Source organism: Balaenoptera physalus (genome assembly GCF_965194825.1).
Source record: "Balaenoptera physalus genome assembly, chromosome: 10".
Lineage (NCBI taxonomy): Eukaryota > Metazoa > Chordata > Mammalia > Artiodactyla > Balaenopteridae > Balaenoptera > Balaenoptera physalus.
In genome coordinates, this window is record NC_138889.1 from 23,377,672 (window position 1) to 23,435,187 (window position 57,516).

Sequence of the window (57,516 nt, forward strand, 5' to 3'; positions counted from 1 at the left end):
TCCCTGTGTCCTCGAGTCCATTCTCTACGTCTGCATCTTTATTCCTGTCCTGCCCCTAGGTTCTTCATAACCCTTTTTTTTTTTTTTTTACATTCCATATTTATGTGTTAGCATAGCGTATTTGTTTTTCTCTTTCTGACTTACTTCACTCTGTATGACAGACTCTAGGTCCATCCACCTCACTACAAATAACTCAATTTCGTTTCTTTTTATGGCTGAGTAATATTCCATTGTATATATGTGCCACATCTTCTTTATCCATTCATCTGTCAATGGACACTTAGGTTGCTTCCATGTCCTGGCTATTATAAATGGAGCTGCAATGAACATTGTGGTACATGACTCTTTTTGAATTATGGTTTTCTCAGGGTATATGCCCAGTAGTGGGATTGCTGGGTTGTATGGTAGTTCTATTTTTAGTTTTTTAAGGAACCTCCATACTGTTCTCCATAGTGGCTGTATCAATTTACATTCCCACCAACAGTGCAAGTGGGTTCCCTTTTCTCCACACCCTCTCCACCATTTATTGTTTGTAGATTTTTTGATGATGGCCATTCTGACTGGTGTAAGGTGATACCTCATTGTAGTTTTGATTTGCATTTCTCTAATGATTAGCGATGTTGAGCATCGTTTTATGTGTTTGTTGGCAATCTGTGTATCTTCTTTGGAGAAATGTCTATTTAGGTCTTCTGCCCATTTTTGGATTGGGTTGTTTGTTTTTTTGATATTCAGCTGCATGAGCTGCTTGTAAACTTTGGAGATTAATCCTCTGTCAGTTGCTTCATTTGCAAATATCTTCTCCCATTCTGAGGGTTGCCAGGACGATATCTTTATCCAACCCCTCCCCTCTTGCTCTCCCTGCGTCACTCCCGTTCCATCCACCAGTCCGGCTCTGGGATCTCACCTGGCAGGACTCTACTGCTCAGACCTCTGGTTCTGGGACTCTCCAGCAAGATGAGACTCAGAGAGGCTGGTGCAGGCTTCCCCAGGGCTGCCTAGTTCTAACCAGAACTCAAGTGTAGCAGTAAAAACCCTGAAAGATCCAAACCCTGTCTGAGGTTCTCAAAGCAAATAGAGGCAAGGGCACCAGGCCACGGACAAGGGCAAAAGATATTTTTGGTAGTTCCCCTTGCTGGAATGCACCAGCACCAACACCACCCAGGGCTGGAATGGAAACCCAAAAACCCAGCCCCAGTCTCCACTGGGCCAAGGGACTCTCCACGCTCTACTCTGCCCTCAAGAGCCCGGACCTGGGATGAGGAAAATATTCAAGGGTAGTGCTGGAGAATCCAGGGCCTCCTGGGGGTAGGGGGTGTCTGGAGAAGACCACCACCAGCAGGGGGGAAGCGGAAGAAAGGCTCTTGTTTTCCTGGAGGCTGTGCCCTGCCCTGGGAGAGCAGCTCCCCAGAAATGATACTTGAGGACCTGGCTTGGGGCCGCAGGAGCACTCTGGGTTTTATTTCCCCGTTATAAATGGAGGCAGGCGAGGAGAGGGATTCTTTGGCTGAGTAAACACAATACTCCTGGGTCCGGCCCACAAGGCTTGGCCCTGGGAAAAGCAAACAAGCTGCCTGCCCTGTCCCAGCAGGTTTGTGGACACCGGCCTCCAGCTGCCACTCACTGCCCTGGGGCGTGGATGCGGGGCAGGGGAAGGGAGAGGTGCCTCCCCTCTCTTCCCAACTCTCCCAGGGATGTTGGAGAAAATCTGTAGTCCATCCCTCAACCCCCAGAGTAAGGCCAGGCCCAATGTTTAATGCCACCAAAAGCCGTCAGATGTAACTTGGTATCCCACCCCCACCCCATGTCATCTCAGTTCCCACTGTCCTCACTGACCCAGGCCCCTGAGCCCAGCTGCAAGCCCATGGTTTCTTCCCCATAAGCCCCTGCCCAGGCTGTGGGCTTCCCCTACTGATGGCTATGTGTTTGGCACGTCACAAGCCAGGAGCGAGCACCTGGGATCCAAACGGTCAGACACAGAAGTAAAATGTTAATAACAACCAGTGTTTGTGCAGAATTCTGTAATTTGCAAAGTACTTTTTACAGACATCAGTTCTATCCTCCTAAGAGCCTTCTAAGTTAGGCATTCTCATCTCCCCATTTTACAGATACGGAGGCAGTCACTGAAATGGCCAAGTCAGGACTTGAACCCAAGCCACCTGACTCTCCAGTTCACAGTCCGTCGCTGCAAAACCGGCAGCGTGATCACAGATGCTGGCGATCCGTAGAACGGGTTATAAGTAACGCTAGCTTTGCAACACCTGGCTTTTCAAAACCGGCAGCTGGATGAACGAGAAGCTCTGACCTGGCAGCCTGAGGGCTCCAGACCTCGCCTGACCCCTGCGCTCCCAGGTCCCCCGCCCAGCAGGTGCCCCCTCACCTCTCCCGGCTTGCCCTCCCTGCCACACTCCTGGCCTGGCCAGCGCCCTCCGCGCGCTGTTTGTTTTGCTGAGAGCTTCCGTTGGCTCGCGTGTGGGTGTTTGTTGTTAATTTCTCTTACAGATGGCAGACAGCCTGGCTCCCCACCATCACCCCACCCCAAGGGCTGTGTGGAAAGCAGACGCTGCAGGGCAGAACCAAAGCCCAGCAGCTGAACAGCCCGTCTGCCGGCATCTTTTATCCAATCCAAGTCCGGACAATATCTTTACAAAATTCCTTTTAACTCCTCCATCACTGGGGACTCTTCCAGCCTGGCTCCCATCAGACTGGAGCCCCCAACACTTCCCCCACCCTCACAGAAACATCTGATGGGGCAGGACACACCGTTCCAAAAAGCAATTTGTTTTTTGGGGAGGGAGGTTGTTTGTTTTTTTGGCTTCCAGCCATTACGCCCCCTCAGAACCCAGAGACCCTACGCTCACAGAAACTTCTGGCAAAAGGAGAGGAAGGCGTTGATCTATAGAAGGTAGAAGATCATTCTTGTCCTCAGTGCTCAGAACTCCCCTCTGCAGAAGGGCCACAGTGACCCTCACTTTTCACTGCCTCTGAGAGGTCCCTTGATGAGACAGGTGCTCCTGTGGGGACTGGAGTGCGGGAGTGCTGGAAAAGGATGGAGCTTCTCTGTTTTTAAAGCAAATGTTTCTCATTCCCAAATCTCAATATTCCCATCTGGCCCCAAGAGCTGTGCTCAACCTGGGGACTGGCACCTCTCCCTCTAGAAATGCGCTGGGTCAAGGCCAGCATACAGGGGCTGGTAAGGGCCTGAGGGTCCTTGCTCCCCATGCCTGAGGCTACAGCTCCAGAGGGGCGTGCCTGCCGCCCTCCCCTGCACTCCCACCACTGTTCAGTGACTCCGGCTAGACTCCCCAGTTTACATCCCTCAGTCTCTTTCCTGTTTCTACTGCTCTGCCCAGCTTCTCAGATAGATGACTTGGCTACCCAGCCTCCCTGGGTTTTCTTTTCAGCCCTGGTCATGTCTTAAGTGATCTCCATCATCTACAGCTCACTGGCCAAGGCCCGTCTCACTCTACCCTCATGCTCACACCTACAGGACCCCAGCCAGGCCCAGGAGGGAAACTGTTGGCTATCACTCCTGAGCCCTGCTGGACAACATTTTATGTCCACCTGGAAGTATGGACTTTGAGATGTCCAAGCTGACTCTGTCTACAAGGACCTAGAAGCAGCCGAAGATGCTGCTAAGGGAAAAGGCAAAGGAGCATACAGGACCCCCACAGAGCCATCAGTAGGTGGGACACAGAAGTCTCCGTGGCCGCCCCCTGGCAGTTCTGTAGCTCTGCAGATGCTGACACAGGGTCCCAGACTCCCAAGATTCATTCCTGGGTTAGACGACTAACTCCAATTTACGCAGGCCAAATTCAAGAACAAAGAGAGAACTTGGGCCCTGGTGTGCAGAAGCTGCTTTGCCCAGTCGCTGGAGACAGTGTTATCCAGTGCACGTTGCCAGCCTGTGTACTCTGCTATGCTTTCCAACCTGAACCTCTTGGCTCACGCAGGCCCCATATTTTTCCTGGCCGAGCTTCCAGACCTTCAAGGCCTGGCTCTACGAAGCCTTCCCTGACCCGTCTTAACTGAAGCCAAGCACTCTCTTGGGGCATTTCTTCCAACCCTTACGAAATTCCACCAGGTATTTCAGTTATCTGGGTATACATCTTATCTGTAAACTTCTGAACAACAGAGATATCCTTTTGATCTGTTCTCACTGACCACCCACTGCCCCCCACCCCTTGCACAGAGCAGACAGTAACCATTTTCCAGATCAATAAATCCAAGATAATTACCCCAAGTCCTTCTGATTGGCCACTAAGGGATCCTGGCAAATGGTTGAGGGAAAAGAAAACAAGACATGTCCCCATCTCCTTGGCAACCACATGTATTACTCTAAGTTCCAAAACAGAATGCTAGTGAATGTCCTCAGCCAGAGGGTCCCTGGGTATAAGACCCACCCCCCCATCCTCTCCGGACATTACCTTAAATTTCCACTTACACTTTGCTGGTGGCACATCTGTCCCTACACTCCTAACCCATACAACAAAAACCTTTGGTTGACATATTAAACACTTTTTCAAAACCCCAGTTTCCTGAACTCGAGGAAAAGCAGGTTTCCCGTGCCTGGGGTGCAGGGTGCTGCCTGGCCAGTGCGTGCGGCTGCCCCCTTTCCTGCACATCCATGCCTGGCGGACAGCTCACCCTCTGTGGTCGGGACCCCAGTGAGGCCTCCTGGTGATTTGCATATAATCACACACGATGCTGGGCACAACAAAGCCACTCCACACAGCAGAGCCTTCTCAGCTGAGTTGAAGGTTTAATCTCTTCATACAAAAGTTTCTGTTTTGCTTTCACTGAGCTCTGGCACTATTGCTAATGATGCTAAACAAATAATCGCCCTTTATCCCCCTTTGGAGGCTTTGCCCTGTGCATTGTGGCCGCACAGGCCCCAGTTGTTGTGGTTTACGGGCCAGGCCTGCACCTGCACTGTTTGTGTGAGATTACCGGATGCCCAGCAGAACTCTTTAAAGAGAGCCAAGCACAGTGGCAGCGGAGGATGGGGCTAGGGAGGAGGTGCCAGCCAGACACCAGTGCTAGGCTTCCCGGACTCCCAGAGCCCCCTGTCCTTTCCCTCGGGAAGCACTCACCCCCACGCCTCCTCCAAAATCCAGCCCTTCCTTTACTAGTCTTCCAAGTTGGTCGTCTTCCTCCTCCAGTGTTTGGCCCCCTCATGCTTCCCCTCCCAGACTCACGCAGCCCCTCCAATTATGCACTCTTCGTCCAGCCATCTGGGAGTCACTCTGAACATCAGTTCATTTACTTCAGCACTTCGCCCCAGGTCTCAGAGTTTGCCCCAGCAGAGAGCCTCTAGGACACTGTTTCAAAGGGATGCTTCGTACCTTTTGTCTTGGCTCCAACCCTCTGCCAGGTCATTTTGAGAATGAGCCATGATCCCCTGTCTCTTATATTGATGCAGGATTTGGAAGTCAATAATCAGACAGGTGGCCTAGATAAGGGTGCCCTGGCTGTCTCGGTTATCTGTAACAAACAACCCCAAAACCTAGAAGCATAAAACAACAATCGTTTTATTCTATCTCACAATGTTGTAGTTCAGAAATTTGTTCAGGGCTCAGCCGGGCAATTTCTCTGTTCCATGTGTCATCAGCAGGGGTTACTCTGTGGTGTTCAGCTGGCAAATGGGCTGATCTGGAGGTCTTATGCCCTGGTAGGTGCAACTGGAAGGTTTGGCTCATCTAGGACTGTTGACCAAAGGGCCTACGTGTGGTCTCTTCAGCACGGCAGTCTCAGGATAATGGTATTTCTTATATAGCAGATCAAGGCTCCCAGAAAGAATGTTTCTAAAGAACAGAGCAGAAGGTGCAAGGCTTCTTATGACCTAGGCTCAGAATTCCCAGAATCTCACTTCTTCCACCTGCTATTGGTCAAGCATTTTCAAGACAAGGGAATTTACAGACATCTGTAATCTATCACACCAGCTAAAAAGGTCTTCTCAAGAGCCACCAGCCCTACAACCAGTATGAGAGCAATGTCCCGGGCCCAAAGGCCGAATAGCCTAGCCTTGCAAATAAAACATCACAGTTACCAGCCTGCGTACACTAGGTGCTGGTATCACTTTCCCCCAAAGACTCAAGCAAACATCCTACCCCTGGCCTAGTGCAAAGTCCCCAGCTGACCCACTGCTTGCCCTGCTTATCACCTGCCTTGGTTGCTGGCAGGATCTTCGGTTTTTCTTGGCTGCTACCAGACCTGGAGCTGCCCTTTTCAAAAGGCTTTTGTTAACAGATGGCTTTGGATGGGAGATAAGGAAGTTTGATTCCATTTTTATAGAGGCAAAGATGCTGCCATAAGATAGGGGGTTAAATCTCCAGACTTCAAGTCCCACCCCGGCCCTTGCAGGATGGCCCCGGCAGCAAGTCCCTACTGAGGGAAAGGGATATCACTATGTCACTGCTCTAAGTCTCCCTGGGAGTCTTGAGGAGGAGGCAGGCAAGGTGAATGGGGGATGGGGGGTTGGGGTAGGGTTCTATCTGCCACACCACTGAGACATTGAGTCATGTCAATACCAAGTAACTCCTAGTCAGACAGGCTCTGGCAGACTCATCTGGCCCAGACCAGCTGCACTTTCCCTGGCTCCAGGCTGGGAGTGACAGGCATCTGTCAGGGCAGTCTTTGCCCCAAGAGCAAGGGTGCAAGGTCACATAGGCCAGGGTCACACACAGTCTTTTTTATTTTCTTCATTAATATGTTTCAAATTTTATTATGAAATATCCAAGCCATACAAAAAGGAATGACTAATACACAAACAAATGCCCATGCACCCACCCCCTAACTTAAGAAATAAAATGTTACCAATAGTATTGAAGTTCCCTGGTCCACATGTATTTCCAAGGCTCTGGAGAGTTGGGGAGAAAAGGGGGTCTGCTCATTTCTACACAGGAAGGGAAGAAGCATTGGTGAGGAAGAGGGAAGCTAACCTAGGTGTCAGCAATTGCTGCTCCAACTAGAAAGGGGCCTCTTGTTAATAATAAGATATTATAGTATCAAGGGTATTTTATAAGAGTCTGGGAATGGACTATAAAGAATTAGAACATTTCTTCCTTCACCTCCCATCTCAGAGACTCCCTGCATTCCACAGTCTGAATTAGTCACTGGTTCCTTAGGGAATCTTTAGAGACTGACTTTTACGTCTCTATGTCCATCTATATCCCACACTTGACTAAACTCTACGACTGTGCATTATTCGTTTTTAATCTCTCACAAAGTTCTTGTGAAGAGCCAGGACTCTTTGTTACTGACATGAATGTGTAATTAACTCTTGGGAAACCCCCATGGTCAATGGGCAGGGAAGAGGAAACTTAACAGAAAAGGAAAGAAAAAGTAGGTTGAAAAATAAGAGACCAGAGCACATTTAGTACCCAGATCTTGGTGTCTAAGGCCATTCTCCCATAAAGGAACCAGGGCTCTTTGGAGAAATGGCTGATTCTAAGACTAGGACAAGAAATATACAAGATGAGAAGATGAGCTTCGGGCATCTTTCAGTACCACAAAGTAAGGAAATTGCTTAAAAATCATGTAAAACCCACAATGATGGGTTATATCAAAGGACCCAGGAGCCAACTGAACTAGCTCCCACAGATCACCACTGGATTTTGAGAAAAACAAAACAAAACAAAACTTTCAACCCAAAGTATGAAATCAATATCCATGAGTCCATACTGATGTAAATAATTGGAAGAATAAATAAATAAATAGGAAAGAAACAACAAATCTCCCATGCAGAAGAATTCCACATATTTTATGTAGGCAGTCAACCTTCCAGGAGGGGGGAGCATAGATCTCCCCTTATTAAGTGTGGGCTGTACATAGGGACTTCCTTCCAAGGGGTACAGTATGGAAAGGAGAAAAATAAAAGAGCAACTTTACAATGGAGAAAATCTGACAAACAACCTCAGCCAGGTGACCAAGGTCAACATCAACAGGAACACATCATGGTGATAGTATGCATCCTTGATATAAAGTGATGTAAACAGCACTTTATCTCTGTGGTCTTCCTCCCAAAAAACCATAACTTCAGTCCAGTCATGAGAAGAACATCAGACAAATCCCAAAGGAGGGACATCCTGCAATATACCTGATGAGTACTCCTCGAAATTGTCAGATCATCAAAAGCAAGGAAAGTCTGAGACACTGTCACAACCAAGAGGAACCTTAGGGGACACGACAACTAAATGTAATGTGGTGCTCTGGATGGCATCCTGGAACAGAAAAGGACATTAGGGAAAAACTAAGGAAATCTGAACAAACTGTGAATGTTAGTTAATAATAATATATTCATTAGTTGATTATAATAAATGTACTATATTACTGTAAGATGTTTATAATAGGGGAAACTGAGTGCGAGGTATTTGGGAACTCTCCATACTATCTTTGCAATTTTTCTATAAATCTAGAACTGTTCTTTTAAAAAATCAGCATGTTCCAGGAAAAACTTAAATAGAACTGTAAAAACAGAGGGAAAAAGTAATAGCCTGAGGGGACTTCGGAATCACTGAAGTTAAGAAGTCCCCAACCTGTCAGAAACAGTGAAGAGTCAAGTAAAATCAAATATGAAAGATCTAGACCAGCTGGGGGCACTGCCAGGGGCCTTGGAGAGGGCAGTGTTGGGATGATGGTGACTACAGAAATCAGAGGGCTGGGGGAGACAGTACAAGGACCTGGGGACAACTAATGTGACCCTCTATCAGAGAGTGTCCCTAAAGGATAGACAAAAAGACCCTTCCTCAGTGAGAAGCCTCAAACTTCTCACTGAACATCACAGGCGAGTCTTCAAAACAATGCTGAGGGGAAAAGTGAAAAACAGGATGAGATGGCACAACAAACTTGACATTTTTAAAGTGCATGCACATAAACAATACTCATGTTGCAAGAACACTCACAAATACATGTTAAATTTATTAGAATGGTTGTCTATAGGGAGATGGAAATGAGAATAAATGGGGGAAAATAAATGAATAAAATAGAGGGTGTTCCTGCCCAGACGTGCATTGAAAACATGCCGTAAACTGAGTATAATTAACTCAAATCTCTACACCTCAGGGACGTGTGTGAGTGTGTGTGTATATGTGTGTGTGAGAGAGAGAGAGAGAGAGAGATTGACGAGAGAGAAGAAAAAGAAGGGAAGGAAAGCAGAAGAGGTAATGGAATCAGGTTTTCTTCCAAATTGGAGGAAAGGCAGAAGAGAAGGTGATCGTGGGAAGGGGGAGGGTGGCCATGCCAGGGAAGGAAGGCGGGCAAGCACAGCATCTAACGCAGAGTGGATGTTTCCCTGTGGGAGGGGGGCCATATCAAAGGCAACTGTCAGCCCAGGAAGTTTGTTTTTGAAAGCCACAACCTTCCCTGTCAAGTAGGATGTTCAACTATAAGCTTTAAGGAACAACAGAAAAAGAAATATTGGTGAGAAGAAGCTGTGGTGAAGAGAAGAGACGGGGAACTCAAAAGAAAACCTAGGGTTCCAATCATGGTCTTGTGAAAAAGCACTGATGGGGATTTGGACACCGGCCAGTTATGTAACCTTGTGGAAATCTCCTAACCTCTCTGAGCCTAGGTTTCCTCATCTTTAAGTTGAAGGATTGGAACCAATGTCTAAACTCCCTTCTCCGACTCCACAGTGAATGCCATCTGTGCACTAACACAGGAAGGAAGGTTAGTCGCGTTTCCTGACAGCGGCTGGTTTCCTACCATGGTCTTCATCATTTCTCTCCTGCTCCTTTTGCTTATCATGCCAATGAAGTCCCGGGAAAGTCCTCTCTCTGTGCCCTTTCAGCAGGTATAATCATTCACACAACTTAGCACTTGATTCTACATCTTTTCTCGTGGCTTCACTGGTTGAATATATGGCCTACGAGGGCAGAGTCCCTTCATGTCTTGTGTTGCTTTTGTATCCCCACAGGACTGGGCCTCGGAAAGGGGTTCGTTACGTTGCCACATTCTGGGCCCAAAATATCCCCAATGGCTAAAGATTCTAATGCCAGGCATCCCAAAGTAGTTCTCTACAATTAGGAACAGATTTTTTATTCAAATTTTTACCTGAGGAGCAATCTGAGCTTTTTTTCCCCTCTTTTCCAGTTTGTTATTCTTAGAAATCCAATCCAGTACCCTGGCCTCATGGGAATTTTCCATCTTGTCCTGTTCCAAGATAAGCCACTTTCCTTCTCTGGGCCTCAGTTTCCTCATTTGCAAAATAAGAGGGTTAAAGGATGTAACTCCTAGGGTCCCTTCCAGTTCTAATACTCTTCACCCACCCAAGTAATCTGATGCTAATTAGGGCCCCAGGACCCTCTCACCAGCCAAGTACAACCTTACAGCTCTATTCACCAGGTAGAAAGTCAAGGTTGTCAAGGTTGATTTCATAGCAGGAAGGGGAATGAGAAGGGCTACTGGCTGTGACTATTATAGACACAGGAAGAAGAGAGTCCAGAAGGAGACCAAATTTCCCATAAGATCTCAGAGCAGGATGAAGCTCACCTATCTTCTCACAGAGGAAGGAAGGTTGACAAGATGAACCCACATTCTGCCACCTGGGAAATGTGTATAATTCATATGGAAAGAACATGCTTGGGAGCAAAAGTACCTGGGTTCTACCCCTGACCACACCTCCTATTAATGGGATGATCTCGGGCAAGTGACTTAACCTCTCTGAGCCTACATTTCTTACATGATAAGATGGGTTGACTGCAATGCCTATCTCACAAGGTTGTTGGAGTATCAAAAAGGATGGTGCATGTCAAAGTTCCTTATAAAACTTTGCTACTTATCTCACTTTACCTGAGAGTTTGTTTGAAATTCAGAATTCTGGGCCCCACCCCACATCACCTATAGCACTGAATCAGAATCTCCCTTTTAGGATCTCAAACACTCAATAGCAAGAAAACAAACAACGCAATTTTAAAAATGGTCAAAGGACCTGAATAGACATTTTTCCAAAGAAGACATACAAATGGCCAACAGACACATGAAAAGATGCTCAACATCACTAATCATCAGGGAAATGCAAATCAAAACCACAATGAGATATCACCTCACACCTGTTGGAATGGCTGTTATCAAAAAGACAAAAGATAACAAGTGTTGGCAAGGACTTGGAGAAAAGGGAACCCTTGTGCACTGTTGGTGGGAATGTAAATTGGTACAGGCATTATGGAAAACAGTATGAAGGTTCCTCAAAGAACTAAAAATAAAACTGCCATAAGATCCAGTAATCCTGTTTCTGGATATATATCCAAAGGAAATGAAATCAACATGTTGAAGAGATAGCTACACTCCCAGTTCATTGCAGCATTATTCACAATAGCTAAGATATGGAAACAACCCAAATGTCCATCAACGGATGAATGGATAAAGAAGATGTGATATATGCAGGTCTTCAAACTATTTTGAGTATATTTTTGTGTGTGGTGTGAGGTAGTGTTCTTTCATTGATTTACATGTAGCTGTCCAGATTTCCCAACACCACTTGCTAAAGAGACTGTCTTTTCTCCATTGTATATTCTTTATTGTAGGTTAATTGACCACAGGTGTGTGGGTTTATTTCTGGGCTCTCTATTCTGCTCCATTGATCTATATGTCTGTTTTGTGCCAATAACATGCTGTTTTGGTTACTGAAGCTTTGTGGTGTTGTCTGAAGTCTAGAAGGATTATGCCTCCAAGCTTTGTATTTTTTCCTCAGGATTGTGGGTCCTTCGTGATTCCATATAAACTTTAGGATTATTTGTTCTAGCTCTGTGAAAAATGTCATGGGTATTTTGATAGGGATCACATTAAATCTGTAGATTGCTTTGGGTAATATGGTCATTTTAATGATATTAATTCTTCCAATTCAAGAGCTTAAGATATCTCTCCATTTCTTTGAATCATCTTCAATTTCCTTTATCAATGTTTTATAGTTTTCAGCATATAAGTCTTCTATCTCCTTGGTTAAGTTTATTCCTAGGGTTGTTTTTTCTTAGGTGATTTTAAATGGGATTATTATTTTACTTTCTCTTTCTGATATTTCATTGTTAGTGTAAGGAAATGCAATGGATTTCTGTATATTAACCTCATATCCTGCTACCTTGCTGAATTCATTTATTAGTTCTAATAGTTTTTCTGTGGAGTCTTTGGGTTTCTCTATATAGAGTATCATGTTATCTGGAAATAGCGACATTTTTATCTCTTCCTTTCCAATCCGGATAACTTTTATTTCTTTTTCTTGTCTGATTGTTGTGGCTAGGACTTCCAATACTATGATGAATACAAGTTGTGAGACCATAAAAATCCTAGAAGAGAACATAAGCAAAACATTCTCAGGCATAAATCGTAGCAATATTTTCTTAGATCAATCTCCCAAGGCAAAAGAAATAAAAGCAAAAATAAACAAATGGGGCCCAATCAATCTTAAAAGCTTTTGCACAGCAAAGGAAATCATCAACAAAACAAAAAAACAACCAACAGAATGAGAGAAAATAACTGCAAACAATGCAACTGACAAGGGCTTAATATACAAAATATACAAAAAGCTCATACAACTCATACAACCTAATCAAAAAATGGGCAGAAGACCTACATAGATATTTCTCCAAAGAAGACATACAGATGGCCAATAGGCACATGAAAAGATGCTCAACATTGCTAATTATTAGAGAAGTATAAATCAAAGCATAATGAGGCATCACTTCACACTGGTCAAAATGGCCATCATCAAAATGTCTACAAATAATAAATGCTGAAGAGGGTGTGGAGAAAAGGGAACCCTCCACTGTTGGTGGGAATGTAAATTGGGGCAGCCAGTGTGGAAAACAATATGGAGGTTCCTTTAAAAACTAAAAATAGAGCTACCATATGATCCAGCAATCCCCATTCCTGGATGTATATCCAGAAAAAATGAAAACTCTAATTCAAAAAGATACATGCACTCCAATGTTCATAGCAGCACAATTTATAATAGCCAAGACATGGAAACAACCTGAGTGCCAATCAACAGACAATTGGCTTAAGAAGATGTGGTATACAAATACAGTGGAATATTAGCCATAAAAAAGAATGAAATAATGCCATCTGCAGCAACATGAATGGACCTAGAGATTGTCATACTGAGTGAAGTAAGTCAGATAGAGAAAGACAAATATTATATGATATTACTTATATGTGAAATCTAAAAAATAATACAAATGAATATATATACAAACAGAAATAGACTCGTAGACACAGAAAACAAAATTATGGTTACCAAAGGGAAAGGGAGAGGGGAGAGGCAAATTAGGAGTATGGAATTAACAGATACAAGCTACTATACATGGAATAGATAAGCAACAAGGATTTACTGCATAGCACAAGGAACTGTATTCAGTATCTTGTAATAAACTATAATGGAAAATACTCTGAAAAAAATATGTACATATACAAATATATATATGTATATATATATATATAACTGAATCACATTGCTGTATACCTAAAACAAACACAATATTGTAAATCAACTATACTTCAACTCAAAAAAATGTGATGTGTATATTAGAGTATAGAAATATTGAAATAATAATGGAATATTATTTGATCATGAGAAAAAAAGGCAATCCTGCCATTTGTGACATGAATCAACCTAGAGGACACTAAACTAAGTGAAATAAGCAAGATAGAGAAAGACAAATACTGCATGATCTCATTTGCATGTGGAATCTAAAAACAGTCAAACTCACAGAAGCAGAAAGTATTGTGGTGATTACAAGGGGCAGGGAGGTGGGGGAAATGGGGAGATATTGGTCAAAGGGTACAAAGTTTCAGTTATGTAGGATGAATGAGTCTAGAGCGGTCCCCAACCTTTTTGGCACCAGGGACCGGTTTCGTGGAAGACAATTTTTCCACGGACTGGGGTGGCGGGGATGGTTTCGGGATGATTCAAGCACATTGATTTATTATGGTCTCTGGGCAGTCAAATCTCTCTGCTAATGATAATCTGTATTTGCAACCTCTCCCCCTCGCTCGCATCACCACCTCAGCTCCACCTCAGCTCATCAGACATTAGATTCTCATAAGGAGCGTGCAACCTAGATCCCTCGCATGCGCAGTTCACAGTAGGATTGGAGCTTCTATGAGAATCTAATGCCACCGCTGATCTAACAGGAGGCGGAGCTCAGGTGGTAATGCGAGCGACGGGGAGCAGCTGTAAATACAGATGAAGCTTCGCTTGCTGCTCACCTCCTGCTGTGCAGCCGAGTTCCTAACAGGCCACAGGCTGGTACCTGTCTGTGGCCCGGGGGGTTGGGGACCCCTGTCTACAGAGCTAATTCACAGCATGATGACTATAGTTAACGAAACTGTACTGAATACTGGAGACAAGCTAAGAGAGTAGAGTTCAAGTGCCCTTATCACACAGGCAAAAAAAAAAAGGGTAACTAGGTCAGGAAATGACATGCTAATTAGCTTAACTGTAGTAATCATTGCACTATATATATGTGTATCGAATCATGTTGTACACTTTAATTATATATAATTTTTATTTTTAAAATATATAAATAAAAGAGAAAAATAAAATTAAAATTTTAAGTAAAAAAAGATCCCCAGATGATTGGTAGGAACAGTAAAGTTTTAAGAGCAACATAAAACATTACACAGATGTTAATCTTAATTTCCACCAAGATAATTAAGGTATTGATGCTAATTTACACACACACACATGTGCGGGCACACACACACCCACACACACACACACCCTCCCTTGCAACTGCATTTCTTCCACTTTCACCATCCCCACCTCCCAACACACACACATACACACACACACACACACCATTTCCTGTGAGCTCACAGTGCCACCTTCTGGAAAGACAAGGGCAGGAGGACTGTGCCATTCAGTGAGAACAAAGCAGATGACAGAGGGATGTGCCGGGGAAGGGGGGCACTCACAGGCCTAGGGGACCCTGGAGAGAAGTGGCTTTGCTGGAAGATGTCAACCTGCTCTGTTCAGTATGGTAACCACTAGTCGTCACGTGGATCTACTGAGCACTTGAACTATGGCCAGTCCAAATTGAGGTGTGCTGTAAGCGTAAAATGGATCTCAAAGACTTAGTACAAAAAATATATATATAACATATTATTAGTTTTTATATTGATTACATGTTGAAGTAATAGTTTTGACACATTAGGTTAAATCAAATATATTATTAAGATTCATTTCACTTGTTATTTTTTACTCTTATAATGTGGCTACCGGAAAACTATAGATTACATATGTGACTCTCATTGTATTTCTATGGGACAGCACTGATGTAAGCTATATTGTTTCAGAATACATGTTCCTAGGAATCTTAATTTCTTCCCCCTTAAATGTGTCTGTAAAGGAGCCTTTGCTTCTGCACCCCAGTAACTCTCCTTCCAGCCCCAGCTCCACAAGCAGCATCCAACAATCCCTTGGAGTTTGCAGCACATTCTGTTAGGTACCAGCAGCCCCAGAAGAGAGACTGGTACACAGTAAGAGCACAATAAATATCTGTGGAATGAATAATAAATAAGAAAGCAAGTAAGGTGCTCTACAGCACAGGGACACCTTGTCCTGGAGAGTAAATCTTTTTTTAGAAGCAGCCAAGTCATAAGTCATTCAGTGGAAAATCTGATGAATTATATCAGATACATGATTTACTATTTTCAAAACCAAGGCCTGATTACAAAGCCATGCAATAAGTTCTCTTAAGGCTCTCCCAACCCAGCACTATTCAAACTTGAGATCAGAGGTCTTATTTACAAATTTAAGTTATGAGGACAAGCTGGGTGGCCTCAAGGTGCCTGAGCTTCAGTTCCTTATCCCTCGAAGCCACATCTCATCTTAGCACTGACTTCCGTTAGCACTTTATGGCTTTCCAAGTGCTTCCTCACCTGTTAGCTTGACTGATTTTCACAACTGCAATGAAGAAAGCCAAGTAGTATTATTTATTACCACTTTTTTTTACAAGTGATAAGTCAACTGACTATCTGATTTCCAAAGGTAATTAACAAGGCCAGGACAGGCCCTGTCTCTCCACCACATGCTATGCTTTATCCATTGCATCTCCTGGTTATTCCAAGGGGCTCATCTGCTGTTTTATAGTTTTCAGGTATTTCATGTATGCATATTCTTTAAGAGCATTTGACTGGTTGCATGAATTTGTTCAAACTTTCCACCTTTCTGGCCTCAGTCTTCTCATTTGTAAATTGGGAGGATAGAACTAAATGATCTGTAAGGTCCTTTGTAATGCTAAAATCGTGTGGGTTTCTGAAACTTGGCTGAACGTGCCCCACAGGCAGAAGCCTTATGTTTCATTTCCTTGTCATGTCTCCTGCAGGATTTTGCACACGGGGAGTGCTTAAACGAGGTTGACTAGCTCTGCCTTGCAAAAGGAGGGAGCTGGAATGTTCCTCCATCACAGAGCCCAGTTCTACACACACACACACACACACACACACACACACACACACACACACACACGCTGCTCTAGGAAGGAAAAGTGTATGGAGAGAGGAAAGAGAGAGTGGCAATATTTAAGTTGTCTAGGCCAAAACCTCCCAGAGGACCTGTATCTCAGATTTCATTTCATGAAATATTCAGTGAGTGCTTCCCACAGCTCCTGTGAGTGGCAGAGGCTGGCCTTCCGGGACATTTCCTTCTACCTGCCGATCCTGGGCCCGGGTCTCTCTGTGCATCCCCCATCCTGGTGTTGCTCTGTTACTGTGTCTTGCCTTTTGCTCCCCTCTCTCTCCACCTGTGTCCCCAGAGTTCTTTCTCAGTGTCTGTCCTCCCCCACCTCATGTCTTCCTCTCTCCCTGACACTGTCGCCCCTGCCCAGAAGGTGAAGATTCTCCCCTTTAGGAGCACCTGAGGGACATGGGCCTGTGTACCTCTCTTTTGCTTTGCCCTCCAGAGCGCCATGTGCCTGAGCAGGGAGAATACTCAGGACTGCGGGGACCGGACGCCTTGTGCAGAAGAGCCAGATGGACCAGGGTGCCCAGAGGGTAGGGGCTGGGGCTGCACTTGGGCCAGAGGAGTTGGGGGTGAAGTTGAGGAGTGGGGAAAGAAAAACAGCTCTGAGGGATGCTGGCTTTGGGAGACACCTGGGTTGGGTCGGGGGTCAGAAGACCCTTAGTGGGGGAAGAGAGCAGTTGGGGGTCCACCTGGGGGCTCCCGGGGGAATTACCAGGGGACCCACAGCCCTGGAAGCTTAGTCTCGGCCTTAATTCTTGTTTGCCTGTCACTCCACAGGTGGGCTCTGTCCTGACTCACCGCCTGCGCCCTGTCCCCCTGGAACTTTCTTCTCCGGAGTGAGACCCCACAATGCCTCCTCCTGCCACCTCTGCCCTCAGGGATTCTTCAACTCCTGGCCTGGCCAGGATGCCTGTTTCCCCTGTGGCTCGGAGGCCACCCAGCCGGAGGAGGGCAAGGACACACGCGTATGCCCGGGACCTGGCCGAGTGTTCCAGGTATGTCCTCTGGCGGGAGAGACCCAGGGACAGGCTGCATTTCCAGGACTGTTTTGTTCTTGAGTCAAGTTCAGCTCAGGTGTAACCTCCCAGGGTTAGTTCAGGTTTCCGAGTGACTTGGGGACAGGGTTGCCAGGTAAAAGACAGGGTGCCCAGTTAAACTTGAATTTCGCATAAATTATGGATACGTTTTTAATATGTCTCAAATATTTTATTTATTTATTTATTTATTTATTTATTTTTGGCTGCGTCGGGACTTCGTTGCTGCGCACGGGCTTTCTCTAGTTGTGGTGAGCGGGGGCTGCTCTTCGTTGTGGTGCGTGGGCTTCTCATTGCGGTGGCTTCTCTTGTTGCGGAGCACGGGCTCTAGGTGCACGGGCTTCAGTAGTTGTGGCACGTGCGCTCAGTAGCTGTGGCTCGCGGGCTGTAGAACACAGGCTCTGTAGTTGTGACGCACAGGCTTAGTTGCTCCGCGGCATGTGGGATCTTCCCGGACAAGGGATTGAACCCGTGTCCCCTGCATTGGCAGGCAGATTCTTAACCACTATGCCACCAGGGCAGTCCCTGTCTCAAATATTGAATGGGACATACTTACACTCAAAAAGTATTCACTGTTTATCTGAAATTCAAGTTTAACTGAGAGCTCCATATTTTTATTTGCTAAATCTGACAACTCTACTTGGAGGAGAGGGCAGACTTAATATTGTTCTCCACCATGACCACTCCCAAAATGCACCCAAGTCCAAACCCTTCCAACTCAAACTTGTCCTATAAGCCAGCAAATATGCATCTGAATTCTTCCTTTCCTGAACTTCCCACGTCTTTTTGACAGAAAAGATAGCACCATCTGGACCCTAAGCAGCACGTGCCAGGAACGTCCCCTCTGAGCTGACTCTCCTCTGCCCTGGTGATCCCTTACTTCCCCTCCCCTGCTCTTATCCTCTGGTCCATCTCACGCAGGGTCACAGCCAAAGGGTCCTGTGTGGTTCACAGCAATCAAGTACTACCAGCCAACCTGAAATTGCTTTCTCTCCCCACCTAACCCGCAGCCCAGTGACGGGCAGTGCCCCTGCCTCCAGGGCTACCGAGATCTTGGAGAGCCAAGGGGCTGTGTCCAACGGGAATACAAGAGCTGCAAGGACGGGGCCACCTGGAACCAAGAGGGGGTCTGTTTGACCAAGGATCAATGGAATGACCACTGTGCCCACGAGGTAGGAGGCGCCCATATAGTGTACCTCCTTCACTCCTGGCCCTCTGCTCACCTGTTCACCTGCCCAAACTCCTAGCCACTGGAAGCTCATTCCACTAGCCCCCCTTTGGAAACATGGAGACCTGCGCTCTACACTCTGAAGCTGGGGAGATTTGGGGGCAACCTCCCCCAGGGAGGTGTCCCCAAGCAGTGTGGGTCTCCATGCAGGTGTGTGCCACACCAGAGGATGCACGTGGCTATGACCCAGGCCTGGGGCTCTGTCTGTGCTGGGGACAGCACTCAAGTGAGATGTGTGGTCCCCTGTGCCCAAAGAGACAGAGACACGTCCTGCGGCTCAGCTGTCTCGAGGGCATCACGCAGATTTCCATCACCGAAGACACCGGAAGCCAGGTACGACACCCCAGGTCCAACCCATGCCGAGCCGGGCCCACAGCAGAGCCATAGACCCAGGCCCTGCAGTCCCTGCCTCCTTTCTAAGAGATAAGGTGTGTGACACGTTCATGCATGGGGTCTGCAGCCCTGCGCACTGACCCACATCCCTGGCCCAACCTCTGGTGCCAGAGAAAAGATACTATCGTTGATTTAATCTCATCCTATAAAACTTCTTGAAAAAGTCATGGTGTACGTTAAAGAGGGGAAAGTGTCATGGAAATCTTCCCACATGAGCAAGGGACAATATTCAAAGTCACGACTCCAGGTTGCCCCTGCCACTCCCAGGGCTCTCAGACCTATTCCCACGACGGTTTCCCCTCCAACCTCATCAGGACACTCAGACAGGGCTTGAGAAAGCACCTGTGCTCTCCCCACCTGCCTGCCAGGGGAGGGTATTACTCACTGTGTCTTCAGAGAAGAGCTGACACTGGACCTCCCTGTTCCCAGGAATTCTACCTTCTGGACAGGCCTTCCTCACCCCGTGCTGTGGGCCATCCCTGCCACTTGGACCAAAGGCAGAATTCTGTCCCTCTGTATGTGGTCAGCATGGACAGTAAGAGAGCGGGACAGAAGGAGGCCCCAGGGAGGGCCTGTGCCTCAGGTCCACACGTGGGCAAATCTTGTCCTTACCACGGCACACACATGGCCCCTGTACACGGAAGCTGGGGGGCGATGGGCAACTCCTCTCCATAAAGGGGTCCCCAAGAAATGCATGTGAATCCCGACATCCCTTCCACAGTTTTTTAGAAAGTTGAATCCTGCCAAGTGCAAGTCGGGAATGGACAGCTTCTGCTGTATCCACACACTAGGACCAACACTCTCCCCAGCCCTGCAGGCTCAGGGAGATGCCCGTCTTGTTCTAGGGATTGGCTTCCTGGGCCTGAGCAGACCAGGCCGTGATCTACTGCGCTCCCTCGGCCTGCCCCTCAGGGATCCCAGGCTCCCAGGCCAGGATGCAGGTGAGCATTGCGGCTGACACCTGTTGCCTCTCCTCCCCCTCCTCCAACCTCCCCAGATCCTGGCACGAATCCACCTGAAGAGTGGCTGCCTTTCCTCATGTTCTGAATCTTGCCCAGGAAAGTCCAGGGAAGCATATCTGAGCTCTCCTTCAACACTGAGCCTCAACTCCACGCACCTTGGGAATCTGTCACTCCCAGAGCCGAGCATCCGAAACCCCACAGTCTGCCTCCAAACCAACGATACACTGGCCTTCCTGGTGACCCGTGAGCATTACCCCGAGTATGACCTGTGAGTGTCAGAGGGCACGGCCCTGCCACCACCGGAAATGTTCCTCGTGCCTACAGCCAAGAGACAACACGCCCCTTCCTTCCTCCACCCCAGGGGCCACTTCTACAACACACAGGGGGAGTTTGACTGGGGGCGCTTCCGGGCCCTGGCTGAGGAGTCCCAGCTCCAAGACCAAAGCCCTCACCTCTTTCTGCAGCAGTTTCAGCAGCCCGGGGTCTATGTCTTTCGCCTGAACAGCAACTGGCATCGGAAGATGGTTTGTCTGTGATGGCTTGACTTTTTTAAGACATTATCCCACCATTTCCCCTCTCTTTAAAAAACACTGCCTCATAACCACCCCAGACAGCTCTCCAGGGGAGGAGGTGCCCCGAATGACCCTATCAGAGTCTCAGGGTCCCACAGTCCTAACAGATAATTCTGGGGATGCCAAGGTTCACTCCAAAGCAGCCCAACCTGTGATGTGTAAGGAAGGGATGCTTGTGAGGATGAAAATACAATGCATCTCGAGGGATATAGAATGTCTAGCCATCGCTTACAGCCCACCACTTCGTCTCCCCCTGCCCAGCCCTCTTTCATCCTGAAGGGACATATCCCGAGCCAATCTATGCAGGCTTTTATCTGCATGACCTGTGCATGGTGCCACCACTGCTCCGGGTACACTGTCTTGGTCACACACAGGATGTAGTATCTCAACCTGTCAGTCCAGCTTCCAAGAGATTGTGCTGACCTAGTCCCATAACGTGCAGGCAGCTCTCCGGATAGCTATCTGATACAGATTCATTTCCCAGGGATCCAGGTATGCGCAAAGATCCGGACTATTTGGTTAGTGTCAACAGGCCTGGTTTCCCACTCTGTCCCCTGGCCAGGCTCTGGCGGACAGTGGGACCAAGGCTGAACAGGTTTCTTTCTACCCAGTACGTCCGCACCCTCCCGCCAGGAGGCCAGTGCTTTGGGGAAGGGCCCTTTGTCCCCACAACTCCCAGGTATCTCATCCAAACTGGCATCGCCAAGATCCCCAGGCCCCTGAAGAGGTCCGACTGGCCAGGAGTCCTGGGGGAGATTGTCCTGCTCCTGGGGCTCTGCCTGCTTCTGTTGGTGAGTAAAGCTGGACACGTGACATCTTAACCACTGTGCCAGACCACCTCCCCAATGCCATGGAAATGAGTCTTCCAGGGCCCGTCTGCAGTAGGCATTATCCTAGTTGCTAAGGTGCCAAAGTGACAAAGGTGCAGCCTCAGGCCTCCAGCAGTCAAAGTTTAGCAGGGAGAATATAGACAAGGAGACAAATAAATGCCAGCGAGTGTTGTGGAGCTCTGGTGAGAGTGTGCCGGGGGCCCCGGTTGCACAAAGAAGGGGGATGACTGTTCTTCCTGGGTGGTAAAGACAGACCTTCCTGAGGAGGTGATCCCTGAAAGAGGCTTGAAATATGACACGAGCAAAAATTCAGTCCCTGTACTGACAAAGGGGTTAGTGAGTTGAGGGTGGGAGGAAAATGCGCTTAGGAGGAGAGGTGGGGAGTGTTATGAGCCAAGGCACAGAGGCATGAAACAATGTTCACCTGCTCAGGGAGCCAAACCTGGTCCCTGTGACTGCAGCTTCAGGTGCAAGGGCAGGGATGAGGCTGGAACCAGGGGAGAGAACAAAGTGTGGATGGTCTCATGGACCCTGCTAAGAAGTTTGGACTTTATCCTCTAGGCAGTGGGGATCAATTAAGAATTTTGAGCAAGGGAGAAAACCTGGTAAGACTTTTATGTTTGCTCTAGCAATAAGGTGAAAGACAGAGATGGATTAGAAAGGAGAAAGTTACAGAGAGAGAAGCTGTTAGAATGGTCCAAAGAAGCAAAGATGAGGTCCTCCCTGACCACGCTGAGCGGGGATCCTCCTCCTCCGAGTGTCCTCAGAAGGGATGCTTCTCCCTCGGTTTCCCTTTCCTTCACATCGCCCCTGATGTACCCTGTAGATTCAGTGTCACAGACTAAGCTGGGCCCGGAAGGCTGCTCCCCAGCCCACCTTCAGGAAACATCAGCAGGGCTACAACTTGGATGCCTACACTTCCCCAAGAGCCAGGATAACGTCAGTGAGGAAAGGCCGACCACACCAAGACTCTGATGTCCCCAGGGCTGAGAGAGGTCATGGTGAGTGACAAGCTTGGACTGGAATCCCAGAGGTGCCCCCAAATCCAACTGGCCAGCTCCTGCTTCCTTCGTTCATTGTTTCATTCCTCTCCACTCATTCATTCATTGCTCAGTAAGTGTTTATTGAGTAGCCACTGTATGCCAGACACTGCCAGCTTCTAGGAGTACAGAGTGTAGGAGGGGACAGAGACATCTAAATACAAACTTTCGTAAAGAAATGTACAATAATCACGTACAAAGTGGTCAAGTTAGGAAATGACCAATACTTCTAAAGGAGGCATTACGTGTCATGCTGAGGCGTTTCCCCTTCTACTCTTGCTACTCCAAGTATGGGCCTCAGAGAGCAGCAGTTCATTCTTCTCAAACTTCAAGGTGATTGGGAATTACCTGGGGATCTCCTGCTGCAATAGGTCTGGAATGGGGCCTGGAATTCTGCATTTCTAACAAGTTCTTCAGCAAAGCGAATGCTGCTCATCCAAAGACCACACTTTTGGTAGCAAGACTGTGGGGATCTGAGGAGGAAGGTACATTGAGAATCTGTAGGGAAGCTCGTATTTACGTTTCATTTCAGGGGGGTAACCCTGCTTCCCATCCGCCCGTAGGTGGGAGCTGGGGAGCCGGGGAGCAGGTAGACCTGGAGGGCTTTGACACAGAACACTTCTTCAGGATCCTGCTCAGGCAGTCTCTGTCAGTGACGACCAAACTCAGCCAGACCAAGGAGGAGGTGAGTGGAGAAGCTGGGCCAGCAAGTGAATTTGTCTCTGGGAGCGTTAGTGATGGGACAGAGGGCCTAAAGAAATCCTCAGTGTATCCATAACGAACCAGAAAAAAAAAAAAAAAAATCATTCGGGGGAAGGGAAATAGAAGATTTCAGATTAAACTTAGGGCTGATTTTATGAGCCCTCAGGCTTCAGATCTCTGGTAGGGAATCTATCCAGACCACCTCTGGAGTCTCGTAAGATCCCCACTCCTGATCTGGGTAGCCCATCTAGGTGAGAAAAGGCAGGCCAGTAGGTGACAGATATTGGGAGCAAAAGGAGCATACTAGAAGTCCAAGTTTCTAAGCTGGGCCAGGGGTGCCCTAGGGGGAAGGCGTCTTGCCCTACGGCTGGGCTGGTCTTTGCCGGTTTCTTCCAGGGTAAGGTCGCTTTGTCCTCTGGAGTCCCTCCACAAACTGGCAGCAGAGGGCGCTGCGACCACAGCCGCGAAAGCTGCTGGGGCCTCTTGGAGCAAACTCTGCCCTCTCTCGCAGCTCAGACTCCTCTGCCTCGAGCTTGGGAGTGAAGCCCGGTCTCTCCAGCAGCTGTGGGGCGCTCAGCACCGCATCGCAGCTTCCCGTGGCCAGCTTCCAGAGAGCCCCCAGAGGGAGCAGCAACAGGTTGGGCTGTTTTCACGCTTCCCATCTGGTCCCTGTGCCCACATGCAACTATGCCCCTTCACCGAGGCCGGGCACCTCCTCAGCCCCTGTTCCATCTCCCAGGCCCCAGGTGTCTTAGCCCCACACCCTCCGCCCCTTTGCCACTGCCGCCACGCCCACCCTCAGGGCTCTGCAGTGCCCAGGGGGAGCGGGGTGTCCAGTCCCCGAGGCTGCTGTCTCTGGCGGCTATGGCCCTGCAGGTAAGCAGGCAGGGTGGTCTCTGACCCCAGGCTGCGGAGGCAGCTGCCAGGGCGGCGGAGGAGGAGGCCAGGCGGAGGGGGCACCTGGCAGGCGAGTACGCAGCAAGCCTCCGTCACCAACTGACGCTCCTTCGCCAAGACCTCCGTGCAAGGCAGGAGCACTGGGGCTTCTTCTGCTCGGCGCTGATGGCAGCTCAGAGGCTGCTGAAGGCGTATTCAGGCTCCAGGCCCACGAAGTCCTCCCAGGCTGGGCGGAACCCAGAAAGGTGTGTACCTGGTGAATCTGAGTCAGGCTGAGTGAGATCTGGACTAGGGAGGAGCCGTGTGGCTTCTTGGGGTCCCGGGACGGGCCACACCAAAGTGTCCTTCTTCTATCCCTAGTTGCCCCTCCCTCTGATGGGTCCTCCCTCATCCCCCTGCAGGGAAGTCCCCCAGCTGGACGCTGTGCTGGGCCGCCTGTCACAGGCCGTGCTGCAGGAGGGCCACCGCCTGAAGGCCTGGGGCGTCCTGGGCACCGGCACTGGGGCGGAGCTGCTGCGGCCAGGTGAGCCCTGTTCGCTGCCTTCAGACAGGGTCCCCCCTGCCCCCCGCCGGAAACCTGGCCCTGTTTTCAGGCGGAAGGAAGGGAGGAGGAAGGCTAAACCAAGTGGAAACCCCCAAGGTTGGGAGGGGCTTCCTGTGCAGCGTCCTGGGCGAAGGTCTGTGTTACAGAAGAGGGAGCCTCCAAAATGGGAACAGCAGAGGAGGAAACAAAAATACCACCACAAAGTATAGCTTTACATATAAGGTAGCACTCCCTGAGAGCAAAAGCCTGATTGATGAATGCAAAAGGCCAGGTGCGGAAAATGCAGGACTTAGCTGGAAAGGAAGAGAGGGTGAAGGATCCTGCAATATGATGATGTCAGGGTCACATCCCGAATGTGGAGTCCTGCCCTGGACTCGGCACGAACACAAGGTCCCCTTCCCGCGGGGAGCACCTGCTGCACCCCCGTACCAGGGTGTCGGCTGGGTAGGGTTCACACCAACTCTTTCCAGTCACCAGCCAAGGGAGCCCCTAACCTGCCAGATGGCCTCAGACCCAGGACTGAGCAGGAGTTTGCTTTTCTGCAGCCTCAGCAAGCCCTTCAGGGGACGCCGAAGACATCAGTGTGGATCCTGTCACCAAGTTAAGGGTCCCTGGCCCCAACTGTGTGATGCTGCCAGCCAGTGGCCGCACAGGGCCCATACCCCCTGGCTACTTCATCCACCCGGACACTGGACGGGTGCTGCCCGAGGCTGGAAATCTGGGTTATGATCTGCAGGCAGCTACCCTGGTGCCCACCACTGACTCCAGTTCTGGTGAGACTCTGCCCGCTACCTGGCCCCAACCCAGCACAGAGCCCACTGGGGCCCCCTGGAATGAACTCCCCAGGGGCACAGCATAGGAGGCAGGGCTGTCTCCTTGGACAGTGGGGCTGGGTGAGCAGCAGAGCGGTGAATGCCTTCTCCCCCCCCCCTTCCTCACTTTAACATTCTTGCTGGGGAGGCACCATGCTGGAGAGAGCTACCAGGTGAAGGAAAGCGGTGCTCTCTGCCCCTGCCCTGCAGGGCACGGCAGCGGGTGTCAACACCTCCCTCTCTCCCTGTCCAGGTGGCGTCCGAACCTCAGAAGCTGCCATCCTCCCCTATGTGCCCTACCCGACATGTCCCGCCACACACTCCCCTCCAGCCTCCTGCCTGCCTGTCCTGCAGTCAAGAAGGACATCACAGCTGGGGGCTCTCATGACGGACCCCACCACTGGCATCGAAGTGCCCGTGCTGGCTGTGACTCTGCACCCACAAACGAGGCAGTGGCTCACTCTTGGAGGGACGTACTGCAATCCCCTCACCAAGACCTTGGCCCCTCTGGAGTTGGGGGGCCCCATGGAAGATCCAATCACAGGAGGCATCTCGCCAATCCTGGGAGTCGGATTGGATGAAAACACAGGTCTCCTGGCAGCCCTCGGTGCTATCCTTCTGCCTCTCCTCCCTACCTGGCCTGGCTTCCCAATCCTCTCTTCTCGGCCCCCCAGACCCTCCACGTTCTGGTCCGGTCTGCAAACTCCACCCCAAGCGCGTATTTCCACCCTCCACCCTCCCTCTCCCTCTGACCCCCACCTTTCCTCTCCTTCCCAGTTCCCCTCACCCTTTGCCATCTTTGGTGTCCCCCAGGGGCGGAGAGAACAGAGTTGCTTCTGCAGCAAAAACATAGGGATGTTTTTCCACCAAGAAGGCCATTCCCTCCTCCTGCCACCAGCGTGTACTACACGCGGCCCAGCCCTCTCCCTCACCCCGTCCCCTGCCCTGCCCCTGCAACCTCCATGCGCGCCCTGTCACTCACTCTGTCCTGGGCCCTGGCTCTCACGTGCCTCCTCCGCCTACATCCCTTCCCCTCTGCTTCCAGGGCAGGTGCTTGCACTGGGAGGACTGCGGGACACCTCGGGGACCTTCATGCTGCCTGGTGACAGCTTTGTGGAGCCACTGAGCAGGAAGCCAGTCTGGCTCCAGGGAGCTTCCCGACAGGAGGGCCAGACTGTGCCCCATACCGGAGGGTCACAGGCCCTGCTGGATGCCAATGTGCTGGTGGCCCAGAGGCGAGTGATTGCAGTGCTCCGGAGGTCCCAGGAGAGGCCAGGGCGGCACGTAGAGGGGCTTCTGGAGACTGCCATCAAGGACATGAGACAGGCGCTGGCTTTGAGTCTGCACCACCTCCTGCAGCAGGCCCGGAGACTGCAGAGACAGCGGGAGGCAGCAGAGAGCATGGAGGCCGGCGGCGGCAGGATAGGTACGTGTTGACCTGGGCCAAAGGCTCCTGGGCCCTGAAATCCCAGGCCCAGAATGACCTGGTGCTTCAGTGCCCCTCAGCCAGTAAACCCAGGGACAAGACTACAGTCCCACTGGCCAGGCACACATGTGACCAAAGCAAGAGAGAAGGATTTCGATGACTTCATGCCCCAAGCTCATGAATGGCTTGGCTTTTAATCTCTGTCTTTTAATCTCTTGCCAATTCCACTGGGTCTTACACTTGATGGTTGTAAAGTGTATATTCTCATGTAACTTCATAGGATCCCCAAGCACCATAACATGTTATGACACCCATTTTACATTGCAGGATCTGAAGTCAAGGGAGATAAGAGACTTGACCACCAGGGTCCCATAGCTAGTTAGCTGCACAGCCAGGCATAAAGCCTGAGTCTCCTGGGTCCTCAGTCCTCTTGTCACTTTCATTCCTGCAGCAGCCTTCGGCTTTCCATTAGTAAACTCAGGAAAGGAGCCCACCCAACTCCTCTACCACCCCACAGCACTAACTAACACAAGGAATGGCAGGGAAAGGAAGTAGGAGTGGCATTTTCCTGGAGCTTATCTCACTCACTCTTTCTAGAACTTTCTATCCAGGGTGTGTGCAAAAAAGAGCCAGGGTTTGGGATCAGAACTGACTTGAGTTTGAAGACCTGCCCCACTGTTTATTACCTCTTTGACCTTGGGCAACTTACTAAACCTCGCTCTGCCTCTGTTATAGCATCCTTAAAATGAGGATTAAAATAGTATATACTTCAGAGATTTAGTTGTAGGACCAAATAAAATATAATTTATATGGAGTTCTGAGCTCAGACTCTGGCACATGTAGGTGCTCAAGAATGTTTGTCCCCTTCTTTTCCACCTTTTCAGCCTAGCCTAGAAATTGTTCTCAGCTTCCCAAAACCCCTGCTGCCACTCAATCCTTCCTTTATGAATTCAAAATGCTAAGCTGGGCCCCAAAGGAAACAAATGCAGTCTTTGCAGGGAAGCCTCTCTGATCGGAGATGTAGCCCTTTGAGCCTGGAAAGCCCCTCAGTGTGGCACTCAGCCCTCACCTCCTCCTCCCTGTGCCCCCTCCCCCTTGTGTTAGGGATGATGTGCTATCCTGGGACAGCGCTGTGGGTCCCGGTCCTATACGGGATGGAGATTCCAGACCCTGAGGGCTCGGGGCTCATGGTACCCATCCTGGGCATGGAGATTGATGGGAATTCCAGTGATGCCACGCCCCTGGCAGGTTCAATGGAAGATGCCAACGGCAAAGGTAGGAGAGGACTTGGAGCTTCCTAAAGCCCTGGGGGATCAGGAATGTAACTGAAAACCCTGTAAAGCTCCAGAGGGGTGCCCCCCGTCCACTCACTCATGAGCCAAAGAGTGGGGTCATTCTGACACTACCACTAGGGCTGCTGAGACCCAAAATAGAGGTGCTCAGTGATTCCAGAACACTGGTACCACAGATCACTTATCCCCTACTGAGAAAACTGGGTCCTTTCAAAGATGAGCTCTTCAGAAACTCCCCACGCACCCTCACCCTCAGGGTCTGCGGCTTCCAGGAAACCCTCTAATCCTGCTCAGAGCCCCTCGAAGGGTGAGCGGATTTCTCAGGCTCCTTTAGCTCCCTCCCAGCCGTGTTTCCTTCTTCCCATGACTGCCCCTGCCTTCTTTCCCCATCACTGGTTCCTGAAGCCAGTGATGGGCTTGGCATCCCACAGGTCTGGTCCCAATTGCAATTGGGGCTCAAGCCATAGACCCCTTGACTGGAGAACCTGGTCCCGTCATTGGTGCTCAGATGGACCCTTCTGCCAGGGTGGTGGTGCCCGTTGTCCAGGTGCTGGAGGCCTTACCTCGGGGAGTGAGAGACCCTGGTCTGGTATGTAGGAGGCGATGACTCTATTTCTTCATTCACTCAGCAACTACATATCAAAAACCTTCTGTGTCTCAGGCACTGTGTTTGGTGCTGAATGCAGAAAGCTAGACAGGGCCCCTCTCCTCAGGGCACTGGGCAGCTGTAGGTGCCAGCCGTGATCATGGATTACAAGGGTGTTAAGGGAGCACGGGGGGGGGGGCATCTAAATCACAGGGTGAGAGTTCAAGGAAGGCTTCCCTAAAGAGGCGACACTTGGGATGAAACCTGAGGAAGGAGTCAGAGAAAGGCCTCAGGGACCAGCAAGTGCAAAGGTGGCAGGTGTGAGACCACGAAGGTTCCAGGAGAATGAGGAAGGCAGAGGGGCAAAGGCAGCAGGTGAAGCCAATGAAGAAGGCAGGAAACGAATCATGAACAGCCTTGTGTGCTTGGCTGAGGCCAAGAAATGTAACTTATCATGAAAGCCATGGGGAGCCACTGAAGGATTCTAAGTAGACATGTGATATGATCAGATACGAATATTTTGGAGACTGTTAAATTTGGAAAATTTAGAACAATACAAAAAGAAAATAATTACTCCAAATCCTACTACATTTTTTAAAGTATCTAAATAAAGATGTAAGAGCTCCCTCCTCCCCATTCCTCTCACTCCATCTGCCATCAACAACTACCCCATTTTGCTCCTCTATCCAGACACTACTCACCTCTCCTCCAGTCTCTCCCTCCAAATGCAGCCACTATTAACAGGTTGGCACACCTCCTCCCAGACATTTTTATGCTTGAGTATGTGTATATATAATCAGCATTCTAGAAAGTTCCCTCTGGTAGCAGTGCAGAGGATGGATGGGAGCAGGGCCAGACTAGAGCATGAAGACCTGTCAAGAGGTCATGGCAGTAATTCAGCCTTTGGCAGGTTCTCCACTGAAATGAAAATGATTTAGGGTCCTCCCATGCATTCTCAGCCTAGTTGCAATTTCAGAAACAAAGATAGATATGTTAAAAAGGGTTCTTGTTAAAAGCTAAGAAATATAAATTCTAGCTCCCCCCACCCCGCTCACAGTTTCACAGATGAGTTTGAAGGAGCAATAAGAGGATCTGAGAACTATTTCCTGCTGCCATATGCCCATCTCCCCTGGCCTCCCAGGAAGAAGGTGGGCAGGGGGCAGGTGACCCTGGAGAGTTCAGGTGTTAGGAAGAGGGAGGGAGGGCCTGGGAGCTTGCAGAAGGTGCGTGGTGATTAGTTTTCCATCTACCATCAAGTCGGCTGGCTCACCAAGCTTAGTCACGGATGCCCGGGGTCGGGGAGGCCCATATCTTGAAAGGCTTTGGGGGTCTTCAGCCAGACCCCAGACTGTGAGGAGGAAAAGTGTCTGGGCCCTGAGCAAGCTGGACATTGCAGCTGGACGCCCTGGAGAAGGAGCTGAGAGCCCGGGAGCAGTACTGGCGCCACCAGGAACGCGAAGAGGCCCGGCTGGTGGAACACCTGGGCGCCCTGAGCCAGCAGCTGCTCTCCACTCCCGGCGAAGACGTGGGGCAGCAGGTGAGGCCCAGAGGCCCCGCCTCATGGCCTCACCCACCCATCTGCCCAGACTGCAGAGGCGCCTCTTGGAAGTGGGGAGCCCTTTTCTCTCCCCAACCACAGGAATGGAGTCCATCTCAGGGCAGAAAAATCCCAGGATTTCCCAGCTCCGAGCCCAAACGAAGTGTCTCAGCAGGATGGAGGGGGAGGAGGAGCTGGCCCGTCCCCAAGCTCCTGCCTTCCCCTCCACGACGCACCCCTCAGTGCTCCCCGTCCCGCCCCATAGCTGAGGGCTGCTGAGGAGGCCTGCGTGGCCCTGGAGTCCTGCTGCCTGCGGGAGGCCGAGAGGAGAGGCAACCAGAGCGGCCCGGAGCGGGGCCTACTCTCTCAAGGTGGGGAAGCAGCATCCCCGGGGCCCAGATTCCCAGAGCAGAAACCTCCTGGGCGTGGTGCCACCAATCCCAGGTGCCCAGCGGTGGTCCTCCTGCCCTCTCCACGTGCTCCTCTACCTCCCAGGTTTCCAGCCGGGCCCTGGCTCTGACCTGGCACGTTCCCCTGGCTCCAATAAACCATTGTGTCTTTCCTTCACCTCCCTAACCCCAGAGGTGGCACTGCCATGTGGTCCTTTTCTCTGCCCCTTGCAGCAGACAGGGAGGAGTGGGTACAGGAGGCGCAGGTGACTCTGGGCATGCAGAAAGTCCTGCAGAGTTTAGGACAGGCAGCAGGAAAGCTCCAGCAAGCTGTTGGCCGGCTGAGGGGCCAGGAGGAGGAGATGTGGCTACAGCAGAGTAGGAATCAGAGCCCACAGGTCTGGAACCATCCCAGGAAGGTGAGGCTCAGAGGCTGCCAAGGGGACCCATGTGAGATAGCACATTTGCCCATGTCATCAGATGTGGCTCTTCAGGACAGTTCAAGGATGGGTGGACTCAAGGAGCAGCTGGTAGTCTGGGAGGGGAGCAGGAAGAAAGAGAAAGAATCTCCATTCTACTTGGGGCATTTCATTTTCTGTATTCTAGGTGGTCCAGCATCTCTCCCATGAGTTTCAGGAGGTGGTGAGAGCGAGACAGATCTTCCTGGATAGGGCCCTCGGTCAGTTGCAGTACCAACGGGAGCTGAGCCGCCTCCAACTCCTGCACACCCAGGTACTGACCTCCGGGCTTGGCCAAGGGGATCTGTATGTCCAACTTTTGTTGGGGCCTTCAGAGAGAAGCTCCCAAAGCAGCCACGTGGGACATGTAGGAACCAAGCACAGGACTAGGTTCTGACTATTTCATCCTAGATTGTTGCCTCAGGAACCCCTGTGTGTTTGGAGAATTACCCTGGAGACAGATTTTATGGAACAGTCATCACTTCTCCCAGGGTCCAGGCTGCTGCCTGCCCGCTGTTGATCCCCTTCCTGAAGAGCCTCACTGCAGCGCTAGTGGGAGCTCAAGGCCATGGCTTAGGATTGGAGGATGGGCGGCCAGGCACAGGTAAGGCTGGTCACGGGTCCAATGTTCCCTTCTGCTGCTAATGCTGATATGTTCTGATAAGTTATAATATGATAATCAGAGCTTCAAGCTCCATAAGAGTGTGGCCATGGTAGCTTCTTTAGGAAGAACATAAAGAAACCCAACGTATCAGTTACACACTGCCGTGTAACAAACTACTCTAAAATTTTGTGGCTTAAAGCAACAAACATTTATTATCTCACAGTTTCTGTGGGTCAAGAATCTGGGTGCAGCTTAGCTGGGAGCCTCTGGCTCAGGGTGTCGTACAGGCAACAACAAGGTATCATCAGGCCAGAGCTGCCGTCATCTCAAGGTTTGACTGCAGAGTCCAAGTTCACTCTTGTGGCTATTGGCAGACCTCAAGTCCTCACTGGCTTTTGTCCAGAGACATCAATTCCTTGCCACATGGACTTCACAGGGCAACTCACAACACAGCAACTGGCTTCCTTCAGAGCAAGTGAGAGAGGGCCAAAAAAAAGGAAACTACAGGTTTTTTTGTATCCTCATCTCACTACTTTTGCCATATTCCATTCATTAGAAGCAAATCAGTAGATCCAACCCACACTCAAGGGGAGGGGATTACACAAGGGCATGGATACACATGGGGGATCACGGGGGCCATTGTAGAAGCCACATATCACACCTGTTGCTACGTCTAGCTCTTTTTGTCTTTGGCCACAGTCCTGTGTCCTTACTCCCAACAACTGCTTTCTTCTCCTCTGTTCAGATGCAGATAAAGTTGATGTCACGTGGACCTCACCACTCTTCTCCACCCTGAGAAAAGTAGATATCAGGTCCCAAGCTCACAAGGACGGAGCTGAACTGCAAGGACAGGTGCATCACAAACCAGGTAATTTCCTTCCCCTGGGAGCTCCTGTTTAGAATTATCACGGCGCACTGAAAGTATTCAATGGTGTAACCCCTAGGTCTAGGAGTATCAGAACCCTGCCTTGCCAATCATCCCTTTCTCCCTACACATATCCTAAGATTCCCAAGGGATTTTTCCATATGAGGAATAACAAATAGAAATCAAAGTCCCACTGTAATAATAACTTGGCCAGTTCCCCCAAAGGGAATTCCTAAAGGCCCTCTATCCCCCCACTGAACATTGAATCTAAATCTTGGGATTTTACCCCATCCACATGTTACAAGGAGTTAATGGAAAAGTGGGATACATAGGGAGATAGACAGAGGAGACAGAGAAAGACGACCTTGCCCCAGAAAGAGACTCCAAATCACTTTACCAAAACCACCTCTTTGCAATTGGAAAAAGTGGCTGGCCTGAACTGAAGACTCGGTTCTGTTTCAACTCACCTACCTCCCAAGTGGGAGAGGATTAACAGGAAATGAATGTAGGCCTTTCAGGTGACCATGATGCAGGCCACTAGTAAGCACAGTTCCAGAAACATCTTTGAATTTGACCAGGGGTCAGCCAACTATTGCCCACAGGCCAACTCCAGCTTGCTATCTATCTTTTTATGGCCCACAAGCTTCGAATGGTTTTACATTTTTAAATGATTAGGAAAAAATGTCAAAAGAACAATAACATTTCTATGGAGTGCTTTACAATATATCATGTGTTATTCTAAATCTTTGGTTATGTTAGCTCATTAAATCTTTATGACAACGCAGCGAAGTAAGTAGTATTAGTCATTTTATAGATAAGGAAACTGAAGCTTCTGAATAGGTCAAGTAAGCAGTGAAAAATTATATTGCTATTGAGAAGTTCAGCTGGAATTCAGTCCCAGAGAGTCTCACCCTAGAGCCTGTGCTCTTAACCTGCTTCCCCATATGAAAAATTATCCAATACTGTAAAGGCAGTGCCGAAAGGGAGATGCAGGCAACATATTCTGCTGAGTTCCCAGGAGGGCAGATCACTGTATCAGAGAAGCAAGGGAAGGCTTTGTAAGGGAGTAAAGCCACACTTCTACCCTGATGATAGGGAACACTCAATCTGAACCCCAGTTTTGTCTCTTGGCTGGAAAACCTAAAATATTTACTTTTTGACCCTTTACAGAAAAAGTTTGACCATTCTTAATATTAATTCTGTCTCCCCTTGGGGTAAACTAAGAAGAATATGGGCAGAGAGGTGGGCCCTTCTTTGAGAGTTCCCACCACTACTTCAATTTTCATTGTCTTATATTTGACTTTATAATGTTAAAAGCAATCTTGTTTACACCTGGTAACCCAAATTCTGATTCTGTAAGACAGTGGAATTTTTTTTATAGATGAGAGAACTGATATTCAAAGTCGTTAAGTGACTTTCCCAGGGTCTTACAGAACCTGGACCAGAACTCAGGTCCTCTGACTGCTAGCTCAGCACTCTTTCCTGAGAATTTCCTGAGTGTTCACTGTGTGCCAGTCACTGTTCTGAGTACATTACATTTAATGCTCCAAACAACCCTATGAAATAGAAGAAAGTCTGTCGCCATCTTTTCTGGACCCTCATTCTGTTGTTCTGGAACCTCTGTTCCTAATGACTGGAACTCAGTTGCTTTTCCATGACGACTGGCAGGAGAGCCTGAGCCACAATGTATATACAGCACTGGAGGATGGATGGATGGATACAAATACACCTTTTCCTAAGCTGAATTGTATTGTTGTTGTTATTATTTTTATTAATATATCATTACTGTATGCAAAAGTCAGTGAAATCTTACTGTTTTCTCTTGATCTCTGCAGCCCCCAAAACCTCTTTGCAGGATCTCCCAAAACCTCAGATAACGCAGAAGGAAGGGCTGACAACTGTGCAATCCACAGACCTCTCTGCCAGGGAGTTTGTGGTTTACCAGCATGGCCTCTCCATCCTGCACCTCCTCATCCCACAGCTTCATGTGAGTCTGGCTCTGGTCGCTCTGTGGAGCGGTCATCCCTGGAGCCAAGAAGGTCAGGGTCACCAGGAAGGAGGCTTTGAGGTGGTGGATAGTCCTTAGAATGAAGCACTCAGAACAGGGAACTTTCCAAGTCTCCCCTTTAAGGGGACGGATAGGAGTCATTTTACCAATCAAAAGTCTAATCTCTCAAATGATAGAATAATAAGTAGAATGAATTAGGTACTTTGTACATGACAGAAAATGTTCTATTAGTTTGCGTGAATTAACTCATGTAATCTTCACAAAAACCCTATGGCACTGATGCTATTTTTTTTCTCATTTTAAAATTGGGGGGTGGGGGGCGGGGAAGATACAGAATGGTTGAGTAAACTTATCCAAGAACACACAACCAAAAGGGGAGAGCCAGGTCAGAATCCAGGCACCATGGCCTGAGAGCCCTCATGCCTGACTGCCACTTTACCTCTGTTTAGAAAAGTAGTAAATCAATGCTTGTAGTTAGCATAAATTTCAAACACTGAGTTAAATACTCCTTCCACTTTCCTGTAGTCTATACTGAATCCACTTATCCTGTTACAATTTAAATTGATGTCTCAATGCATTTACTTCCCTTTCTTGGTTGGTGCTACATAACTGAGCTACATGAGAATTTTTTAGCAAAAGGGTGGGTTTTGTTTATGTTTTTGTTTGTTTTTTATTCTTTTCAGGCTCCAGAAATCACCCTGCAGATTGCTTCTGGTCTTCCTGCCATGGAAGCCTCAGACAATGCCTTCCAAGGTTCCTTCTTCTATCAGGTGCTTCAAATTCCCAGTCTCAGATGTGGGGTTTGTAGAATTCTAGGGTCTAGTAAAGAGAGACAGAAGCAAAAAGAACAGATGTAATAGAACATTTTTCTCTCTCAAGTCCTCACATATTTTATTCCTTCTAGGTAATAAGTCATTTAGCTAAGGCATAATAAAAGTCCCCATGTAAGAGCTTTCTCTAATTAGTGAAATGACTGCGTCCTGGCTTGTGCCCAGAGAATCATAATGGCTTTGTGCCCATTAATGAATCTCTGTCCTTATCGAAGCAGGTGGTTCCAGACTGGTGTTTCCCATAAGAGTCATGGTCCCAGCTCAGGAAATCCTGCACATTCAGCATCTTTCTACAGAGAGGGATCTAAATTGTTCCTGTCCTGGTAGTTCCTCAAATATGTAGACTGGCAGTGCCTTGGTGGAACTCTCAGCTGGTGTATATCGACCTTAAACACTATGACAGCAAACAATGATTGTGAGAGGGGAACTGCTAACCAATGTTAGAGGACTAGTAAATGGCTTATACTTGACTAGTAGGTTGTTAGGGGATTTAATAAAACCAAAAATGTCTCATATATGATATTCTCCAGGCATTAATTCACTTGATCCTCAGGGCAATCTATGAAGTAAGCAAGAATTTAATCCTTTCTTACTGATGGTGAAACAAACTCAGGATTCATTGAGTGCTACGTGCCAGGCACTTGGCCATATGCCTTACATGCATTATCTCATTTATAACTTACAGCACCCTAACCCCAAGGTAGGGGGTGTCGTTTCCATTTTATGAATTAGGAAATTGAGACCCAGGGAGGCCAAGTAACTTGCCGGAGATCACAGTGTGGCAAGAGTTGAAACTCAAGTCTGGGTGTATCTGACATCAAACTTTTTAAATCACTAGTCTATGCTGCCATCCACAGCTAATTCCAGAAACTGACCTCAGACAGTCTGATTCCAAATCATCTAAGGCTTTTCCATGCCAACCTATTGCCTCTTAAGAGAATGAACAAGGAGTTATTTCAAATCAATTAGGTAAGACAGGAGATTTGAGAACTTGATTACAATAATGGCAAAAAAGACAAAGAAAGCCTGAGAGCCCTGAGAAGGCAATGCTTCTCAAACTCTGGTCCTTGGATCTCCTGCATCAGCCACCTGGGGAGTTTGGTAAAAATGGAAATGGTGAGCCCACAGAACCAGAAATTCTGGGATGGGCCCCCAAAATACAATCACTCCTAGGTGATTCTTATTCACACTAAAGTTTGAGAACCACTGAGTAAAGAAACAGTAATTGGAGGACATTGATAAAAAAACAGAGATATATGAATAATTTTTCTCTGAATTTCCAAGTTTGTTTTCTATAAGCTAGGGGTAGCAAAAAAATTGGGAGACAGATTTATTGGGAAAATGATTTATTCAGAGAGTTGAGCTAAAACGATCATTTTTCCCTTGACCTTTGAATCTTCCCTTCAGTAAATTTCCATTAAGCCCAGGGAGTCCGTGACTTTATGATTCCCAAAGTTGTTTTAGATCATATAAAACTAAAAAAAGAAGGAGGCAGTGGAAATGTTCCCCAAGGTTGACCTCTCTGTGTTTGGGTATTTTCTCCACTCAGAGTGCTGAAAACACACTGTTCGTTAGGAGAGAGTGTTTGGCATCAGTGGGAAGTTTCGTTCTGCTGTTGACCCACTGCCTGGCCCACATCGCTGTCGATGACCTCCACCAGGACTCCAACCCCGCCTTCCTGAGGTCATTTTACAAGGTATTTATAACATGCACAGGCGTTTTGCTTCTCTTTCTCTGTGACTCACGCCCCATTCCCCAGGACAGTAAGTGCTATGAGCTTTGCAACATTTCAAATCTACTTAAGTCCCACTGGTGGCCTTTGGTTCCTACTGCCTGGCCAAGAAGATTTTCCCAATCAAATTTCCTGTGGCAGCATATGACAGAATGCATGCACCACTCTAAGAATTCTGGAGAGAAGTGGTCTTCCTATGAGAACAGCATCGCAGCTTTCTGTGGATGTTTCATTGTCAACACTTGAGCCTCAGCAGAATTACAAATGATAAAAGTAACCCGTGGTGGGGGCAAGTAAAGATGATAAATCTCAAGCCCCATTTTTCTTTCAACTATTACTTTAAAGCTTTAATAGCAGTTGCCTGGAAGCCGAACTGATCTGCCCACCTCACCTTTTCCTTGACCAGGGGTTGATGGCCTATTTCAGGGAAGCATTCTCTATCACTCTGCAATTGTCAGCAGTTTCCCAGGACAGTAAGCTTGGCCAAAGCTTAAGTGCTATTCTGCTGGGAGAGCAACCCATCTCTGAAAGAGGAAGAGATCTTCTCTCTAAACTCATTGAAAGGAAACATGAGTCTCACTTGCAACCAGAGTCATCAGAGGAGGTAACTGGCTTTAACTTGTGTAGCACATGGTTTTAAAATTGACTCCTTCACAGAGTAAATGCCTCAGTGTATGACCTATTCAGATATTTCTGGCCTCCCTAGGTGGTACACTGCCTTGACACTCAGGCTGCTTCTCAAACCACGTATGACAATATTTCTTAAATCCTATATTCTGCAGGGCACACAGTGGGGACCTGGCTCGTGGGGATTGCAAACACGGCTCCACAGTTAATTCATGTCCCACTAACATATTATCAATAAGTAAGCAGAATTCCATCTATAAAACTCACTGTGACTTAGAGATTAAATTCAGATGCCCAAGTGGTAGCCTATTTACCCAGACTTACTGTGTGCTGTTTTCTGTGCAAGCTTGACAATGGTATTCTTAATACTTATTAAGCACTTTTCTAAGGATATTATCTCAGCTTTTTAACTATTAAAATATAAAATTTAAATCTATGAACTTCCACTAAAAGACCATCTTCCACTAAAGGTCAATTCATTCTTGAGTTATAAACAAGAACATATTCTTTTTTCATTATGTATATAAGACCATAAATTTCAAGGGATAAATATATATATATGTATGTCTCATTTGAGCCACGCAGCAATCTTGCAAAATAGGTACCATACATATTTTTACTCATATTTTGTATTTAAGGGGAAATTAAGCAATTTGCCCTAAACCATACAGCTATTTGTAGTGGTGGATCTGAGACTAGATTCTAGATCACCTGACGCCTAAGGAAATATTCCATATACATCTCCCTGTAATCAAACCTCCATTAGTTACTAAGTCAGATTTATTTGTGGTTGTTGGAGGTGATAGTGATGTTGGTCAATTCTCTATCCTCACCTAACAGCAGCATTTGACAATATGATTCCTTTCTCCTCCTCCATCTACCTTCTTTACTTGGCTCCCAGGACACCGGCCTCCTCTGGTTTTCCTCCTGCCTCGATGACTGTTCCTTGTCAGTCTCCTTTGCTGGTCGCTCCTCTTCTCCCTGGCCTCTTAATGTTGGAGGGACAGGATTCAGTCCTGTCCTCGTCCCTTCTATATTCACTCCTCTTGGGGATCTCCTCTAGTGTTCTAGCTTTAAATCCCACCTATATGTCAACAACTCTCAAATTTTTATCTCCAGCCCTGACCCAACTCTCTAACTCAACTCATATATCCAACTGCTTACTAACCATCTCCACTGGGATGCCTAGTAATTATCTCAAACTCAACATGCCCCAAACCAATCTTCTTTCCAAACCTGCTCCATTCGAAACCTTCCCCATCTCTGTTGGTGGCAACTGTGTTCTTTTGATTTTTCAGGCCAGAGTCTTCTCTTCAGGCCAAACCTGTCTCTCTGTTACATACACCCCCAACAAATCCAAGATATTAAGTATATTATCATTTATCTTCCACACCCTCTACAGGATATTTTTCAGAAACTCTTCCTTCACAAACTCCACCTTCAAGTATATCCATAATCTGACCACTTCTCATCACCTGTGCTGCTACCAGCCTGGTGCAAGGCATCTCCTGCCTGGACTGCCATCAGGCTTACTAACCGACCTCCCTGAGTCCAAGCTTGCCTCTCTACAGTCTATTCTCGGCATAGTCCTGATAGTCATCCTTTGAAAGTGAAAGTTGGGGCTGCTCAAAGTCCTGCTGTGGTCCCCATTTCACTAGGGTAAAAGCCAAAGAAGCCAAGTCCCCCTTGTGTCTCACCCCCTCACCTACTACTCTTCCCCTCGTTCATTCAACTCCAACCACATTTCCCTCCTTGCAGTTCTTCAGACACACCAGGGACACTCCCCTCTTAAGGGTTCCCTCTGCCTGCAATGTTCCTTCCTCTAAGGCAGTAGCTGCCAACCAGGAGCAATTTTATCCCTGGCTGGACATTTGGCAATGTCTGGAGACACTTTGGATTGTCTGACTCAGAGGAGGTGTGTGCTACTGTTAACTAGTGGGTAGAGGCCAGGGATGCTTCTAAACATCCTACAGTGCATTGGACAGCCCCACAACAAAAAAATCATCTATCCCCAAGCGTCACTAGTGCTCAGGTTGAGAAACCCTGGTCTAGGCCTGACTCCCTTGCCTCCTTCATGTCTTTGTTCAAGTGCCACCTTCTTAATGACTACCGTGACAACCCTGTCTTAATCTGCAACCCTCTTTACCCTGTTCATCAGCTTTTCCTTACTCTGCTCTACTTTTCTTTATCCTATATCATGTCCTAATGTACTACATAATTTACTTACATTTGGTTTTTGCTTTTCTTCCCGTGCTAGGATGTCAGCTCCATGAGGGCAGAGTTGTTTGCTTTGCTTTTTCTGCTATAGCCCATGTGCCACTCTAAGAACAGGCTTTCAGTATATTTACTGTGCTAATGAATAGATTTATATGGACCCTGATGCTATGCAGTAAAACATTTCAATCTACCGGAGCTAACTAGGAGGCAGATGATAGCAAACATTACACACTTGCCACGCGTCAGATGTTCTGCTGGGAGTTTTACATGCATTATCTCATTTAATCTTCCCCACACCCTTATAGAGTAGATGTTACTTTTATTCCTAACTTACAGATGAGAAATCTTCTGAGGCTTAGAAGTATTAAAAACAACTTTTCCAAGACAGAGATAGTTGTGGAGCTGGGTTGTTAGTACTCTGCCAACCACCATCTATGAAGAGGTCTCATTTTATTTTAATAGCAGAACTGTATATATTACACTCAGGTACTGGTTAAGAAGATTCAAGAGTACTTAAAAGAAATGAGAGCCAAGATATTAAGTATATTATCATTTATCTTCCACACCCTCTACAGTATATTAGGAAAAACAAAGATCTTCTCCTTTTTACCAACATGGAACACTTCCTGAAAAGCATCCTCGCTGCAGAGCAACAAATCCCAAGAAAACCAAGAGATCAGCCTGGGGATGAAGATAAGGTAAGATGCCCATATGATCTACAGCATTGAGACTGTACTTTACTTTGCTATATACTTTGGAACTTTTTATTGCATGTTTAGGGCCATATTTATCATTGAGCATGTCAGCAGAACAAAGGATTGGAAATTAATGGCGGTATGAACAGGTAACATCATCAGTCGCTTATTAAAAACTTTACCAACAGATGGTGGATCTTAGATCTCAGAGTTAATCCCTCTGCCTTCAGGCAGGTCAGGTATTGCAGGAACTGAGACTCAGACTTGCCCCGGTTCACCCAGCTAGAAAAGGACAAACAGCAACTAGGTCCACTGCCTTCTCATTCATGGTTTCTCCCACTGTACAGTAATGATACCTACTGCTGTTTTATAAAAGGTTGTTTTCAATCTTAAGCACTTAAAATGTTGTTATACTCTTAAAAACCAACAAATATTTTGGTTCCAAGTGATCAGAATTAATATTTTGTAATGTATAATTAGCAAAGAGAAAACCCCAAGCATCCTCATTTTTCTCATGCAGAGCAGTGATCTGAACATGCTGAGATCAAGATCAGAAACAAGCACCCTAGAGACGTAATTGAAAACTGACTCCAGCCCTGGGCCCCTGTCCACTTTAAAGTTATCACCAGAGTCTGGGGTGAAAACTACTTTTAAAACTTTATTAAAATATAATACAACTTTTTAAAGTGCACATATCATAAATGTACACTTCTTGAACTAGCCAAATGAACGTTCCCATGGAAGCATCCAGACCAAGATATAGAATATTACCAGCTCCCCAGAAGCACCCCATGTCTCCCCTCCCAGTCACCTGAGAGTGGCCACTATCCTGACACCAAACATCATAAATTGTTTTTGCTTATTCATGAATTTTATATCAATAGAATCATAAACTATGAGTTACTTTATTGCTCAAATTTGTGAGATTTATCCATATTGTTGCAGGTAGTTATAGCTTATTGATCCTCTTTGTTGTAAAGTATTCCGTTGTACAGATATATCACAATTTATTCACTCTATACTGATGCACAGGTGGGTATTTTCCAGCTTAGGGTTAATACAAATAGTTGTGTACCTTTTGATGACTATACCTAGTCAGGTATTTACTTAGGACTAGAACTTCTGGGTCTGAGGGTATGGATATGCTCAATGTTAGTATCTGCTATCAACCAGAGTCCCACCAGCCGTGGATCAGAGTTTTGTTTGTTCTCCATCTTTATCAGAACTAGCATTTTCCATCTTTTTTATTTTATCCATTCTTCTGGGTGTGTGGTTTTAATTTGCATTTTCCTAATGGCCAATGGAACTGAACATCTTTCATGTATTTATACAACATTTGAATGTCCTCTCGAGAGAGATGCCTATTCAAGCCTTTTGCCAATTTGTCATTGGATTGCCTATTTTTAATTGATTTGCAGGAATTCTTTATTCTGCAACTATTTTTCCTCATTCTGTGGATTGTCTTTTTATAGAAATAACTGCATGTTTCTTTTTCTGTTTTATTTTTAGATCTAGAAAGAAAATGATGGCCTCATTTCAAGTCTGCATTATTGAAAGGTGTTAAATATATCAGTATAACATCCAATGAAGCTGATAAGAGAACATTCATATATAAATCACATAAATGTATATTATAATTTGGGGTAGATACATAACATAAAGGGCTAATTCTTGACACAAAAGAAAAACATGCTGACATTTTCACTGTGGCTAAAAGATTAGACCACATATATTATTGTAATATTCATTTAAAGATATTGACTGAACCTCTTTATAAAAATGTAAAATTTGTATATATCATCATTTATCAGGCTAACTTATCTAAAATTGTTTGTTACCAAGTCACACAATAGGAGATGGATATATTTACAAAATATTTGGTGATCTGGAATGAGAATACATAAAATATAGGCCATGTGGCATATGCAAAATTCACGTTGGAGGCCCTGATTGATTGGAAAATTTCAAAGAGATAAGCAGTTACCTAAAACTGAAGCTTCAGGGTGGATTTGAATATTAATTAGGAGAGATACAACCATCACGTGAATTCAGTGTAAGCCAAAATAAAATTTTTAATACAAACTCCAAACCTCAGATTACAATCCAAAGTCTGCAATTCAAGCTGTTTCTCACATGGATAAATTTCTTACTGTGTTTCAAGATAGCAGAAGGGTTCTTTTTTTAATATATAAACTGTTATTGAGTCTCCCAAGCAATGCAAGGAAAGCAGACGAGTTAAGAATTAAAACTCTAATTTAAACAAACATTATATGGATGGATAATGAATAATAGCTAATCATTTAATTCAGTGACCATCTCATAGTCAACATTTTTAGTCCTGCAGGTCTTTGTCCTAATTAAAACATGTTCAGATAATGGCTGAGGATTTAGCTTTAAATCCAACCAATCAAAATACTAACAGTAAATTACTTTAGAGAAAAATTAAAACACCGAGACAACATGACAAGAAGATTTACAATTAAGGTTTAACAAAGAGTTTTAAATCAAGCCCTAAGGAAGATCTGCTCAGAATCAACTCACTACATCTAACCCCTCCATTTCTCCAATTTTACACTGACATTGGGTTTTCTTTTTTTTTTTTTTTTTTGGGTTTTCATTTTTTTTGTTGCTAGAGATTGGTCACTTAGTCATCTTAAACATTCATTCAGTTTAAATCATTAGATTAGCCATCAGGCAAAGCAAGTACAAAATTTGTCAGCCTTAAAGCTGTTTCATTAGTGGGAATTCCCTGGCAGTCCAGTGGTTAGGACTCTGTACTTCCACTGCCAGGGGCCTGGGTTCAACCCCTGGTTGAGGAACTAAGATCCCACAAGCCATGCAGAGCAGCCAAAAAAATTTTTTTTTTAATTTTTAAAAAACTGTTTCATTATACTATCTCAGTTAAAATTACCTGCTGCCTTCATAGAATAGATACCAATAAAATGATAATCGCCCTTAATAATGGGCTATGTGGCAGCTGTTCTGTCTGTTCCATGAACTGGGAATTCTTAAATAAAGCATACCTCCGAAATCATGGCATAATAACTTCATAAGATTAAAGCCTTCTCCAATACTCTGAGAAGGTATATTTTGATATGATAAATATTGAGTGTGTATCAAGAACATTATTTAACTATTCACATAAATTATGAAACTTATTTCCTAGAAAGCATAGTGAACATTAACTAAGCCAGACACACAAGACTATTTAGAATAGTTAGACTAAAAATCCAGATCCTCAGAGAGGTGGCAAAGAAAAAGTCGTGCAAAAACTAAAGTTATTTTTTTTATATTCCTCATTCTTTGCTGAACAAGGCACCTAAACATGATTCTATTAACCTCTTGGCTGAATTCTTGAGCCCTCCATTTGATTCTATTAATACACTAACAACTACAGGCTTTTACTAAGTGCATGATTTTTAATGGAAATACCATAGATTATAAGGCAAAGATCATGTTCTTCTTCCTGCTGCATTATGCGTGTTTATTGCTGAATCAAATCAATAGTAAGTTTTTAAAGTTTTGAGACTCCAGTATCTTTAAGGAATTAGCTTGTGTGCACACACATATACATACGTGCACAACTCACTGATCAAAAAGAAGAATCAGAAAACCTCAATAGATACAGAAGCCGTATTTTACCAACTACCAGCAATAAGAACGCTTTCCCAAAACTACAATGCTTAAAATAATTCTTCTTAAAACAATTTTTATTTCAAAAGTGGTACATAGACTTCTGCTTCCAGAAGGATGAATCAGACATACTTTTCCCTATTCCTCCCACTGAGAACAACTAAGCCTCTGGACATTACATACAAAAACAAACAAGAAGATTTTGAAATGCATAGAGAAGAAACTAGACCAGCTAGGGACCTCAGAACCCAAAGTAGGATATGGTGGTGAACTCCACAGAGTCCCTTTTTCCCTTAATATTCCAGACTTGGATATAAAGAAGCCAGTGATCCATAAATACCAACGAGCACAGACCAAAAAAGGCCCCCAAAAGCCTGCTCTCTCTAGCCAAAGGACTAAGAAAGGGGCAGCCTAGCAAGACAAAACTTTGAGAAAATAACTGCTTTACTCTAGTCAAATATCAGAAAAAAGCTGCCTCCACCCATGCCAGCAAAGGTTGAGTGGGGAATCTAGACTTTCACCCTTGCCGGGCTGCAACAAGACACCACAACCTCCTTTGGGGGTAGTGTCAGAGAAGAGAATCAAGCAGAGAACTAGGAGTTTTTACCTTTCCATCCTCTCAGGGCAGTAAAAAACCCCTCTACACCCCATGGTATCAGTGGAGACCACATGGAGAATCTACCAACATATGGCAGTAATGCGCTACCTTACCACCACCCCCCTGCTGTAGTAGCATCAGTGGAGGCCAAGTGGTGAGTCAGAACTTTTACCATTGCCCACTGGTAATTATACCACCCTCATTAAAGCATTCATGGGTACCACATGGGGAGGTGGAATTCCCATACCTGCCCAACAGTTATGAGAAACCCCTTCCTGCATGTCAGTGGAGGCCAAGTGGGGAACCTGGACTTTTATCTCCCATCAGGCAGTAACAAGGCAGCATCCTCTCCCCTCCCGCCCAAAGTGGGTGGAATAGTGTCAAAGGAAATCAGCTAAAACAAAGTTTAAATAAGATCCCAAGCCTTATAATATCAAAAATATACAGGTTTCAGTCAGAGAACCAGAAAGATATAAAACTGAGTGGAAAAAAAGACAATAGATGCCAACACCAAAATGACAAAGATATTAGAATTATATTTCAAAGAGTTTAAAAGAACCATCATAAAAATACTTCAACAAGCAATTATGAACATGCTTGAAACAAATGAAAAAATGGAAGTCTCAGCAAGGAACTATAAAGTCACAAAAAAGAAATCGAAGAAAAAGAAGAATCAAATGAAAAATTTAGAACTGAAAAATATAAAAACCAAAATAAAAAGCTCAGTGGATGGGCTCAACAGTAAAATGGAAAGAATAGAGGGAGGAAAAAAGTGAATTTTTAGATAGAACAATAGAAATTACCCAATATGAACAACAGAGAGAAAAAAAGACTGAACAAATGAATGTATCAGTGCCTCAGGGAACTATGGTACTATAACAAATGATCTGGCATTCAGGTCATCAAAGTCTCAGAAGGAGAAGAGAAAGATGGCAGGCTATAAAAGTACTCAAAGAAATAATGGCTGAAACTCCTCAAATTTGGAAAGAGACATAAACCTACAGATTCAAGGAGCTGAGTGAATATGAGACAAGATAAATCCAAATAAATCCGCACCAAGATGCACCATAATTAGACTTCTGAAAACTAAAAGCAGAGAAAAATTTTGAAAGCAACCAGAGAAAAATGACACCTCACCTATAGAAGAAAAACATTTTTATGACAGCAGATTTCTCATTAGAAACCATAGAAGCCAGGAAGAAGTAGCACACTTTTCTAGTGCTGAAATAAAAGAATCATCAATCCAGAATTCTATATCTGGTGAACATATTCTTTAGAAATGAAGAGAAAAATCAATACATTCACAGATGAAGAAAAACTAACCCAGACTACCCTAAAAAAAGGCTAAAGGAAATTCTCTAAAAAGAAAAGAAACTAAAGAAAACACCTTGGAACACCAGGAAGGAAGAACACAGTAAGCAAAAATAAGGATAAAAACAATATCTTTCTTTCCTTCTCCTTTGAGTTTTCTAAATTATGTTTGAAAGTTAAAGTAAAAATTACAATGCTGTCAGATGTGACTCTAAAATCTATGTAGAAAAAATATTTAATACAATTATAAATGGAGGAGGATAATGAGAAATGAAGGGGGTTCAGGTTTCTACACTTCATTTGAACTGATAAAATAACAATGGTAGATCATGACAAGTTATGTACTTATAATGCAATACCTAAAGCAACCACTAAACACACACACACAGAAAGGCAAGAAGACAAATGAAAAGCAGAGAGAACAAATGGAAAACAAAAATTAAATAGCAGACTTAAGAACTAACATATCTATAATTATAATAATGTAAATAGTCTAAATACACCAATTAAAAGACAGAAATTGGCAGAAAATATGACTCAACTATACAAACATCATCAACTATAAGCAGGTTCACAGCAGGTTGAAAGTAAAAAGATGGGAAAAGATATACCATGCATACATTAATCAAAAGAAAGCAGGAGTGGCTACATTAATATCAGATAAAGCAATATCAGGGCAAAATAAATTACTAGAGACAGAAAGGAACATTATATAATGATAAAAATGTCAGTCTATCAAGAAGACACAGCAATTCTAAATGTATAAAACAACAGAGCTGTACCATATAAAACAACAACAGAGTTGTACCATATGTAAAACAGAAACTGATAGAACTGAAAGGAGAAATAGACAAATTGCAATTATAATTGGAGACTTCAACATCCCCTCTGAACAATTTATAAGACATCTAGACAGAAAATCAGCAAGGTTATAGAAGAACTCAACACTTAATCAATAGTACTACTTAACATTAGTGGAACATTCCCCCAAACAACAGTAGAATAAATTATTTTCAAGGGCCCAGTGAAGATTTATCAAGATAAACCACATCCTGGAGTATAGAACAAATCTCAACTAATTTAAAAGAATTAAAAACATACGAAGCATATTCTCTAACCAGAATATAATCAAATTAGAAACCAGTAACAGAAAAATAACAGGTAAATCTCCAAATACTTAGAAACTAAACAACATACTTCTAAATAATCCAAGGATCAAAGAAGTTGTCTCAAGGAAAAATTTTAAAATACATTGAACTGGATGACAATGAAAAGTCAACATATAAAAGCTTGTGGGAACAGCTGAGCAGTGTTGAGAGGGAAATTTATAGCCCTGAGTACCTATATTAGAAAAGAGGAAAAGTCTTGAATCAAAAATCTAAGGTTGGGGAAATCCTTCAAGATGGAGGAGGAGTAAGATGTGGAGATCACCTTCCTCCCCACAAATACATCAAAAATACATCTACATGTGGAACAGCTTCTACAGAACACCTACTGAACGCTGGCAGAAGGCCTCAGACTTCCAGAAAGGCAAGAAAATCTCCACATAACTGGGTAGGGCAAAAGAAAAAAGAAAAATGAGACAAAGGAATAGGGATGGGACCTGCACCTCTGCGAGGGAGCTGTGAAGGAGGAAAAGTTTATGCACACTAGGAAGCCCCCTCACTGGCGGGGGTGGAGGGGGGAGCTTCGGAGACTCAGAGAAGAGCACAGCAACAGGGGTGCGGAGGGCAAAGCGGAGAGAATCCCGCACAGAGGAGCGGCGCCGACCAGCACTCACCAGCCTGAGAGGCTTGTCTGCTCGCCTTCTGGGGCGGGTGGGGGCTGGGAGCTGAGGCTCAGGCCTTGGAGCTCAGACCCCAGGGAGAGGACTGGGGTTGGCTGTGTGAAGACAGCCTGAGGAGGCCAGCGCACCACAGCTAGCCAGGAGGGGGTCCAGGAAGAAGCCTGGGCCTGCCAGAGAGGCAAGAGGCCATTGCTGCAGGGTGCGCGAGGAGAGGGGTGGGCCCAACATAGGCGCTTCTTGCTCCGTGCGCTCACAAATGGCGGGGCACCGCCTACAAGCTCCAGGGGCGGGCACAAGCCACAGCTGTTCTCTTGGACACCAGAGGCGGGCAAGATGGCTACCGCTGCCACTGCGGGTCCTGTGAGCAAGTGCAGGTCCCTGCCCACACCTTCCCGGGAGCCTGTGCAGCCCACCACTGCCGAGGGTCCCACGGCAGCCTGAAGCATGCCATGCGCTCTTCTGGGGCCAGCTTCTCCAGGAGAGCGCACAGTGCACCGCAGGCTGTTGCAACTTCCTGCCGCCTTCTGCCGCTGCAGGCACACCCCGCACATCCCAACTGTGACTGCCTTATCCCTCCCTCTCCCTGGCCTGAGTGAGCAAGTGAGCACTAATCAGCCACTGCATTCGCCCCTCTTGCCTGGGCGGGGAGCAGATGCCTGAGGGTGGCCCACACGCAGAGGCGGGGCCAAAATCAAAGCTGAACTCCAGGGGCAGTGGGACCAGAGAAGAGGAAGTGATCTCTCCCTGCAGCCACGGGAGCAGCAGATTACGTCCCTGCGAATGGTTGGTGAACCCTGCATCTGTGGAATATCTGAATTAACGAGTGTTCCCACAATTGAGGCTATGGACTTTGACAGCAACTGTGGACTTTGGGAGCAAGTACACGCAGGAGTAAGGCCAGATCAGACAGAGTGTGAGCTGGCCACAGAGTGCCCACAGCAGGTCCAGAGGCCTACCTAGAAGTATTGGAGGACTTCCTAGGAAGGCAGGGATTGGCTGTGGCTCACTGTGGGGGCAGGGACACTGACAGCTGAGGCCACAGGAAAATATTATTATTATTACTGTTGCTTTTTTCGTTTTGTTTTGTTGTTGTTCTCTTTTTATTATTCTTTTAATTTTATTTTTTATTTACTTTTTCATTTCTTTTTTATGCTTTTATTCTTTTTTTTACTTATTTTTTTTATTGGAGTATGATTGCTTTACAATGTTGTGTTAGTTTCTACTGTACAATAAACTGAATCAACTATATGTATACCTATATCCCCTCCCTCTTGGACCTCCCTCCCACCCCACCCATCCCACTCATCTACGTCATCACAGAGCACCAAGCTCAGCTTCCTGTGCTTTATAGCATGTTCCCTCAAGCTATCTATTTTACGCATGGTACTGTATATATGTCAATCCTAATCACCCAATTGGTCCCACCCTCCCCTTCCCCCCATGTGTCCACAAGTCCATTCTCTACACCTATGTCTCTATTCCTGCCCTGCAAAAAGGTTCATCTATACCATTTTTCTAGATTCCACATATATGCGTTAGTATACAATATTTGTTTTTCTCTTTCTGGCTTATTTCACTCTGTATAACAGACTCCACGTCCATCCACATGTCTACAAATGACCCAATTTTGTTCCTTTTTATGGCTGAGTAATATTCCATTGTATATATGTACCACATCTCCTTTATCCATTCATCTATCATTGGACATTTACATTATTTCCATTTCCTGGCTATTGTAAATAGTGCTGCAATGAACATTGTGGTACATGTGTCCTTCTGAATTATGGTTTTCTCAGGGTATATGCCCAGTAGTGGGATTGCTGGGTCGTATGGTAGTTCTATTTTTTGTTTTTTAAGGAACCTCCATACTGTTCTCCATAGTGGCTGTATCAATTTACATTCCCACCAGCAGTGCACGAGGGTTCCATTTTCTCCACACCCTCTGCAGCATTTATTGTTTGTAGATTTTTTGATGATGGCCATTCTGACTGGTGTGAGGTGATACCTCATTGTAGTTTTGATTTGCATTTCTCTGATAATTAGTGATGTTGAGCATCTTTCCATGTGCCACTTGGCCACCTGTATATCTCCTTTGGTGAAATGTCTATTTAGGTCTTCCAACCATTTTTTAATTGGGTTGTTTGTTTTTTTGATATTGAGCTCCATGAGCTGTTTGTATATTTTAGAGATTAATCCTTTGTCTGTTGTTTCATTTGCAAATTTTCTCCCATTCTGAGGGTTGTCTTTTCATCTTGTTTATAGTTTTCTTTGCTGTGCAAAAGCCTTTGCTTCATTAGATTCCATTTGTTTATTTTTGTTTTTATTTTCATTACTCTTGGAGGTGGGTCAAAAAAGATCTTGCCGTGGTTGATGGCAAGAGTGTTTTTCCTATGTTTTCCTCTAAGAGTTTTATAGTGTCCAGTCTTACATTTAGGTCTTTAATCCATTTTGAGTTTATTTTTGTGTATGGCATTAGGGAGTGTTCTAATATCATTCTTTAACATGTAGCTGTCCAGTTTTAACAACACCACTTATTGAAGAGGCTGTCTTTTCTCCATTATATGTTCTTGCCTGCTTGGTCATAAATTAGGTGGCCATATGTGTGTGGGTTTATCTCTGGGCTTTGTATCCTGTTCCACTGATCTATGTTTCTGTTTTTGTGCCAGTACCATACTGTCTTTTTTCTTTTTTTAATTTATTTATTTTGGGCTGCATTGGGTCTTTGTTGCTGTGCACAGGCTTTCTCTAGTTGTGGCAAGTGGAGGCTACTCTTCGCTGCGGTGCGCAGGCTTCTCATTGTGGTGGCTTCTCTTGTTGCGGAGCATGGGCTCTAAGCACACGGGCTTCAGTAGTTCTGGCATGCAGGCTCAGTAGTTGTGGCTCACGGGCTTAGTTGCTCTGTAGCATGTGGGATCTTCCCGGACCAGGGCTCGAACCCATGTCGCCTGCATTGGCAGGCAGATTCTTAACCACTGTGCCACCAGGGAAGCCCCATACTGTCTTGATTACTGTAGCCTTGTACTATAGTCTGAAGACAAGGTAGCCTGATTCCTCCAGCTCCGTTTTTCTTTGTCAAGATTGCTTTGGCTATTCGGGGTCTTTTGTGTGTCCATACAAAAGAAAAATTGTAAAATTTTTTGTTCTAATTCTGTGAAGAACGCCATTAGTAATTTGGTAGGGATTGCATTGAATCTGTAGACTGCTTTGGGTAGTATAGTCATTTTCACAATGTTGATTCTTCCAATTCAAGAACGTGGTATATTTCTCCATTTGTTGTTTATGTCATCTTTGATTTCTTTCATCAGTGTTTTATAGTTTTCTGAGTACGGGTCTTTTGCATCCTTAGATAGGTTTATTCCTAGGTATTTTATTCTTTTTGTTGCTATGGTAAATGGGATTGTATCCTTAATTTCTCCTTCTGAATTATCTTAGCTTTTGCTTGTCTGTAAAGGTTTTAAATATGGCAGTGTGTACATGTCGATCCCAAACTGCCTAACTATCCCTTCCCCCACGCTTCCCCCCAGTAACCATAAGTTCGTTCTCTAAGTCCATGAGTCTGTTTCTGTTTTGTAAATAAGTTCATTTGTATCATTTCTTTTTAGATTCTGCATATAAGGGATATCATACAATATTCCTCTTTCTCTGTCTGACTTACTTTACTCAGTATGACAATCTCTAGGTCCATCCACATGTCTACAAATGACCCAATTTTGTTCCTTTTATTGCTGAGTAATATTCCATTGTATATATGTACCACATCTTCTTTATCCATTCCTCTGTTGATGGACATTTAGATTGTTTCCATGTCTTTGCTATCATAAACAGTGCTACAATGAACATTGGGGTGCGTGTATCCTTTCAGACCATGTTTTCCTCCAGATATATACCCAGGAGTGGGATTGCAAGGTCATATGGGAGATTATTTTTGTATATGGTGTTAAAGAATGATCTAATTTCATTTTTTACATGTAGCTGTCCAGTTTTCCCAGCACAATTTGTTGAAGACACTGGCTTCCCACCATTGTGTAGTCTTGCCTCCTTTGTCATAAATTAATTGACCATAGATATATGGGTTTATTTCTGAGTTTTCTATCTTGTTACATTGATCTATATTTCTATTTTTGTGCCAGTACCATAATGTTTTGATGACTATAGCTTTGTAGTATAGTCTGAAGTCAGGAAGCCTGATTCTTCCAGCTCCGTTATTCTTTCTCAAGATTGCTTTGGATATTCAGAGACTTTTGTGTCTCCATACAAATTTTAAGATTTTTTTGTTCTAGTTCTTTGAAAAATGCCATTGGTAATTTGATAGGGATTGCATTGAATCTGTAGATTGCTTTGGGTAGTATAGTCATTTTCACAATATTGATTCTTCCAATCCACGAACATGGTATATCTTTCCATCTGTTTCTGTCTTCTTCGATTTCTTTCATCAACATCTTATAGTTTCTAGAGTACAGGTTTTTGTCTCCTTAGGTAGGTTTATTCCTAGGTAATTTTTTTTTTGATGCGATGGTAAATGGGATTGTTTCTTGAATTTCTCTTTCTGATCTTTCATTGTTTTTGTATAGGAATGCAAGAGATTTCTGTGCATTAATTTTGTATCCTTCAACTTTACCAAATTCATTGATGAGCTCTAGTAGTTTTCTGGTGGCATCTTTAGGATTTTCTATATATAGTATCATGTCACCTGCAAACAGTGACAGTTCAACTTCTTTTCCAACTTGGATTCCTTTTATCTCTTTTTCTTCTCTTATTGCTGTAGCTAGGACTTCCAAAACTATGTTGAATAAAAGTGGTGAGAGTGGACATCCTTGTCTTGTTCCTGATCTTAGAGGAAATGCTTTCAGCTTTTCACCATTGAGTATTTTAGCTATAGGTTTGTCAATAAGGCCTTTATTGTGTTGAGGTAGGTTCCCTCTATGACCACTTTCTGGAGAATTTTTATCATAAATGGGTGCTGAATTTTGTCAAAAGCTTTTTCTGCATCTACTGAGATGATCGTATGGTTTTTAGTCTTCATTTGTTGATGTGGTATATCACACTGACTGATTTGCAGATATTAAAGAATCTTTGCACCCCTGGGATATATCCCACTTGATCATGGTGTATGATCCTTTTAATGTATGGTTGGATTCAGATTGCTACTATTTTTTGAGAATTTTTTTATCTATGTTCATCAGTGATATTGGCCTGTATTTTTTTTTGTGTGTGTGTGGTATCTTTGGCTGGTTTTGGTATCAGGGTGATGGTGGCTTCATAGAATGAGTTTGGGAGTGTTCCTTCCTCTGCAGTTTTTTGGAATGGTTTCAGAAGGATAGGTGTTAGCTCTTCTCTAAATGTTTGATAGAATTCGCCTGTGAAGCGATCAGGTCCTGGACTTTTTGTTTGTTAGGAATTTTTTAATCACAGTTTCAATTTCAGTGCTTGTGATAAGTCTGTTTATATTTTCTATTTCTTCCTGGTTCAGTCTCGGGAGACTGTACTTTTCTAAGAATTTGTCCATTTCTTCCAGGTTGTCCATTTTATTGGCATACAGTTGCTTATAGTAGTCTCTTATGATCCTTTGTATTTCTGTGATGTCACTTGTGATTTCTCCTTTTCATTTCTAATTTTATTGATTTCCATCCTGTTCCTTTTTCTCTTCATGAGTCTGACTAAAGGTTTATCAATTTTGTTTAGCTTTTCAAAGAACGAGCTTTTAGTTTCATTGATCTTTGCTATTGTTTTCTTTGTTTCTATTTCATTTATTTCTACTTTGATCTTTATGATTTCTTTCCTTCTACTAAAGTTGGGTTTTGTTTGTTCTTTTTTCTCTAGTTCCTTTAGGGATAAGGTTAGATTGTTTATTTGAGATTTTTCTTGTTTCTTGAGGTAGGATTGTATTGGTATAAACTTCCCTCTTAGAACTGCTTTTGCTGCGTCCCATGGGTTTTGGTTCATCATGTTTTTGTTGTCATTTCTCTCTAGGTATTTTTTGATTTCCTCTTTGGTTTCTTCAGAGTTCTCTTGTTTACTTAGTAGTGCACTGTTTACCCTCCATGTATTTGTGTTTTTTACAGTTTTTTTTTCCTGTAATTGATTTTTAATCTCATACGTAGTGGTCAGAAAAGAAGTTTGATACAATTTCAATTTTCTTCCATTTGGCAAGGCTTGACTTGTGACCCAAGATGTGATCTATCCTGGAGAATGTTCATGTGTACTTAGGAAGAAAGCATATTCTGTCACTTTCAGGTGGAATGTCCTATAAATATCAATTAAATCTATCTGGTCTATTGTGTCATTTCAGATTGTGTTTCCTTACTAATTTTCTGTCTGGATGATCTGTCCATTGGTGTAAGTGAGGTTTTAAAGTCCCCTACTCTCATTGTGTTACTGTCGATTTCCTCTTTTATAGCTGTTAGCATTTGCATTATGTATTGAGTTGCTCCTCTGTTGGATGCACATATATTTATAATTGTTATATCTTCTTCTTGGATTGATCCCTTGATCATTCTGTAGTGTCTTTCCTCATTTCTTGTAACAGTCTTTATTTTAAAGTCTATTTTATCTGATATGAGTATTTCTACTCCAGCTTTCTTTTCATTTCCATTTGCATGGAATATCTTTTTCCATCCCTTCACTTTCAGTCTGTATGTGTCCCTAGGTCTGAGGTGGGTCTCTTATAGACAGCATATATACGGGTCTTGTTTTTGATTCCACTCAGTCAGTCTATGTCTTTTGTCTGGCACATTTAATCCATTTACATTTAAGGTAATTATTGATAAGTGTATGCCTATTGCCATTTTTTAAATGTTTTGGGTTTGTTTTGGTAGGGCTTTTTTTCTTCCCTTCTTCTTTTGTTCTCTTCTCTTGTGGTTTGATGACCATCTTTAGTGTTGTGTTTGGGTTGCTTTTTCTTTTTCGTGTGTGTATCTACTGTACTTTGGGGGTTTGCTGTTCCAATGTGGTTTTGATATAGCAGTCTATATATGTGGAAGGGTTTTTTGTGTATTTTTTTTTTAAGTTGTTAGTCTCTTTCCCACCTAGAGGGGTTCCTTTAACATTTGTTGCAAAGCTGGTCTGGTGGTGCTGAATTCTCTTAGCTTTTGCTTGTGTGTAAAGCTTTTGGTTTCTCTGTCAAATCTGAATGAGAGCGTTGCTGGGTAGAGTATTCTTGGCGGTAGGTTCTTCCCTTTCATCACTTTAAATATATTGTGCCACTCCCTTCTGTCTTGCAGGGTTTCTGCTGAGAGATCAGCTGATAATCTTATGGGAGTTCCCTTGTATGTTATTTGTCATTTTTCCCTTGTTGCTTTTAATATTTTTTCATTGTCTTTAATTTTTGTCAATTTGATTACTATGTGTCTCAGTGTTTTCCTCCTTGGGTTTATCCTGTCTGGGACTCTCTTCACATCCTGGACTTGTATATTGACTACTTTTAATCACAGCAAAAAATACATAGTTCCTTATATTTTCCCCTTATATAGTTCCTTATATTTTTCATGTTGCTTCAGGGCAACATGAGAAGCTCTAAAGAATTTTGCAGGGCTGTAAAGCTCATGGATGGCTCCATCTGTGCCAAGTTCTAGAACAGTGATGGAATTGATTTCTTCTTGAGTACAATTTGGAACAATTCATTTTAATGGCTCTCTCTAGTACTATGTTGCATAGAATTGTGAGACGATCTCTGCACCCAAATAAGAACATTGTGATTTATTAGCACATCCATCATGGGGTACAAGAGTAGTAATACATGTGCCACAGATTTACCATCTGTTTTCTGGAAGAAGTTCTTTCAAGCCAACCTCACAAATTTCAAGAAGCACTTTGTTAATAAAACCCTCTGTGCAAAAGTTCTTAGAAACCCATTCTTCTGTCACAGTCAAGTATTACATTATATTTTAGATATAGTAACTTTTATACACTTCTCTTTCATTTTTCAGTCCAACAAATTTGAGATGTGAATAAAACGTACAGAGAAAATCATTAATTGAAATCGAAAGTAACATCATTATGGAATATATAAGGTAAAAACAAGAAAGACTAAACAGGACTGAGAATCAAACTGGCAGTAGGAAAGCTTAAAATACTCATGGTTTAAAAAAGAAGAAAGATATGAAAGCAATCAAATAATAGTTATGACAAAGAAAATTTTCCAACATAAAGAGACTTGGTATCCCCTAAATTGACAAGGAACGCATTCAAATATAATATTACATAAGATAGCTTTAGAAAAATCAAATCTTCAGATGAGAAGGAGGCACAATGTTTCAGGAAAAGAATGATACAGAATGACTGAGACATAGACTTAAAGTATAAAGAAAGAATTTTTCAGACTCTCAGGCAAAGGGAGTCACCTAAAAATGTAAACATACATGTTTGTGTGAGTGTCAGAAAGCTGGGAAAATGAAACTGGTCTCAGGTTTCTCTACAGCAATGTACAATGCCAGAAACATAAGATTAGAGTGATGGCTAAGAAGCTATAAGTGAACGAAAACATGACCTAAGATTTTAATACTCAAACAAGTTGTTCTTCAAGTATAAAAGAATAAAGAGCCTCAAGCACAAATGAACTCACAGGATAGAACACCTATGAGCTATTTGTGAAAAGGCTGCTTAACAATAAAATCCACCTAATCAAAGGTGAATCAAGGTGCGGGAGCTCGGCATCGAGGGGCCAGCCTAGCTGGGGCCCGTGGCCTTGCGTCTTCTGGCTGCGACGCCGGTCCTGCACAGGCTGCGGGGCTGTAGCTGCTAGGCTGTGGGTGCCTGAGGGGCCAGGAGATGAGCCGTGGCCCCCAGGCAGGTGTGGGCATCGTGTCCGCAGCGAGTGTCCGCAAGGCCATGCTCAGGCCACGATCACTCGGTGAAGCTGCACCGCGACAGCGCGGCCAACTTCTTCTCGTGCTGTGAGGACCAGTGCAGGCTGCAGTACTCGATTCCTCTGCCTACCGTGCATGCTTCCTTGCGGGAGAGCCTGCTGGACTTCAACACCCACCACCTCCAAGGGGTGGACTGGGTGCTTCTCCTGAGCACCCTCCAACCCTAATCTGTATCCAGACCTTCTTACAGCCATGGCTTGGTGAGACAGAGCAGACAGCAGAAGCAAGAAGAACTACAATGCTGCAGCCTGTGGAACAAAAACCACATGCACAGAAAGAGAGACAAAATGAAAAGGCAGAGGGTTATGTACCAGATGAAGGAACAAGATAAAACCCCAGAAAAACAACTAAATTAAGTGGAGATAGGCAACCTTCCAGAAAAAGAATTCAGAACAATGATAGTGAAGATGATCCAGGACCTCGGAAAAACAATGGAGGCAAAGATCAAGAAGATGCAAGAAATGTTTAACAAAGACCTAGAAGAATTAAAGAACAAACAAACAGAGATGAACAATACAATAACTGAAATGACGACTACACTAGAAGGAATCAATAACAGAATAACTGAGGCAGAAGAACGGATAAGTG

At 45.2% G+C, this 57,516-nt stretch overlaps 2 protein-coding genes across 3 annotated transcripts; both read left to right on the plus strand.

Moving 5' to 3' along the window:
- Window positions 1-25,853: 25,853 nt before the first annotated feature.
- Window positions 25,854-30,199, plus strand: LOC309668416 (uncharacterized protein). 2 transcript variants are annotated; one of them, XR_014268223.1, is made up of 3 exons: window positions 25,854-26,059; window positions 26,516-28,171; window positions 28,620-28,643. XR_014268223.1 is itself a non-coding variant. In XM_082478163.1 (2 exons), exons 1-2 carry the CDS (start codon window positions 25,855-25,857, stop codon window positions 26,905-26,907), a joined length of 597 nt encoding a protein of 198 aa, XP_082334289.1. In that variant the 5' UTR covers window position 25,854; the 3' UTR covers window positions 26,908-30,199. The 2 variants fall into 2 exon arrangements, 1 of the variants encoding a protein (XP_082334289.1); XM_082478163.1 differs by having other exon boundaries at window positions 26,516-30,199.
- On the plus strand, window positions 28,051-43,331 carry LOC309636463 (uncharacterized protein; the record flags this gene model as incomplete). Its single annotated transcript, XM_082409607.1, has 13 exons — window positions 28,051-28,171; window positions 28,620-28,777; window positions 30,171-30,311; window positions 30,577-30,682; window positions 30,935-31,119; window positions 31,307-31,432; window positions 31,570-31,762; window positions 32,508-32,630; window positions 34,463-34,614; window positions 35,319-35,405; window positions 37,015-37,161; window positions 37,604-37,801; window positions 40,617-43,331. 13 exons carry the CDS (start codon window positions 28,051-28,053, stop codon window positions 40,767-40,769), a joined length of 1,890 nt encoding a protein of 629 aa, XP_082265733.1. The 3' UTR covers window positions 40,770-43,331.
- Between the last annotated feature and the right edge of the window lie 14,185 nt (window positions 43,332-57,516).

What these genes read in the sequence shown, in the direction of transcription:
- LOC309668416 (XM_082478163.1), top strand. Translation starts at nt 25,855, where the DNA reads ATGACGGACCCCACCACTGGCATCGAAGTGCCCGTGCTGGCTGTGACT. An exon ending in CGGATTGGATGAAAACACAG is followed by an intron (nt 26,060 to 26,515) that starts GTCTCCTGGCAG and finishes CTCTGCTTCCAG; the next exon opens with GGCAGGTGCTTGCACTGGGA.